This window comes from Alosa pseudoharengus, unplaced genomic scaffold (genome assembly GCF_046254945.1).
Source record: "Alosa pseudoharengus isolate Yale_2024_CS ecotype anadromous, Long Island Sound unplaced genomic scaffold, YU_APseudo_1.1 YU_APseudo_1.1_scf_14, whole genome shotgun sequence".
Classification (NCBI taxonomy): domain Eukaryota; kingdom Metazoa; phylum Chordata; class Actinopteri; order Clupeiformes; family Clupeidae; genus Alosa; species Alosa pseudoharengus.
Window position 1 is genome coordinate 29,109,358 of NW_027468609.1, and position 70,469 is coordinate 29,179,826.

The 70,469-nt window shown below is 40.2% G+C and overlaps 6 protein-coding genes across 8 annotated transcripts; 5 read left to right on the forward strand and 1 right to left on the reverse strand.

Annotated features, from left to right (window-relative positions):
• Positions 1-11,615: 11,615 nt before the first annotated feature.
• On the forward strand, positions 11,616-14,851 carry LOC143122523 (caspase-7-like). The gene is made up of 4 exons (XM_076283311.1): positions 11,616-12,030; positions 12,315-12,475; positions 12,673-12,808; positions 12,941-14,851. The coding sequence occupies exons 1-4, from the start codon at positions 11,814-11,816 to the stop codon at positions 13,255-13,257; spliced, it is 831 nt and encodes a 276-aa protein (XP_076139426.1). The 5' UTR covers positions 11,616-11,813; the 3' UTR covers positions 13,258-14,851.
• Positions 13,441-20,746, forward strand: LOC143122641 (caspase-7-like). Its single transcript, XM_076283422.1, has 5 exons — positions 13,441-13,484; positions 16,059-16,252; positions 19,530-19,693; positions 19,880-20,015; positions 20,520-20,746. Exons 1-5 carry the CDS (start codon positions 13,441-13,443, stop codon positions 20,744-20,746), a joined length of 765 nt encoding a protein of 254 aa, XP_076139537.1.
• Positions 20,747-24,100: 3,354 nt separating this feature from the next.
• Positions 24,101-27,256, forward strand: LOC143122524 (caspase-7-like). Its single transcript, XM_076283313.1, has 4 exons — positions 24,101-24,466; positions 25,867-26,030; positions 26,364-26,499; positions 26,620-27,256. The coding sequence occupies exons 1-4, from the start codon at positions 24,250-24,252 to the stop codon at positions 26,934-26,936; spliced, it is 834 nt and encodes a 277-aa protein (XP_076139428.1). The 5' UTR covers positions 24,101-24,249; the 3' UTR covers positions 26,937-27,256.
• Positions 27,257-30,875: 3,619 nt separating this feature from the next.
• On the reverse strand, positions 30,876-37,121 carry dusp11 (dual specificity phosphatase 11 (RNA/RNP complex 1-interacting)). 3 transcript variants are annotated; one of them, XM_076284572.1, is made up of 10 exons: positions 36,962-37,121; positions 36,520-36,571; positions 36,338-36,413; positions 36,124-36,255; positions 35,719-35,842; positions 35,550-35,610; positions 35,412-35,458; positions 34,963-35,038; positions 34,707-34,874; positions 30,876-31,359 (listed from the first exon to the last, which is right to left on the reverse strand). In XM_076284572.1, exons 1-10 carry the CDS (start codon positions 37,074-37,076, stop codon positions 31,014-31,016), a joined length of 1,197 nt encoding a protein of 398 aa, XP_076140687.1. In that variant the 5' UTR covers positions 37,077-37,121; the 3' UTR covers positions 30,876-31,013. The 3 variants fall into 3 exon arrangements, with proteins under 3 accessions (XP_076140687.1, XP_076140689.1, XP_076140688.1); XM_076284574.1 differs by having other exon boundaries at positions 36,520-36,619; XM_076284573.1 differs by having other exon boundaries at positions 36,520-36,624.
• A 9,094-nt stretch (positions 37,122-46,215) lies between these two features.
• On the forward strand, positions 46,216-51,607 carry stambpa (STAM binding protein a). Its single transcript, XM_076284575.1, has 10 exons — positions 46,216-46,328; positions 47,338-47,546; positions 47,671-47,746; positions 47,844-47,939; positions 48,270-48,642; positions 48,792-48,934; positions 49,220-49,357; positions 49,640-49,752; positions 49,842-49,941; positions 50,270-51,607. Exons 2-10 carry the CDS (start codon positions 47,344-47,346, stop codon positions 50,324-50,326), a joined length of 1,299 nt encoding a protein of 432 aa, XP_076140690.1. The 5' UTR covers positions 46,216-46,328; positions 47,338-47,343; the 3' UTR covers positions 50,327-51,607.
• Positions 51,608-51,767: 160 nt separating this feature from the next.
• atp6v1b2 (ATPase H+ transporting V1 subunit B2) lies at positions 51,768-61,158 on the forward strand. Its single transcript, XM_076284576.1, has 14 exons — positions 51,768-51,943; positions 52,858-52,913; positions 54,090-54,188; positions 54,308-54,401; positions 54,483-54,560; positions 54,816-54,955; positions 55,678-55,779; positions 56,040-56,137; positions 56,319-56,442; positions 56,559-56,709; positions 56,825-56,907; positions 57,045-57,149; positions 58,058-58,187; positions 59,453-61,158. The coding sequence occupies exons 1-14, from the start codon at positions 51,805-51,807 to the stop codon at positions 59,587-59,589; spliced, it is 1,536 nt and encodes a 511-aa protein (XP_076140691.1). The 5' UTR covers positions 51,768-51,804; the 3' UTR covers positions 59,590-61,158.
• Positions 61,159-70,469: the final 9,311 nt, after the last annotated feature.

Consider the following 70,469-nt stretch of genomic DNA (forward strand, 5'->3'; position numbering starts at 1 on the left):
CCTGAAAAAGGGCTAGGATGTTCGTGTTGTAATCAAGTGTACTTGAACAGGAGGTGTGTGGGTGAATGTGAGTCATTACATTAACAGATTGTAGTGTTCGTGTTTTGTTTTTTTTCTGTACAAATTGGACCAAGTGATCAAGCATAATCCAAGGGAGATTACAGAATATCACAAAATAATATGTCTCAGGGTTTACCGTATTGAGCACAGCGTTGAATTTATACATTAAGGCAGTAAAAAAGATTATATGTGGTCAGCGGCAAAGAAATGTCCAAACAGAAAATGTTCCCACAAAATTCTCGAGATCTTTATTGCGCCATTATTTGTAGCTTGACTCTCTGCCACAGCTTTAATGAAGAGGTTTGGAGAGGTAGCCCTTGGAGACCTCATTAGCTATTTCAATTAGCAAAGAGCATGGAAGGTAGGTTATGAGTTTCTGTGGCCCTTGGGATGCTGCAGGCTGCCAGGGAACAACCAATTAGGCCTGCGAGAGAGAGAGAGAGAGCTAACCGGGAGATGAAGTGACCCAATAAGCCATCTACACACACACACTCACAGACTGGGTGTAAGAGACAGACACGAGAAATAAGTCCTCCAAGTTTTTGGATACTGGGTACACATTTTGAGTGCTTGAGTTTATTTTGATTTACATTTGTTTTGATGATGATTTGAGGTCAGATAATTTAATTAGTCATCTAACTGTATTTAGAACATTATACTGCAGTCCATATATTTAGCATCCAAATTACCACAGTGAGAAATACTTGATATTTGCTTCGCATATCAGTTTAAATGTGGAAGTTTAGAGTGCAGTGGTCACCTTTCACCCTTACAACCATCATGTCTTATGTGAGCTTCTCACCTGAACACTGGAAATGGCCTTTTGCATTTCACCACTCTGCCAAGCTGGAGGGGAAATCGATTGCTGCTTCCTCTCGTCAACATCCCCTGGACTCCAGGGGCTGCTCTGTGGAGGTTGGCTACCCTGCTGACCAACACTGAAATAGTGCCTCATAAATGTTTTATCCATAGCCTTTTGATTACCCCTGAAGTATCTGACATTAATGAAAGGGGCAACAGTTAACTGTGAGTGGTGGTGTATTTACTGGTGTATTGGTGTATTTACTGATCATTATCATTTATGCATAAGGGCCAGCTCTCTCTCATCAGTATGTTGCCATGATGTAACTCAACAAGGCAATAAGCTTGAGTCCCACTCACTGCAGTTTATAAATTGTGTTTGGATTTCCATTCTGGTTACATAACAACATAGTTGTTTTTTTTTTAAGTGCATCCATCCTTGAAGACTTTGTGAAACACTGACATATACACTCTCTGTGTGACTAATAAATTCAGTTAATAAATGAATGCTGGCCAGGTTAACGATGACTGTCACACATGAGACCTGGCATGGATTTGCAACCACCCGAGCTTAGGAAAGTGGATCAGTGAGGAGGAACTGCTACGTGGCGGGCGGCGCATTAGAAAGCCGCGCGTAGGCCTACAGCTCTCCGTCATCTCCGTCTCTCTGGTCTGTCCTGGCTGATTCCCGCTGAGTGACGGCACTGAAATTTTAATGGCCGAGACATTTGAAGTGAGCACAACAAACGGACTGAGAGATGAGGCCCCCCTAGCGAGTGCTGCTGCAGCCCAATGGGACTCCTGGGCCCCGTAAAAACCTGAGCAAGTACAACTTTCCCCTGATTTAGTCCATTTTCCAGAAAAGGTAACTTTTTTCCTCCGTTTTCTTGTCTTTTCTTTCCCCCTTTCCTCCAATCAAGTTGGTGAGAACATCTTGTGCCCATTTAATTGTGCCATGTGAAAATATTCAGGGGATTGGAATGACTTTGTCAAGCTGTTTGTTGTCTGTTCTTTTAGCTGTTGAGGTTTAGCAGAATTGTACTCTATGGCTGATGTTGTGGTGAAGACAGGCAGAGAGTTACTTCAACTTTAACCTAGACAAGCTTTGGTCTTGCCATGCACCACCAAGGAAACTGCAGAATGGACACAGCCATAATTTCAAGATCACCAGGGCAATCAATTCCGGGCACTGTGGTAGACTGAAATGACAGGTTTTGAGCTCAAATGACAATTCAGCAGGCGGCAATCAAGGTGCTAAGAATGGCTCAAAATTGTGTTTGGAGAGAGATGCGTTGCTAGGTACCAGGCTTTATGCAGCCTTGTGGGTGTTTTTGCATTCAGTGGGATATGCATGAATAAGCGCTAATTTGGGAATAAAATGACACAGTATAGGTATACTAGGCACTTGAACTTGGAATGGGGTCATACATGAAGTTGGAGCGGAATCAGACATTAAAAGCACTTACTTTTCAGAGGGGAGGGATCTGACAACTGCTGACTCAGAGAGATAACATTTCTGAGGTCTGAGACTTTGGAAATGGAAATCTGAAAATGGTCGCACAGATATTACTGGCATACCACAGTAAAAATGTCTGTAGCCTTTTTTTCCAACATAAAATAAATCTAAGAAAAAAGTATTTTCCCCCTGTGCTGTATCTGTCTGTCACATTCTTCCCTGTTTCAGAGATGTTTTGGCATAGAAGACAAATGTAATATGTCCTACTGTTTGAGGTTTGGAGTAATGATGTTGACCAATCCTTCATATTTTGATCCAGTAAATAGTGCATAGTGTAACATTTGTGTATAAAACAGTCTTAACCAAAGCATTGACCAGACTCTGAGGTGATTCATGAACTCAAATCCTCTGCAAATCATAAAAGGTTTGCATGAATACTACTGCATGGGCAAGACTGACATCTGCTGTTCATTGCAAGACATATAGTTTACTGGTAGCATTAGGTTGCCCTCCACTGGTATCAGAGTGAAGAACACTCCAAATCCAATCAGTACCCATGTCAACAACAACAACATTACAATAGAAAATGTTTCAAGAAAATGTTTGAAATGCTTACTTTTTTCCCCCTACAAAATGATTGTATGACCATTCAACCAAGGTTAAGTTGAACACTTATGTGTAGTTTTCATGCAAAAAAGGAATTGCACACATTGTTCATCAGTTCCTGAATTATTTATACTGGTCTTTCAACTTAAGATCTCATAACTCCCTGAAGCAATCTATAATTTATGAGTGTATGCCATTAGAAATGTATTCATATTTATTGTACAATTTACCCTCGTTGCCCTAGTCTGCATTTCATATTTATGTATTACACAGAATAATTTTTCGGCCAGTTCCCATAAGCCTAGACTAGCCCAAAACTAAAAGCTTTTTTGGATGTTTCATTTAAGTTTTCTTTTAGTCTAGGACTAGGCTTGACTCATGTCTGGGAAACAGGCCCATCAACTTTAGTTGATCAAGTTTTTACGTGCCCTGTCTGTCTCATTAAAGGCCCTCAGGCCAATGATACAACATGTTTCCAGGGCTGCATTTCCCAGCACTTGTGGGCTGATGCACCAGGCCATTAATTATGAGCGCCTTATATTCCAGGCAACACCAATCCGACGAAACCAGAATTTGGTTTTGGCAGCTGCCTTCTGAGGTTGGCATGTATAGCTCTAATGGCAATCTCTGATTCAAGACAACAGACTAGTGTATTTGGTTTGCATTTGATAAAATGATAAAGGATTGTTGGCAAAATGTGTATGTGAACTTTCATCTCATGTAACAAACATGTGTTGCAGTCACGACATGCACATGTATAGAACTATACCCCCATGTTGCACAGATAGGGAGATGCAGTGGAGTGGCCAAGGAGCTGGACTAGCAGTTATGTGTTTGATGGCTGCCACCGTTGTGCCCTTGATCAAGCCACTTAACCCTGTGGTGTCCCAGGGAGACTGGGTATCGCTAAGTTTCTTTGGATAAAAGTATCAGCCAAATGCATAAATAAATACGTTAAGATAAATGGTCGACACACATCGGCAAACCTTATGAAAACAAAAGGTTGTTTAAACCCCTGGGACCTGTGTGTGTTTTGTGACGCAGTGAGGACAGAGAACACAGTTGAGAACCAGAAAGTTGCCATAAGTGAAAATGATATTAAGTTTAACACATGGTCTGTATGTTTTGGAACTATTTCTCCAGTTGGCCGAGTTGGCTGTATTTTTCCATATATTTTGAAAAATGTGGGTCTCTATTGTGCTGAGAAAGCTGTATTCATGGCAAGGGACTTTATTTAACATGGAAATAATGTAGTTTTAAACTAAAATGTTTAATGTGTATGTTACATGTTAAAGAAACCATATATAAGAAATGTATTTCAGTTAATCATAAAATGGCCCTGATATGTCACTAGACATTAAGAAATCATGTTAATTTCAAATACTTATATCACTGACAACAGTAGTCCGGCCAGGATATTGCCATTTAAAAAGTGAAGTTGCAGCCCTCAACTGATGTTGATGTTGTGTTTTGTCATGTAATGTTTTGTTTTGGCCTGATATGCCACCCTCTACCTATCTACTAATCACAAAGTCATAGTGTTTTGGCATCCGGGTAATTTGAAAGTGATTGCAGTACCAGTTTTGGCCACAATCTTACATATGGTTCCTTTAAGTCCAATCATAAACATAATGGAAACAGAAATATATATATATATATATATATATATATATATATATATATATATATATGAAATAAATAACTCACTTACCTTGTAAATTACACCAGATTACAGATTATTCTCAGAAGTTCATTGAGTGCAGTCCTCATTTTCAGTGATGCTGACATTACAACAAAAGAAATAGTTGTAGTGTAGACCAATGTAGACTAAAGATCTACAAAATAAACCAAAAACAAAATTAGCAATAAAATACTAATATTTTATTTGTAGAGGGGGAAGGAAGATTAAATTAATAAAAAAACGGTACAAATTGACGTAGGAAGGTTTGTGATTACTTATCTGAATTGACCATAAGCAGAGAGTTCATTTTTACAGTGTGTTAAAAATTAATTCAGGAAGTATGTTCCCTGAGCTTTCCCAGCTCAGCTTTGTAGATTAATGTATATGACCAACCCACTTTATCATAAAGGACACAATGGTGAGTATAGCCATCACCTGTAATAAATCTAAGGGCAGAGTGATAGACTGTGTCCAGGGCCTTGAGTTAAGAAGCAGCAGCATTTCTAAAGAATCAGGGGCCTCATTACAGAAACTTCCTAACTCTGAAATCCTATCCTAACTTAAGTTAGGAAGGCATTTAGGGGTTTTGGTATTACAGAAGCAGGTTTCCTAACTTAACTTAGGATGAGATCCTATCTTATCTTAAGATAGGAATTTAGCCATTACAGAATCATCCTAAGTTAGGAAATTCCTAACTTAGGATGCCTAAGTTAGGTTGCCATTCACCCTGTCCTAAATCAAAATAACTGTCACTAACTGAAAAAAATATGGCAGCAGCACTGCTTGTAGGTATCTTTGACAATGAAGATGAACACATTAACAGAAATGTAATGGCAGAAAGGCTACTTAGACCGCATAATGATGTGTTACATTTTCCGGACCGTGTTTTAATTTCATTTTATCGTCTGCCAAGACATTTAATTTTGACTTTGGTGGAAGAACTACGTCCAGTTCTGGAGAGGCCTACAAGGAGACATGGAGCCTTGCCAGTGCTTGTGCAGGTAACAAATGCTCTGCGTTTTTTTGCCAAGGGTGACTTCCAGACTGAGGTTGCAAGCCTGTCTTCGGTGTCACAGCCGTGTATTTCACGCAACCTCATGGAAGTCACCAAAGCCATCTGCAATCTGGCACCAAATTATATTCAGTTTCCGCGTGGAGAAGAGCTTCTGCGGATAAAGGAGGAGTTTTTACAACAGAGTGGAATGCCAGGGGTAATTGGGCTTATAGATGGGTCACTTTTTCCAATCAAAGCTCCAAGTGGCCCAAGTGAGCCGGCATACGTGTGCCGTAAAGGATACCATGCCATTAACGTTCAGGCCATAGGGGACCAAAATATGGTTATACGGCATTTGTTGGCAAAGTGGCCTGGATCCATCCACGATTCATTCATATTCAACACCAGGTAGGTCCTTGACACTAACATAAATTATTGTTTTACAGACTTCATTATAGGCTCCACTCAAATACTATTTAAAATATGAAATGTGCCCATTTACAGTGATATCAATGCTTACCTGAGTGAGGGCAGGGCAAGTGGATGGCTTTTGGGAGACTCGGGATACCCCTTGAAACCCTACCTAATGACACCAGTCATGAATGAGCAGACAGAGGCAGAGAGGAAGTATAATGTGGCACACAAAAGGTGCCGTAGCCGTCAGGAGAGGCTTTATGGTATATGGAAAGGAAGGTGAGACATACTGCTTTGTTGCATTCAATAGTGTAGATAAGGAGTGTGTAGTAACCCTGAAGAAGAAGCTAGTGTTAAACTATACATTTCAAAAGCAATGTAGCAAATGTATAAGTTTAATATTATTTAATATTAATATGGACTATAACATCATACCAAAAAGTAAAGCATGTTACCATGATGGCAATACAAACTAACTGGTTAATTGGTGCACTGCTGGTTAATTTATGTTGTTGTAGATGGAGATGCCATGATAAGAGTGGGGGATATCTTCAGTATTCCCCTGAGAGAGTGGTGATGTTTGTAAAGGCCACTGCTGTGCTGCACAACATATGCAGGATGGCTAATCTCCCGGACCCTGAAAACATCCCGGTTGAAGATGAGGAGGAAGGCCATGATGGCATAGGCCTACATGATGGTGCACAGACTGGCAGAACCGCCAGAAACAACTTAATTGCACATTATTTTACAAGATAATTAAAGACAAAACATTGCAGTTTTGATTTCAAATATTTATTTTTGACAATATTAAATAAATAAATTTAAATAAGTGTGCTTTTTTTTTTTTATAGTTCAGAGAGATCAACAATGTTGTTCCCTCGATTTTTTACATACTCCTTCATGAATTCGAATTTTTCTTTTTCCAATTGCAGTCTCTCCTTATCAATATTGACCTTTTCTCTCATTACCCACAGCTTCTCCTTCTCCAACTCCAGAAGCTCCTCTTGTAGGCCTATGTGCTTCTTCTTTTTAGCTGTAGAGAAGAATCAAAAACTGTGAATCTTAGATTCAGAACCTATAGGCACCTTTCAGTGAACCGCATAGACTAAACGGGACATTATATACCTCAACTGTTTTTAAGGAGTAGCCTACAGTTGAGACAGCATCATTGTGAAAATGCACCTCATAGCCTATTTATTTTAAATTACCATCAACGTTGAATTCGACTTACCAGGTGATGGGATGACCATTGCTGGTGGCAGATTCATAGTGTCACACTCTGAATCCATCAGCGTTAATATGACCCTTCTCGACTCAGGGTCAGACGATGTCGACTGACACACCTCGCCACATTTCTGCTCACACAGCTCATCCAGTCCCACCTCCGTGCCGGTTGCAATGCCTATGATACACAAATGATTTCACGTTAGGGAGTTGTCAGCGTTGGCTTTTCTTTTGCGGTCTACATAGGCCTACATAGACTGTATTTTGTCTGGTTCGACACAAGTAACATGTAGCTTCTGGTGGCCCTATTCTAGGGTTACTATGTAGCCACTCCTCCAAGCCAGTTATCGATAGCGCTGGCACTAGCAGGTAGCTGCTACGCTGCTACATTTTAGATTATCATCGTTACATCGTAGCACTAGCTAGCAGCTGGCTAATTTGCGATGGAAGCTAGTGCTGAAATCAACTTACCTTCGGTGTAAACTTGACCCATGACGGCCAGGATCTTCTCCTCCAGTGAGGTTAGGGGCTTCACTTCGGGCAAACCAGCCCCCGTCTTTGCTTGGTCCCTCCTTTGTAAGACCCCCCTGATCTTAGCATCACTTGCTAGAGAAGACCACTTTTTCTTAGTACTCTCCACCGTCCTCAGCATCCCACAAACCGCTGAGACAGAGTCCGCCACCTCTTTCCAGTGTCTGTCTTTAGACTGCGCCGTTACGGTCATTGAAAATTTTCCGAACAATACAGTTTTCCTGTCTTCCACCGCCTGAACTAATGCCTCCAACTCGTCTTGGCTGAAATTAAAAGCCCTCCTCTTCTTATCTGGACCAGCCATGACCTTAGCTTGCTGTTTCGTTTAACTTTTTCGTTATAGCTTTAACGTTAACGTTTAGGCTCATTTGTCGTTACAGTTATGCGTTCTATCAGTCTCGAGCACATTCTAAGTGCAGAAAAAGACATAAACTGTTGATAGCCGTCGAAAAATCAGATTGATAGAACATTTAGGATTTCATAAATAAAGATAAGATAGGAAGCCACAGATAAGATAAGAAACGGACATAATGTTAGGCACTGCTTCTGTAATAGGAAGTTAGGATTTGTCCTATCTTTGGTTTCCTAACTTAAGTTAGGATGAGCAGTTAGGATTCTTTCTGTAATGAGGCCCCAGATCACATTTCCATGGTCTGACACTGACATAGAAACGGCTTCAACAATTTGTTTCCTATAGGGAGATTGGTTTTGCTCCTGTAGAAGAAACAACTATTATACATTGCAGTGTTGTGCCTGAACGCGTTCATTGAACGAAAGTTCATGAACTCGTTCATATTTTGAGCGAACGTGAACTGAACGTAGCCTACTGTATTACTGCCTGATGAACGTTACTGTGAACTCGTTCATTCTGGTGTCTGTGAACGGCACGCTCTTTCAGTTTAACTTCGTTCAATAGGGTGTCAGATTTCTACACAGCCTTCCACGCGAAAACCCGGCTAAAACACACCGTAAAAAGACCTTAATATGGCAGCATGCAGGTCACCATTTCTCAAACTATGGGCCGCGGTCCGCAACGTGGACAATGCTGGTCTGCAGAGTGAAATTATTCCCGGGGCATCGTCTGATAATTTGCTGCGCAAATTTCTGCAATTAGTAGGAAATACTTGTTAATTTGGTGTCATCAAACATAGAGGCATAGAATTAAGTCGTGGTATGAGAGTTTATTCAATGCATGCGTGTGCACGTTGGTAGCAAAGCTAAGCTTCAACCTATTGGAAGGCTATTTAATTATAAAACGACATTTAATAGAACGACGTGGATTTACGCAACTTCCATAAAAAAACAGAGCACAGACTATATAAAACACTGTCTAGCATTAAGTATTTGCCAAAGTCAGCCAAAAGCTATTAATTAGTCTTAGTTAAAGATAGTTAAAGATCTCCAGATCAGTGATTTACGCATGATCTGATCCGCCATTTACCATTCACAAAAGCTGGTATTGTGTTTCCTGAATCCTTACATTCAGGCATTCAAATGAAATGTAATTAAATAGCATATAAATATTCTATCAGTGTATGATGCTTGCATGAGGGAAACATCCCAAAACAACGGCAGTGGCACTCATATAATTGCTGTTGTTTTGATAAGTATTTATCATGCAAGCATCATGCAACAATGCAAAAACAATGAAACTATTGTAGGTAATTATATTTTACATTAGTAAAGCAGTACTCTGATGTGCATGTTTTTACAAACGTTTGTGAACAATCTTAGCACTTTAAACATTGACTGTTTTGAAGTGCATGTATAGCAATATAGTATATAAATAATAATAACTGTGATATCATTATGATAATTTGATGGGGGGTGGGAGGAGGGGGTGGGTTCATGTAGGTGGGCCCTATGACCCCAAAGTATGCCTTGACTGGGCTTCAGGTCAAAGAAGTTTGAGAAAGGCTGTTGTAGACGACAAAGCAGCAAGGAGGCGTCGTACGATCATTTAAACAAGTTTTATGACAAGGTCGGTGAGGATGGGAAAAATCGTACATTTCTGTGCAAACTTCGCACTTCAGTCACATCCACAGCAAACCTGAAACGGCACATTGAACTTAAGCTGGCTAGCCTTTCAAGGTATGTGCAAGCCAATACAAAATCAAATGACTGTCAAGACAGATCCTCAACCCAAATGAGCTGCATTCTACTGTATATGGGCTGTGGCAATAATTTTGAAAAATAATAGCTCGCAGCAACATATGGAAAAAAAAAACTATGAACTAGTTCATTTTTGGAAAGTGTGAACTTAGTTCAAAAATTTGAATTATGAACTATGAACTGAACTAGTTCATTTTAAAATGTGTGAACTGAACCTTGAACTAGTTCACATAGAAAGTGAACTTTCCCAACACTGATACATTGACATAATCTGTAATTCATTTTGAAAAGTCTGAAAATGAGTGAACAATTTTTTTTTTGAATACAAGTTCAGTGGGAGCCCATATATTTGACAGCCACTCAACCCACCTTCACTTCTGAAAGATTTTAACACAACTTACCTGTCTTAAATGGTAACAGTTTGCAAAGCCTCCCACCTCATCTCTTTTCCCCTACATTTCATATCTCTTTTATCAAGCATTCTGCAAAACACGGGCAGTTAAAAACTAGCGAAAGTAGTTTTAGGTTTTGGAATAGTTTTAGGTATTGGAATTCCTCTGTGTATATCAAGAGGAATGATCAGAATGTACAATATTTGCTTGAGGATTGAGCAGAATGTTCCTACAGACGCACACCTATTGGACACATGTCAAGATTGTTTGCATAAAGGCACACGTGCACCTCCACATATATTTTGTTAGGTTATTTTTGTTTTGCTTTGTTATTTGGTTGGTGAAGTTCATTACTTTTTTTTTTTTTAAATGACACTGATAACATCCATACTATAAGGTTCTGATCCATGTGTTTTGAATATTTTGGGTCGTAAAATATGTGAATAGTGAAATTCAGCTAATGAAACACATGAGAATGCACACAACAACAACAATGCTCCAATATTATTGATTGAATAGTGCTGTGAACAGTAACTGCACACTATACACCTCTCACCATGTGAATGCGTAAAGGCACGTATGTAGGCCTAGACGTGGCAAGCAGGTATGATCAGAATTGGTGCACTTTCAGCCTTATCGTCTGCATGGGAGGAAACAGTGATGTCGCAAACTTCCATCTACATTCCCAATCATCTAGCCAGACTAGCAGTGTCACAGGATATGACTAATGCAGAATGTCGACAAGTGAGAAGTGATGACATTGTCTTGTACTGTTATTGATGGCTGTTCCAAGAAAGCAATGGCTGGAGTATTAAATCAGACTAGGTAGTCCATGGCAATGCAAAGGAAAAGTCTGGCAAAGTTCATCGAGGATACACATACACTACCATTCAAAAGTTTGGGGTCACGTAGAAATGCCCTTGTTTTCATCATGAATGTTGTAAATGACTGTTGTAGAAAGACATGAACCGTAGTGTACTTTGGCATCCATGGTTGTGGTAGGCTACCTGGTCACACGTCCTATTTCAATAAGATGCTTTATTTTTATTTATTTTTTACCTATGAATAAATAAAGGCAATTTCAATTTAATTCAATATCAATTAATACTATGCAGTCGGAAAATGCATTACTTGGATGCCCAGCTCAAACCACGATTATGAAGAATAAAATGGAATGTCACAAAATGTCACTGTGAGTACTCAACTGGGCTTGGGCGACTCAAAGATATTTCCCGTAAGTTTTGCAATGTCTTGCAGCATTACCTAAGAGACGTGATGACAGTCAACAGAAAGTAAAACAAATGACAGGGAGGGCTGAACCACAGACTACCTGAAAGGGCTGAACCCTGCACACCTTGAGACAAAAAGGCTTGCTGCATACATATGACTTGTATGTGTGTGATTTTGTGCGTCAGTTCTTGTTCAATCCTTGGGAGGTATAGGCACAGCTTTTGTCAGCTCTTAAGCTTTGATTGATTGATTTATTGTGCAGTTATTTTCCACAGTGAAATTGTAACGTTTTACCATCATCTGAAGCTCATCATGAGTTTTTGTAACAAAGCACATGGAAGCAGTAAGGTCTGCAACAGGGCTGTGGTGGTGTCTATAAAAAACTTCCATTGTGGAGTTGAGTTGGAAAAGCGGTGTGGAGTCAGTATGGACAACCTGCGGCTCAACAGATGCCTGAGCGAGCTTGGCTTCACAGTGGAGATGCATAATGACCTAACAGCTCAAGAAATCTACAAACTGTTTAAAGCAGGTGTGTTTTGTAATTGTTGTGGCTGTGTGTAGCCTGTGTTAAATGGGTATTAATTGCATTTAGTTGTGTTTAGTATTTGGTTATGTAAAAACGGATTTCAAGGTTTGAATTACACATATTATGTATCTTATCTTTAAAACAAAATATTGTAGTTTTTCAAAAGTGAGCCTTTTTGTCACTTTTGAATATGCTGGATACCAATTAGTACTTTTCTGTCAGTCCAGAAAGTCATATGCTTTTGGGAATATTGTGCTTAATCACTATGCCATATTTTCTCTCCACAGAGAGCAAAAAGACTGTTGACTGCTTCATTGGCATCATTTCGACTCATGGAGAGGAAGGAGTGGTGTTTGGGGCAGATGGCAATCGTGTGAGACTCTCTCAGATCTTTGGTTTTTTTGATAACCTCACCATGGTTAATAAGACAAAGCTTTTTCTTGTGCAGGTAAGATGTCATTTCACTAATGAAAGTGTTAAAGAATATTACTTCTGCCAGTGACATGCACACTCCAGTAAATATGTGACAAAATCAACATCTGCTTGGATAACCCAAAGATGATATGAATGCACTCTGAGGTATGCCAGTCTCCAACCCAGTATGCAGACTTACATGTTTGAATCTAATTTATCCTTTTTTTGTAGGCATGTCGAGGCGACATGTTAGACAGTGGAGTCGAAATAGAGACGGACTCAGGCTCCGTTTCAGATGAAGATGATAATCTCTCAGACTATCTCTCCATTCCTATCAACACAGCTGTCATGTATGCAACAGCTCCAGGTAACTTCATCTTTCTGTCTCAGCCACTGGATGTGTATGTCAAACAAAAGCACAACATTGTTACATATTTTCATTTAATATTCTCAAGTTTTATTCCATACAGTTTTCAATACTGTTCATATTGGTCTGCAGGTTACAGCGCCTTTAAAAAACCATCAGGCTCAGTCTTCATCCAGACTCTCTGCGACCTTCTGGAAAAGGACGGAGGTTGTGACCTGGAGATAACTCGTCTCATGACGCGGCTGAATTACCAGATCGCCTACCACTTCCAGGCAAGTGGAGGGGACCTGGAAGGAAAGAAGGCGATGCCATGCTTTGCAACGCGCCTCACTGAAGAGGTGTACCCCTTCAGAGACTCAAAGAGGAGCACTGAGGAGCTGAGTGGAAAACTTGCAACCACAGCACTGGTGGAGGGATCTCGCAAGATACGCAAGCGCTCTATCAGCTAAAGCAACAAGCTGATAATACTTTGATTGTTTTGTGTGGCATTTTCTTTGTCTTCTTTTCAGCTCTTCCCATGGGCCTTTATGCCTTTCGATGTCAGTAGAGAAGGTTCTCTATACTGTAGACATAGCTGCACATACATACAACTTCCTGTTTCACAACTGTATTTAATTAGGGCCCAAGCAACGATGGTGCGCGAGGCCGGACGCCGGACGGCCTTGCGCACCGAGAGGTGCGAAGCCCTATTGTTTTTGTAAGGATTATTATTATTATACTTGTTCAGACTTTTGTGCCTTCTTTTAAGATTCCCATGGGCAAAAAAGTCTTGGAATTTGGCACACATGTGAATGTATGTGAAACAATGCTTTGGGACAAAGGGTTGGCCTCGGGTGTGACACACACCCAAAGACACACACACACACATAGACACACATACACACACACACACACACACAAAAAGAGAGAGAGACAGACACACATACAGACATTAGTAGAAAGATAATACCAATGATATTCATGTATTAGGCTACTGTGTATTTTACAAAATCTAAGTAGGATAAAGCCAAACAAATAAGATTAATATTTCAGCACAGCAGTCAAGGCAACGGCGTAGTCATTGTGTGGAGTCGACGCAGAAGCATGAAACAGCCTTAAGGCAAACATGAAGGGGGATAATGCCCCCCCTTCCCCACTACCCCACATCCGGTAACATGAAGACAACTTTTTAGGATCACTTCTCAACTGTTGGACGATAGATCACAAAATGTCCGTGCTAAATTGGTCAATTTCAGATGCATCTTTGTAGCCTATGTAATTGTAGTGTAGCGCCACCTACTGAATGCCATCACAGTAAAATGTAACGTAGCAGAAAGTAATCTGAATGAACACCCTGAAACTTCTTAGGTTAATAGATATTATGATTATCATAATATCTAGACACCCAATCGGCCTGCTTTGCTGGTGCCACCACCTGGCCAAGCAGGATATGTGCCAGAAATGGGCAATACCTTAACTGATTGATCTGAAACTTCACAAAATATTGGATATCATTATTGTGATGATATTCACATATGTAATTTCCATGCCTAACATAGCGCCACCATCTGGCCAACTAGAAAGTGTATCAGAAATGTTCTTTGCTTAAAATGAATGGTCTAAAATGTCTTAGGTTAGTATATATTATGATTATGATATTACCCAATGGGCCTGCCTTGCATTGCGCCCCCACCTGGCCAAGCAAGTAAATGTGCCAGAAAATAACATGCAAAAACAAATAGCACATGCATCAAATATGTACATTTCACAAACGCACCACGTTGGTGCTTTGTTGGATTCCGTGGGTCACAGGTTGCGGCCTGCAAGTGTCGGGCCCGCCATTGCCGCTTGCGGCTATATTGTTTTTGTTTGATTTACTTACAGATCATTTTGTGTATATCTATATTATACTGTATGTATGTTTTGGAGCTTTTGGAGTCAATACTAAATGTTCCTTTTTATGGAGAAGTGAATTAACAATATATTTTTACAATATGTTTTATTTTACATCATTTTGTACATAATTGTACATTCTTTTGGAGCATAAATTCCAAAAACATGTACATTGTCTTTGCAAAATTGTACCAATTAAACTGTTTCAATTCAAAACAGAAGTCTGGAAATTGAATATTAAATGACACATGATAAAAAAAATAGAGTACACACAAGCAAACTGCAGGTAAACGGGCAATACTACAAGATAAAGTGCTTCAGGTAAGGAGCTATGGAGTTGGCAATTAGTCATTAGTGATTAGTTAATTAGTAGAGTAAATGGGGCTCTCGCTGAACTGAAAAGCTGCAAGTGCATGTGTGAGGGGTTAGCTTTGATTGTCCTCAGCCTTTTCTTCATCCTAGATGAGTAAAGGTCTTTAAGAGTGGGGAGCCAGGAGTTTCCAGCTCACTTTCAGCCTCATCTTCTGACCAGGAAGGAAGTAGGAAGATGAGGTATTGGACTTTCCTTGGACTTTCCTCCCAGTCAGAGCCAGTGCAGTGAATGACTAAAGCACCATGTGGTGTTTGTAGTGACAAGCCTATGTCACCTTGTCACATTTGGTGGCATCTCTGGCTAAGCAATGGATTCCTCTCCAGGGTATTAAATCAAATCAGGCAATCCATGACATATGAAAAGTCCTGCAATATTCATTAAAGACATGATCTTGAGGCACACGTTCACATCTGTGGCCTGATCATGCGTTTTATACAGATCATAGGTATCGTGTCAATCAACTAATGATAATACACCAACAGTAGAAATGATGTGACTTATGGGTTTCTGCTACGTCTGTTCATAATAAGGAATCTTGATTAAACCTAGAGTTAGGTTTTAAATATACATGAATTTTAATGTTATGTTTCTTGGGGGAAATCATTGAAAGTAAGTATTTGAATGTATTTCCAAAGAATGTATTTGAAGATCAATGCAAAGAATGTCTTCTTAAGTCGGTGTGGTTCAGTTTTTTCTGGATGATTTACAATGTCCGCATGACTTCACACGTAGCGTAGGTGATGAAAAATATAAAAATATGCAGACAGATCATAAAGGAAGTGACTGTGACAAGCAGTCACAAGTTAATAACCAGTTGAGGGTACTGAACTATTAAAATCCTCACCTGCTATTACCTTAAGGCAAACTTAGATGGTGTGTGGTTTTGCACATCATTCCCGGTGGTGAAGTGTTTTCAATTCTTTAGTTTTGATTGCTCGTGGTGTTATTTTCCACAGTAAAATCTAAACTTAAACAGTGTCTTGAGCTCAATATGAACAAAGCCAGGAGAACCGAGGGAGACTGCAACAGAGCATTGCTGGTGTCTGCTATAAAGTTTTACCCTGGAGTAGACCTGTCCAGTCGGCCAGGAGCTGCTCAAGATACCAAGCGGCTCCACAAAGTGCTCAGCCGACTTGGCTTTAAAGTGGAGATTCACAATGACCTAACAGCAGAGGAGATCTACACTTTATTTAAAGCAGGTATGTTCTGCAGAATTGTGACTACTTGTAAGTCAAATTTGAATTTGTTTAACTGTCATTTAAATGGGTGACTTTCTGCAGGGATAGGATGCATTGGATGTTAATTTGTCTATTAATTTGTTTTCATGAGTTGTACTCAATTAATGTTAACTTACATCGAGGATGTAGGCTTTTAGAAAATTCTAGGTGGTCGAATTTCCTTTCCCTTAATGTTAGAGGATAAAATATCAATCGTTTACTTGGTTCACCAATATGCAATGTAGGACTATGTATTTTACATGGTATGGAGGAATTTCAACTGTTAACTTGAGGTTAGGCTTTTCAAGAATATATAGTGTAGGTGGTTGAATTACCTTTCCACTTAATTCATCTATACAATACAGAACTATAGACTACAGGTCATGGTGCAGCAAAATATGGAGGGAGGTCGCACATGTCTCAATTCATGTTAAATTACATCTAATGCAGACAAGGCTTACATGCTATGAATATGACACACGTTTTGACCAGAGATGACGCTAAAGGTAAATATATCTGGATCAGCAGGTAAGACGGTGAGAGTGCCACTCGCATGGACAACTTGGACATCACAATAAATGAGGATACCTATAAATAAATCTGCACTGATAAGAGGTTTAATTGACAGAAATAAATTTTGTTTGTGTAGTAGGCTATCATCCAGAAACTACAACAGTCTTTCTAAGCAGCCCATCAGTGGTTCTCAAAGCTGCTGTAACCTAATGGTTGTGCTTTAGGGTTAGTGAGTCTGGCTATGCGAGTGGCACTCTAACGTCCCGTCTTACCTGCTAAGTAATATTCACCTTTAGCTTCGTCTCTGGTCAAAACGTGTGTCATATTCATAGCATGCAAGCACCTGCATTAGATTCATGGCCGGATTATCATGACCACGGGCCCTGGGCACAAAATCGCAATTGGCGCACCCTCCCACCCGGCTGCCCGTTAGTGTTTGTTTGTTTCACGCATGCAGTGTGTGGTTTGGATGAGCCAGCCGTGCAGCTTGCCTGTCTTCAGCTTAAAGTTTCTGTCCAAAATTGTGTGAAAAACGTCCAATTACTTTATTTAACACATGATTTTGTCGTATTGATTTCAGTGTAGTTAATTGAAAGCTCTGTCATTTCTGTGAAGGATTGGAGTTGTAGGAACCTGATCTTCTTAATCAAAGAGAGTTCCAATCATGCCCAATATGCCTTCACTATATTTGCTTCCACATTCAAGCCAAATCACCTCAGACTTGGAATGCACACCTGAAATGCCTGGTATTGCGCTATGTAGTTTTGTCGGAGGTAGGGATGGGCAGTATTTATGATACCTGTATTTAAAATACATATTTCAAATACAAAATAGTATTCTATAATTTGTACTTTATTGGGCTGAAGTAAAATGGCTGTATGTTTGTAGTTTACAAATACTGCCACATATTTGTGGTAAAACCAATGTGATAACATCATAAAAGTGCAAAACAGTGAATGTTGCCTCTGACTGGTGCTGACTTAAGTTGCCCAGACTTATTGTGATCAGAATATTGAGATTCAGAAACACTCTAACCCACTCACTCAACCACATGGCTACTTACTTGCACCCAGACTTATATGTTTGCCTGTTTTAGTATAGAAATTTGTAACAACTTTGACAGTCATGTGTGTCCTCCACAGGTGATGATATAGGGCGCCTTTCTGAGCCAGGTTACTGGGCAATATTTCTGAGTATTGTTGTTCTGGCACAGTCTCTTTGATATTGGGCAATTTCCTTTTCTTGAGAACGTTAATCATCAGTTGGCAAATTAACATGATCATCCAATCGGAACACATGGAACCGGTTATGTGGTTGCCCTGCAACATTGCTCTACTTAAACTGTGAAGCCAAAGACAAATTTCCACTTTTGTGGACAATAAAGATTATTTTCATTATTATTATTATTATTATTATTATTATTATTATTATTATTATTATTATTATTAAAGCAACACAATAGAAAAATAAATGTATGGTACTTCGCATCAATATAACACCATTTAGCGCTTAGATGGTACCCAATTAGTGCATTCTGGGCATGCATTGACAATGTCAGAGACTTCAGTCTCTGTATTATGTCAGTGTATCATGAGCTTCAATTTAAATTTATTGTGCTTATAGAGCGGCAAAACATTACACATGTATCATGGCGCTTTACAGAGTGTAGACAATCAGAGAAAAAGAAAGGAAGAAAAGAAAAAAAGGCCCATGGGTAACAGGGGCGAGGAAAAGCTCCCTAGAATTGGAGATACATATAGGAAGAAACCTCAAGCAGATCCACAACTCAAGGGCCTGACCCATCTGCCTAGGGTCAAATACAGGACAGTAAGGTCTGTATATATGACAAATGCATATGACAAATGCATATGATAGTCAGGTGTAGAGAATAGGACATTGTGTTTAAGGCCACCTGAGGTGAAAGTTACAATAGGTGGGATGATTATGTATCCGTTATGATAACGCATTAATCCTAATTTAGGGACAGAAAGTTCAAATAGTCCAGCGTTGGAATTGTCCAGGGGAAAGGAGTTGTCAAGGGGCATGTGGTGGGACGGCAGACGGGCCAGGAATCCGGGCAGAGTTGTCATAGGCAGGTGCTAGGCTGTACGGGCCAGGAATCCAGATAGGGGTAGTTAATATAACTGCATTGGGTTGCTTTAAGCCCCCATTTTGTGGCTCTAAATAGGTGTGGTGGTTAGTTTGTACAATTTCACAAGTTCAGTTGTGACTTTTTGAGTACATCTCTGATACAGTATTTAGGCTATGAGAAGTAACCGGTCCGGCATGTATAAGCATAGTTGATCTGTTGACTGTTTGCAGATTTATGGCATGTCTAGGCAGAGAAAAGCTGCATGCTCTCAAATGCTGTCCACTTAGTCAACAGAGTCGGTGTACTGATGAAGGAAATCAAAATACAAAATTACAGTATATTATTTTGATATGGCGTGGCTACTGTATTAGTTTATTTTTATACACTTCATATTAGGGTATCTGATATTTTATTCTAAAATTCATTTTGATATATTTTTGCCCATCCCTGGTCACAGATAGGAGCATGACATCTTTTGTCGGTTTAAGACAAATTGGATACCCCCTTAAAACTAAACGTGTATCCATATGTTGAAATTGCTAAAAATGGGAATTCATATATCATGTTACTTTAAGCAGAATCAATCAATCTACAAATCAATCATATGCTCAACCTTTGGCACATGTGCTACATGCAATTTATTATTCTCCACAGAGAGCAGTAAGCCTGTTGACAACTGTTTCATTGGCATTATTTCAACTCATGGAGAGGAAGGCATGGTGTTTGGGGCAGATGGCAATCGCGTGATACTCTCACAGATCTTTAGATTTTTTGATAACTCCATCATGGTTGATAAGACAAAGCTTTTTTTTGTGCAGGTAAGATGTCACTTCACTAATGAAATGAATTCAAGAATATTACCTGTGCCAGTGACAGCATGCTCCAGTAAATATGTGACAGTGTCACAATATGGCAGTTTAAAAAAATGATGTACCCTAAGAGGTAGCGGTCTCCTCTCAGTCTGAATATGTTCTGTTTTCATCTGATTGATCCTGTCTCTGTAGGCATGTCGAGGTCATGAGTTAGACAGTGGAGTCGAAATAGAGACGGACTCAGCCTCCGTTTCAGATGAAGATGATAATCTCTCAGACTATCTCTCCATTCCTATCAACACAGCTGTCATGTATGCAACAGCTCCAGGTAGCTTGGTCCTTTGGTCTTTTGGCCACTGTTCTAGGCAGGGGAGGACTGGCAACAAAAAGCAGCCCAGGAAATAGGTTATAGTAGCCTATTGTTCATGTTATTATTTATTATTATTCATCATTAAGGTTTTTCCACTGTTTGTGTACCCAGAAAATAAAAAATCACAATTGGGCACAGTCACTAGTGTCTTCTTCATCCAACCTTTCCTTGTCTGTTCACCTGCTTGTTAGCAATATAGCCTATGAGACATTTGGTCTATCTGACATGCTGTATCCATTAAATTCAGAATATTCCATTAGGCAAATAACCCATATGATGTATTACGCAACATAGGCTACTTGCAATTCATATGCCCTGATGTGCAATAGTACCCTAGGTAGTTTGTTATGACACATAATATTAGTGAGACTATTTGACATAAGTCCAGCCCCATGCAGGTAGTCCGTTGTGAAAAAAGAGGAAACTTTTCAATCATAGTATTATGTTCATATTGGTCTGCAGGTTACAGCGCCTTTAAAAAACCATCAGGCTCAGTCTTCATCCAGACTCTCTGCGAACTTCTGGAAAAGGACGGAGGTTGTGACCTGGAGATAACTCGTCTCATGACGCGGCTGAATTACCAGATCGCCTACCACTTCCAGGCAAGTGGAGGGGACCTGGAAGGGAAGAAAGAGATGCCATGCTTTGCTACTCGCCTCACCAAAGAGGTGTACCCCTTCAGAGACTGATAGACACTGGTGCACTGGAGCACTGAGTGCGAAACTTGAAGGAGGATTCTGCTGGGCTTATAATTCTTTTAACCACAGGTGCTCTTTGATCAGCTACTTTGCCTCGTGGAGGTGTGGGCCTATTGTGGGTGTACTGTGACGTCACTGTCGTCTCTCTCTTATCTGCACCATTTGTCTCTGTTCACACACATTCAAACTAAATCCCTGTGGACAAATATTTTTCACAAGTGCACAACATATTTCTGCAGGTACGCATTTTGTTTGCACACAGAGAAATTAATTCCACAGCTACAAAACGGTTCTACACTTGTGCAAATCATATCCTCGAAGACAAAACTCTATTACACATGTGAATATCTTTTCACAGGCACAATCTTTATGGCGTTGTTTTGATTCCATATTATACGGTTCACCTATCTATTACAGGACTATGTACAGGTCAGGGTGCACCAAGGCATGTTACATCACATCTGAGGCTATAGGCCTTTAGAAAATATAAAGTTTGTGCTGTATAATTTGTTTTCCCTTGATGGTACAATCCAAAATGTATCAGCCGTACACTTTGTTCACCTTTCTAAAATACATGATTATGTGCAGGTCATGATGTAACATGAGTTTAGATATGTCCCACCTTGATACTTTTTTTGCATCGCATCTAGAGGGTATATGCTTTTACAGTGTAGGCTGTTTAATTTATTTCCCCTTAATGTATTGGCCAAAATGTGTCAGTCAATATGTATCACCTAGTTCACCTATATCCAGTACAAGACTATGATACACCTGTCATGATGCACTAACGATGGTATGACATGTCTTAATTCATGTTACAACAAGGCCGTAGTCATGATGTCAACATTGGGGGGGACCAAATCTGTGGTGGGGTCTGAGGGACCCCCAAACAGAATTTCAATACATTTCCTACCATGCAAAAATATTATTAAAAATCACAAACAAGTCATTAGGTCAGTTAATTAGGTTATTCCAAACTTTTGACGGACATAGGCATGGCATGGATGGATTATGAACCCCTGGACACAGTTGCCCCCCCCCCCCCCCCTTCTGGTGAGTTTTGTGAAAAGAGAAGGGTGGAGAAGAAGCAACTTCACTGGTTCATCCCTGGACCCGTGACTCCATTTGTGTTCAAAATGTATACTTTAAAAGAAATTACAAACTAGAGTATCTTGTGATAACCTCATATTACACAGAATGTGGTTCTTTGACTTATTACTTACACCTGAAGATTTTTTTAAACTAAGGCTTAGACTCATAGGTTTGGAGCCTAATAAGATTTTGTCTTAATTTAGATGTTATTATGCTGGCGGCTAATCACACAATTTTAACATAGTTTGAAAGGGACAGGATTCAGGAATAGGCTACTAAGACAGGCCCCTCTTCTGTCTGACCCACCTCATGTTACCCCTGTATGCATTATAGACTGGCTTCTGACAGAAATGACGTTTTGTGCCAACATGTAGAAACACTAGGCCTACTACAGCCTTTAATTGGTGAATGGAGGTGCAAATTCCTTTCTTTGGTTATTGTCCGCGATTCACATTAACTGTAGGCTATCACGTAGGCCTATTGTAAACGTCGCCACATTTGATCGTTTTGCCTGCATGGATGCGCGATTGAGTGCGCATCTAAATAATATGCCAGATGCAACAATCATTTCTAAGAGGCCTATAAATGGTAATTTCTGGCATTACTACTAGCATATGAATGCATTATTTATGTTGAAAGAAATGACACAGGCTTGCACAAATTCATCATTTAAAATAAAACTTTTCACTTTCGCTATCATTGCGAGAATGGGCTACAATATGGAAAATGTTCCCTTTCAGTCTGATCGGCTCCAAACATGTACTGTATGGGATTTCCTTAGCATGTGCTACACCTTTTCAAGAAGTTTTGTGAAAATTGTACCAGTAGCTTTTGCGATATTGTTAACAGCCCTACCTCACCGCAGTAGGGTGCAGTAAATGGAAGCTTTTGATAGCGCACTCCATTAACGAAAAACGGAAAATCACCAGGACAAACCACTCAGGGGTGTAGGCTACTCTGGAACCATAGGTCACTAATTTGTGCGTTATTTACGTTTGATTACATTTCAGATACAGTACGTGTTGGTTTACTGTAGGCCTAGTATAGCGCTTTATTCTTTCTTTATTTTTCTATGTCTGAATATTGGGGGGGACATTTGGGTCATATTTGAATATTGGGGGGGACACGTCCCCCTCAATGTCTATGGTGAATACGGCCCTATGTTACAATATCACAACTAAAGGGTATGCTTTTAGAAAAGATATGGTTTAGGCTGTTTAATTATTTTTCCTTTAATGGAACAGGGCCAAAATATATAAACCATACAATTATTTCACTCATGTCCAATACAGGACTACGAAAAAGATCATAGTGTAACAAATTATGAAGGTGGGACATTTATCACATCTAGAGGGTATATTTAGAAAATATATTGTTTAGGCTGTTTAATTAGTGTTCCCTTAAATATATACAGTACATTCAAATTGTTTAAATGTTTAATGATTATTAATACACCTTCCATCTTGAATGTAAAATTGGAATTTATGTTCATCGAGTATAATTTCAATGATGAAGTCAGATGAAATGTATTATTTTTCTAGTCACTCCTAAATCTATTGTAACATACGTTACTTTCTGTGGTTTTCCAAGAACAGCCCAGGATTGCATAATATATGAGTAATGGTGATGGCAGTATGGGAATGCAAAGTTATCTTTACAGCACCACCAAGGCTTGACTAATTGGCTAACTCTACCATGACACTGAGAAAGGCTATGTAAATTGTGCATGCACACCTCTGATGGTAAAGCATTAGAAGTTTACAAGAACTTGGAAATCATGGAAGCCCTCGTCCTTGAAAGAAAACCTATGAGCTATTTTGAACTGGAGAGGATTTTGAAGTGGAGAGCATTTTGAAAGTTCTGTTTCTTGGAAATTCATTGAAAGTAGGTTATATATCTGTACATGATGTAATATAAATGTCCAAAATGTTGGTCATTCAGCAAAAAATATAACTAAAGGTATCTAAATCTCTAAATATCATAGTCTAAAAAAATACATGACTTAAGTTGCAAACTCAACTTAATGTATTAAAAAATAATAATAATGCAGGGAATGTCAGGGTATCTCCACTTAAAGTTCTGTGTGGTTCAGTTTGTCCTTCATTCTTTATGATGTTTGACAGCATTACCTAACAGGCAGGTGATTACTGTAAAATGCCCAGACAGGAAGAAGACCTTAAAGGGAGTGACTGTAACTGATAACCTGCTGAGGACTGTGAGTTTCAGATCCACACCTGCTATGTACACCTAAAGGCAAAGAGAGAAGCAAACTTAAATGTCTTGTGTGTGCTTTTTGCATGTCAGTTCTTGTTCATTACCTGTGAGGCTGGTAAACTTGTTCCACTCTCAGGTGTTAGTTTCCATAGTAAAATCCACACTTCAACCAGTGTTTTGAGCTCAACATGACGTTTTGGAACAAAGTAAGGGAAAGCGATGGGATTTGCAACAGAGCTGTGGTTGTGTCTGTTAAAGACTTTGACCCTGGAGTAGACTTGACCAGGCGGCCAGGAGTTGGCCGCGATGCCCAGCGGCTCCACAGAGTGCTCAGCCGACTTGGCTTTAAAGTGGAGATTCACAATGACCTAACAGCAGAGGAGATCTACACTTTATTTAAAGCAGGTATGTTCTACAGAATTTGGGCTATGTTTAAGTCAAATTTAAATTTGATTAACTGTAGTCAGTGAGTGACTTTCAACAGATAGGAAGAATTGGATGTTAGCTTGATGTTCTGTGTATTCATGAAATGATGTAGGCCTAACTATTTCATGCAAGGTCAACATATACTGTATATATATAATCATCTTAAAGAACATATTGCTATTCTGATTAACATTTGCTGCACTTTACTCATTGTGGTATTACAACAGTAACAACGTAGGAATTTCCCTTTTCATCAATTTTCTATATGCACTGGATAGCCATTTAGTGCCCAGTGCAAAACAGATGAAAAATGTTATACTCCTACCCGTGACAACAACACTACATAGTGCTGCTATACCAGGCATTGGGCCCATATCAGTAATGTCAGAGACTCCATTCTCCTTATTGTAAGTCAGTGTAGCATCAAAATGAGTTTGAAGCCGTTATTTCCAGGTAAAATACCTGCATTGCGTTGCTTTAAAAGTATACAATTTTAGGGCAAAATAATGCAAAAAAATGGTATATTCCCTGTTGTCAATTTTCAAAACACAGTGGGTACCCATTTAGTGCTAAAGTGTTGCCCAATATATCAAAAACTGAGAAAAAGGATCAGGTTCCTGTTCATAAACAAACAGAATGAGTTAGGTTGAAGCCAGCGTCACCGTCATGGGCGGGCCTCAGGGGGCCAGGCCCGTCCAAACAGGCCAATGTGCCTCCCCAACTGAGTTCTCTCCCTGACATAAAAAAAAACATCTAAATATTATTACGGCTATGATTGAAATTAAATCCATATTGAACACTGATGATGAACACTTAGCCTACTCAAAAACACACCAAAACTGTTTCACTTACTGAAAGTCACATTGTAATTTATCCTTGCACCACAATAAATAACTCTGAGAGAACCAACTTCTTCAACCTCAATAAGCTTGTCTGATAACAAATGTAATCACATTACAGAAATGTAATTCAATAAATCCTGGTGTTAAACATCTAACAACAAATATATTGTTAGATGCAAATGTACAACAACAACAATAGACTTCACTAATCAAACAGTTCAAGAGCCTTACCTGTGCCAAATGACAGAATGTTCCAATAAACATGTCACTGTCACAATATGCAATACACAATGAAGTAATTTTACCTTAAAATAACAGCTTCAAACGTGGATGCTACATTGACTTACAGTACCTAAAATGAATACTGACATTTCACACCACTCCACACCTGGTATTGCGCTATAGCGTATTTTTGTTAGTTTATTAAGAGGAATGGGTACTCAAATGTTGAAAAAAATTCCTACATCATGCTAAGCACAACTATAAAATAAAAGCATATGCTCAATATAACTTTTGGTGATTTACTTTTCTCTACAGAGAGCAAAAAGACTGTTGACAACTGCTTCATTGGCATTATTTCGACGCATGGAGAGGAAGGAGTGGTCTTTGGTGCAGATGGCAATCGCGTGACACTCTCTCGGATCTTTGGGTTTTTTGATAACCCCACCATGGTTGATAAGACAAAGCTCTTTCTTGTGCAGGTAAGATGTCACTTCAATAATCAAACAGTTCAAGAGCATTACCTGTGCCAATGAGCTGCATGCTCCAATAAACATGTGACAGTGTCACAATATGATAACCTAAAAACATAAAGTAGGAGAAAGGCCGTACTATGCATATATACTTTTATTTGCAAATTCAACTATCCAGGCCAGCACTCTTAAAGTTTAAAAGTATACACACTGAGTGAAGCCTGCTCCTATCCTCACTAATTTAAAAACATAGCAATTAAATGAATGTACCCTGAAAAGTAGCGGTCTCCTCTCAGTCTGAATATGTTCTATGTTTGAATCTGATTGATCCTGTCTCTGTAGGCATGTCGAGGTCATGAGTTAGACAGTGGAGTCGAAATAGAGACGGACTCAGTCTCCGTTTCAGATGAAGATGATAATCTCTCAGACTATCTCTCCATTCCTATCAACACAGCTGTCATGTATGCAACAGCTCCAGGTAACTTTTGATCTGCCACTGTTTTAGGGATATGTTCTGCCAGGGGAAAGTACAACCACCACAGCATATTTGAACAGTCTACCAGAACTTACATTGTGTTCATTTTTGTTTGGTCTGCAGGATACAGTGCCTTCACCAACCCATTGGGCTCAGTCTTCATCCAGACTCTCTGCAACCTTCTGGAAGAGGATGGAGGTTGTGACCTGGAGATAACTCGTCTCATGACACGACTAAATTACCAGGTTGCCTACCACTTCCAGGCAAGGGGAAAGGTGCTGGCAGGGAAGAAAGAGATGCCATGCTTTGCAACGCGCCTCACCGAAGAGGTGTACCCCTTCAGAGACTCACAGAGGAGCACTGAGGAGCTGAGTGAAAAACTTGCAACCACAGCACTGGTGGAGGACTATCACAAGGTACGCAAGCGCTCTATCAGCTAAAAGAACAAGCTGAGAAGAGTACCTGATCCAAAGCTTTAAATACCGGTCATCTTGCATTTCCTCCCCTGGGTCTTCTCATTGTAATGTCTTTAGACCTGTCACATTTAAATAGCATAGCAGAAGGTTTAGTGCCACATCCTTGCATGCACACACATACAACTCCCTGTTTCACAACAGGTTGCTAGACATTGTTTGATTGATTTGGCTACTATGAATTATAAAATGTGTACATACAGATGTTTCTTTTCAATGTAAATACATGTTATACTTATGTATAAACATAAATGCCAAAAGATGTGTTTACCGATGTTTGTTGTTTGCTGATGTACATTAAATAAAACATTGAATTGTCAGTGTTTTATCTTGTTTTTCTTTCAGTGCAATAAACCAGGGTTATCTCATGGGTCACAGGTTGTAAGAAACCTGCTGGTTGTATGAAACGTCACAGGTTGTAAGAAAACACAACTGAAAATGAAACACAAGCAATGATTATTGTTAACTCAGACATTGTCTCATGACTCAATCTGTGTGACAAGTCAGCCACACCTAGCTTACGTGCCTGAGGCCGGAATGGGAACAGAACACGGCGTGCTTCTTCTCGAGTATGGGTTATCCACTCAGAGGTGAATTCTAGTGTACCAACAGTGACAGTACCACGGAAGTATCTTGACTACATTTCATGCATAAGTCATAAGTCTCATCATTACGAGGGAAATGTCTTGAACTGTTTGTAAAGACATTCAGCCAAATATAGAAGTGAAAGTATTTGTGCAAGGGGGCCATAAAACTAATATTTGAAGTCATTGCTTCCAACAGTAAAATCTTGCATGCAATTTAAATTTATACAGGTAAATAGAACTGTGTTTATGGAGCATAAAAGTTAATGCCTCTCATTCACCCATTCACACACACACTCCAATGATGGATCCATTCAAACCCTCAATTTAATTGAGGAGAACTGATATTTGTGAGCAAATGATCACTTGCGTACCATTCAAACCAAATTCAGTACCTGTGTGAAACACCTTGGTGTAATAATGAATGGGGATCTTCGTTTCAGTGATCACATTAAAACCTTAACTAAATCAGCATTTTGGCACCCCAAAAACATAGCTAAGATCAGATTTTGTGTCTATGCAGGATTTAGAGAAACTCATTCAAGCCTTCATATGTTAGAAGGTTGACTATAACCATGCTCTCCTCGCTGGCCTCCCCATAAAGTCCATTAGACAACAACTTGCATCTATAAAGCCCTTTATCAAGGCAACCAAAGCACTTCACAGTGAAGGGGGAACCTGACTAAACACCACCAATGTGTAGCCCCTGCCTGAGTGATGCACGGTAGCCATTATGTCACGGGGTGACTAAACGGGGAGAGAACAGTGCGGGGGAATTAAGTATTGGTTGACACTGAGCTTCCGTGGGGGACACTTTTTGGGGAACACCAAGATGGCCGCTCCCTAGCCGGGAGATTGTTTACAATAGACCTCTGAAGTTCGCCTACAAAAAAGCTGCCATCTTTGACATCCGGTATCTGGCTATTTTTCCTATGGGAAAATAACATGGGGATTTTGAATTATCGCACCTGTAAACTCTCATGGGGATGAAAAAGTCTGAAATGCAGACGTTTTCCTGAACACACTTTTGTCCTCTTCCTTCGAGTGGATGCTGTGATCTCCGGTATGTGAAGGCGGCAGACTTTTGCTACCCTAGAGCTAACTTGCAATGCAACTTGCCATAGGGAGTTAGCTTCAATTAACAACCGGAACTCCTTATATGGGCAAAGATGGCCGTTTTGGTTCTTTTTTGTAGGCGAACTTCAGAGGTCTATGGCTTACAGGTGTGTAGCGGGAAAATGTGGTGGTGGTGATTGGTGCACAGGTTTTGGGCTTGGGTTTTTAAACCATAGGCTTCAGTGCAAGAGAAGGCCTTGACGGGGACAAGACGTGTCGCCCACAGCGGGGAGAATTTGCTGTGCATAGCATAATCGACACTCAAACACTTGCCCCTGCCTGTTTTCTAGCCTACCACAGAGGACTGAGATGGAGATGGTGGACCAGGATTCCACACGGGGCACCCTTCCATTCTCCAGCCATCGTCCAATTAACTCCAATGAGGACTGAGGTGGGGTCAGGAGCTCTAGACTTGTGTGCTGCCAATCTTGGGACTGCTACCTGGACTGCTATGTGGACTTGGACTCTGACTAGTACACTTTTAGCCTAAAAACAAATCAATATATTTTTATACTGATCTCTAGCCTCTGGCTTTATTGAAGGGTACAGCACGCTCCCCAGCGGTGATTAAAAGAAATAACGGGTGTGGCTCTAGCGCCTCCTACCGGTGACAATTACGTGCCAAAACACTCACCACACACCAGCTTGAGGTGGAGAGTGACTGAATGAATGAAAGAGGCAAGTGCACCAGGGGTTGATTAGGGTGCCAGACTGGATGAGCCAGGACACTGGGGAACCCACTACTCTTTGCCATAAGTTCCATGGGATCTAGTGACCAGAGAATCAGGCCCTCAGTGTAACGTCTCATCCGAAGAACGAGCTACAGCTACTTCAAAATGCCGCAGACAGAATTTTTACCAAAACAAAGAAAAGAGATCACATCACTCCAGTCCTCAGGACAGTTACATTTAGAATTAGAATTTAGAAAAAGTCCTACTCATTGTCTATAAGACACCCAACAGCCTGGGGCCCAAATATATTATAGACATGTTTGCATAATATAAACCTGATCTTGAGGTTTCATACTGGAGCTGGTCTGCTGGTAGTGTCCAGTGTCAAAACTAAACAGGGTTAAATGGCATTTAGCCACTATGCCACCCACTGCTGGAACCAGCTCCTAATGGAGATCAGATCTGCCTCAACCTTAGCTTGTTTAAAGAAATAAAATAAAAATGGCATTCAATTAATTTGTTGACTTTTGGTAGGGGAGTTATAAAATTATTATTCTGTTTTTCATATTTTATTTACATATATTTTTGGTATGTTTTTGATTGATATTATTTTGTCTATTCCATATATTTCTTATTGTCATCATTGATTGATCTGGTGTCATATGCATAAATGTAAGGCACTTTGAATGACCATTGTGTATGATAACGTGCTATATAAATACATTTTTACTTGAACTTATATAGTATAATTGAAGCATGACATATACAAATGTTAGGAGGTAGAACGCAATCTGGTGTGTAAGGACTAAGTTAAAAGCTTCATTAAACCTTTTATCATACTTTAGCTGGGATAATTTCTGATTCAGAAATTAAGTTATCAAAGTGACCTAAAAAGGACTGATTCTGTACAAAATTAGTGAACACTTGCTATTTTAAGAAAATGTTATCCAGGCATGCCAGCATTTTTTTTTTTTAATTCATGATGTTTAGACCTACTGTAAATAGTACAAATCATTGTGACCTTCTGTAGAGCATTGAATGGAAACTGAATTACCAACATTGACCGAAGATTACTTTCCTTGGACCAACAGGAAATTTTAAAATTACATAAAATAAAAAATAAAAATTAAAAGGCACTTGAGACGAAGATCACTTACATTGCTCCTGGAAAGGCTAAAACTCTCAGGAAAATGTATTTAGGATAAAGTCTATCCATATAGCTACAAGCTGCTTGCTTGCCCATGGTCTAGGAAGGCGAAATCACTTAAGTCTGCAACGTAGCCCATAGCCTAAACCAGATTAAAAAGTTTGATTAAAACAGAAACCAAGGCCAAATGGTCGAATCCAGTCATGCCTTAAAACAGCCTGGAGTTAAATGATGCTAATAAATATTATGTAAAATCCATAGAGAAACAGGATTCTCCTTGGTTGTTCAACCAAGTAAATGACAGCCCATAGCAGCAATAGCCAGTTGTTTTCCTATATTCCTATTCCAGTAAGACAACACAATCTCCATAATTAAGCCAGCCATAGCGTTCAGAGAATGCATAAGTTATATGTAATTTTTTTGTAAACATTCTCACAGAATTTGACTACCACGTATTTGTCGTAGTGTTCAATCGGCAGCTTTGGTACACATAGAAACAGCACAGCTTTGTTTCTTCTTGCCGCGGTCAAGTCCAACGGTCCCGTTGTCCGTGCTTGTGTGGTCGGGGCCGGTCCCGGTCCCGGTCCCGGTCCCGTGACTTCCGCTGGTGCCCCTGTGGCTGGTGCTGCTGGGAGCCTGGGGAACTCTCCTGTGGTCCACTAAACCTGTAGCGCGGTAGTATCGGGTAGGGAGGAGCGCAGGAGTGAGGGGGTCCCCTCCTGTCTCTGTCCGAGGGATGATGCCTTTGGGGCAGCCTCATGAATGGAGGAGGGTCAGGGAAGAGGCCAGGCCCAGGGTAGAACCCAGGAGGAGGGGGCAGGAGGCCTGGACCGCCATTAAACCCATGGTTCATCCCCCAGTCATGAGGAGGTCTGGGCAAGGGCAGAAGGTACAGAAGACAAATTATACAAATAAGCCCAAGTAAGTCCAGGTAAAATTAGAGTGGGTACAAAATACGAGGTAGAAAGCTACCTTAAAGCAAAATTAAAAACTAGATTTTTTTCTCCTAAACCCCCCTTTGAGAAAGAAGGAGCAATAAGAATAGACTGAAAGTGAAAGAAAAGGTATTTTGAGATCTTAAAAGGCGCTCTGAGCGATGTCACACGTTTTTTAGGCTAAAACATTTTTTTGTCAGGTACAGCAAACATCACCTCACCATCCGCTAGCTGCCAGTGTACTGAATACACTGTAACAAAATGTGATCTCTGTGGAACGCCAGGCTCCAGAAACAGCAACAAAAACAACCTGGGCAAACCTGGCCCATAAAAACATAAACTGTTCCAGCAAATCACCGACGGGATGTACGTCGAGAGTTTCAATTGCACAGGAGGGAGGGGGAGGGAGTAGCAAGCTAGCTCTCTGTTTTGTTTGAACGTTACCCAGCATTGCTTTAACTTAAGTGGACATTAAAGGGACACCAGGCAACGTTTTCGTGTTAATTACTCATCTTCGCAAGTCGGTATATGGTTCAATGACTCATTACAGGGCGAATGAAGACTCTCTCGCCTGCCCCTACTGCCTGTAGGAAGAATATCCCGCTTGCAAGTTCAGTGTATTGTACCCGCCGACCGAAGCAGACCTGTTTTATTTAGAGACAGGCTAATGAAACGTTAGCGATTGTTGCAAACGTGTGTATAATGGCAGAGCCGGCGAAGAAGCAGCGAAAATCCTTGACGGAAGATGCAAAGAAAAGGAAAAGAGCTTCAGACCGCGCAAGGGGCAGTTTCGTAGAGAAAAAGCATCAGGCTTGCCTGGTGTCCCTTTAAATTGGACATGGGCAAACTGAGACAAGGAGGGATATTTTTCTTTTTCTTCTCAAACTATTCCTACCTACTTAATCATCTTGACCCTGGAGAGGCATAGGGCCTTCACATTCTTCATTTCTCTTAGTCGCCTGCAGCTCTTTTAGCCTCTACCTGTGAATGGAAATTCTAGTTGAGTTTTTAAATCGTAGCGTAAGCTACTTTTTTTCGATGCAAATCTCAAGCGCTGTTGACTTTGCTGCCCTGTGTAATGTCTTCTGTTAAATATGGTTAAATTGATGGGATAAGGAGCTCACATCAGCTGAATTGAGATCTTCTAGTTTGATACCAGAGTCCATTGTATGTTTCTTGGTGGATTCATCTCTGTCTTCATGTTCAAGTCGATAACCAGGGTCAAGATGACTGCCGAAGGCATACACCCCTCACCAACTCCAGATTGTACATCAAATGGTTCTGAGGTGAATGGTAAATTACTTGGCACTTAGTGAAATTGTACAGCCCGTGTGAAATGTTGACAATTTTGCCAGGGCTCACGATGGAATGTCAGGCTAAATAAGTGTCTCTATATAGCCCTGTTTTATATAGGATGCTTATATAGAAAGCAATACAGGCTAATCATTTATATGTAACAATAATGGCTGACATAATATTTTCCTTTATTGAAAGCTAGATTCATGAATCGTCAAAGCCATGTCGGGCAATAGGCTATGGTTTAATTCAGCGCCTGGTTGTTCACTTTTCATTCTTGGCCACAGCCTGTTCAGGTGGATTTACTTCATCCTGTTTCAGAAGCTAAGCAGTGTCTACTGCAGTCGGTAAGTGGATGGGAGACTGATTGGACTATTGCTGGAATAACACATCAAAGGAGTGACGGGATTATGTTGCCTAATCCTATTTTATTGTATTGAATTGAGACAAACAGAAATGCATTTTTTTTTTGCAACACTTATAATGTAATAAATGAGAAAATGTTAAAGCTTTGCCATCGTGTTGAACGTTGTAGGCATTCTCTACAAGAGTCCGTGGCTGCTATAATTTGTGATTGTGTCTATTTTAAGGTCTTTTCCTTCAGTTATGTTTGGTAGATCAAGAATTTCTTTACAAAATGCTCTTTCCATCTGTTCAGTTGTTTATCCAGTTGACTGATCATGTTTTCCTCTTTATCCTTTACTGGTTTATATGCATTGCATTTACTGTATATTTATTGTATATCAACTATATAATTTCTAGCCTTTTACTATTACTCCTTATTTCTTCTATGTAGAGTTTAGGAGAAACAGGTCAGATCTCAATGAAAGCCACTTTGTGGGACAAAGCATTTTTTGAGACAAAAAATGTCCACCTTCCATACTGCTTAGAGTACAAAACACCGTAGTACATTGGCTAAACAATTGACACCTACTTGGTTAATGTTCAAATGTGTGCCATTAGCTGTAACAAATACTACTAGAGCATACATGGGCAACATACGGCCCGCGGGCCACATCCGGCCCGTGGGCTTTCCCTGACCGGCCCGCGTAAGGTCTGTGAAAGAACAATAGTCAAGAGCCTAGCATAGAGATAATGCACGCAAATCAATATCGTTGTTTTTATTTTGAAAGCGACTGCTATTTGTACGCCCATACATTTGTGCGTGGATGCATACGACGTAAACACCCTCACTGTGTTTTGTGTCTCTTATGTCTGCGTCGCTCACCACCGCAAAGGTTGTTAGAACGAACTCCTACTGCTGCTCGTTGGCGATACGAAGTGTTCATTTCAAAACGTTACTGGCAGATAGACAGTTTACAATCGGATAACCCCGTAATTGTAACCAAAATATGTCTGAGTTTATTTGCAAAGCTTATGTTAGCGAACTAGTATGATGCTACTACCCACAGGTTGCTTGAAACAGCCGGCTCAACACACAGAGCGAGTTGACCAATCACAGTTATGTGCATAAAGTTAAAGCAAAAACATAGCCTACATTTTTAAAATAGTTTTCTTTGTGCATGTTGATTAACTAATGACAGCCTACTATTGTCTGCTCCACATTTTCGTAGTCTAAGTCTGCATAGAGTTAATTTAATGATGGTAATGATTTAATGATGAAATATTGCTGAGTGTTGATGAAATGGTGGCACAGGCCTATCGGTTGTACTGACTCCTTCACATTTTTTATATCAAGTTTTGTTATGTCTTTGAAAACTGAAAAAAAATAGATTAAATATTGCTGTTTTTCCTTTGTCTCTCACATTTTCATCTGTTCTTATGACTAGTAAACAAAACCATATGATTTACTTAATGTTATACAAGAACAGAATAGAATTGAACAGAATTGAGTTCAGACTTGAGTTCGGTATTTTGGGTCCGGCCCTCCTCAACAGTCCCAGTTTGTCATGTGGCCCCTTGGGGAAATTAGTTGCCCACCCCTGTACTAGAGGAACAAAATAATATATCTAGTATAAACAACTTACCTAAAACTATCTTCATATGGCACATCACAGTCCCTATGCCGTGGTCTCTGGTTCCTGAAGGGTGGGTGGTGTTTAGAGACCTGGGTCTGGACGAAGGGGGCATTGGGATGTCTCTGGTTGGCATAACCTTGGACAGGCTCTTGATCTGGTTCCTGCATACCTTCATTACTACCATCACAAGACATTAGAAGGCTCCTGTTACTGAGAGTCTTGGGCTAATATAAAGGTTGTAAAATAGAGCCAACTGACGACAAACCTCCTCTTAGGCCCTTGCTGCAGGTCATCAATGTAGTTTTGTCTCTCTATGTTGTGTCCTCTTGATGTGTTAAATACTGTAAGAAGAGGAAATCAATCAGCATTCTATAGTTTCAGTTACCATTCATACCCATCATTTACATCAAGAACTTCCTATTAGCAAAAAGACACATCTGAAAACAAGTGGTTAACAGTGCCACCTACTGGTGGCATGATGAGCTTTCTGTACATGCCACGAGTCCACTTCTATCTCGTTCTTTTTCTGTCTTATAATGGTTTGTGGATGAGACTGAGGCCAAACACAGTCACCAAGACAACCTCCATGTAATAACTGAGGACTAGGTGAATACTCACTGCCACATGAGCTGGAGTTATAAAGACGATGCCCTCCCCAAACACACATGCAGGAAAGCACAGACATATTCTTCAGTGTGGAACTAAAACACTTACATTCTATGGCTTTCTTTGGTTCAATTCCATCTACATCAATTAGGTACCTACAAGTGGAGAGATATATGTATTCCTGAGTTTGATACAGTACATAAGTCAGTCAACCATCTGCAAACACCTAATCAAGCAGACACCAACCTGCACACAAGGTAACCTGTACGATTCAGCCCATGGGTACAATGGACACCAATCAGCTTATCTATGGTTGAAAAGAACAGAAAAACAGTTGACAGGCAGATCACAGAAATCAAAGGGAATTTAGACTTTAACAGGCCTACTGCTGCTAAAGTTGTGTTAGATGACTTGCCGTTATCTTCGTTGTCATGTAAAAATCTTCTAACTGCCCTCTTGAAACTGAGGATGGTCGGATCACTTGGAACCTCATGTCCAGCAGTGAAGATCTTCACGTAGTACACAGAATCAGGCAAATCCTACAAATCACACGTGTAGAGTTACATACCACAGTAGTAAAGCAGCATGAGAGCATCGACAACAATTCATTTTCATCAATTCAGTAAAGTTATACATTTATTTACTGTCAATGTCAAAGTGCAAGCAGAGTTCAGATCAGCTTGACACAACTAGAAGGGTGCCCCAGCCCTCACATGCCCTGGGGATTGCACATGTGGCAACTTCTACATTTCCCTGTGGATGGGTTAGTGATTACTAGTAGTTGGTTACTGCAAGCTTTCAGGACAAATGTTACTCTTACCTGTGGCTTGTAGTAGCGTGTTGTGAAAGTGAGATCAATGATGAGTCCCAGCTGTTGCTTCTCCTCCTCCAACACATGTACAAGATCATTTGGACCAAATGCCTCGGAGGCGGTCAAGCGACTTAACAGGGACTGTGAGAATGCATGGCGTCACTTTAAGATCAACGAATTAAGATACATTATTCCAAGAAAGCTTTAGAGCATAATTTCTTACCTGTTTCAAAGGGACCTTAAAAGCAACGAAGCGCGTTCCAGGTATCCTTTTACCCACAGCCTTGTAATCGGTCCACCTGAAAGATGTATAAATTAGAGCAATGGGGTTAAATGACGGATGGTCAAGGTTAAAAGCTGTGACTTGTTCATCACTTCAGCATAAAGTCAGCCTTACAAACTTACCTATCAGGGATACCATTCTTCTTGTGTTGAGAGTGAGACATTCTTTTTGCATCTGTAATTTGATCACAGGGCCCTCAGTAAGCCAACATTAGCTAACGAACTGTCCTACAGGAATTTAAATGATAATATTAGTCACACAATAAGAAAAGAATAACGTTAACATAGCCTAGAATCACTTAACGTGAACGTTCACCAGCACAGACATAGCTATGGCGATCTAATATACGCATAAATCATTTAATTCGTAATCGAAACGTTTAGCATATTGGTTCTAACAATAATTTGTATTGCATTGTTGTATTGTATTGTTAGATCGTGCGACTCCAGCTCATGCTCCAGCTTCATTAACAACATTAGTTAGCATTAGCTATTATCTCTGGCTAGTGCTGCTAGCCTCAGAGTGACATGACTCATTTGTTAACATTAACGTTAGGTGACTTACGCGTGGTATGAATATCCCTCTGAAAAGATGTACGATAACACAACTGGAATGCTTTTACAAAATTCCTACAAGTCACTGTACGACTAAAGACGAGTAATGGACGAATCCCACGCATAGCCTACTGAATTCAGCTAGCTTCTGGTGATTCTGTAACACGTTCGGCAACACGATGCACACGTCACATTAGTTATTACTGCCCCCTTCTGTGTCGGAGGTGTTAATGCCCCGGTTACACAGTGTATTTACAGGTTTTACAGGTTTTTTATTAAACCGTGGTGAATATTTCTAAAATCTTTGCCGCCAGTCTGACCAAAACAGACCGAGACCTCCTCTAGGGTGGCCAGACGTCCTGCTTTTAGTCCAGTAATTTTAAGCCAAAATAGAACAAATTGCAACAGAAGAAAACTTAACTGATTTTGTATCCTCAATATGTCCTGAGTAAGGGAAAAAAAGCCCCAAAGAATCCCAATAGGGGAAAGTTTAGAAAAATACCTAAATATACCCTTTTCATGCGCCTATAGGGGAAAAAAAGTAACCTTCACATATCACCATGAAAATTACTGAGTTGATTACTTACATCAAGACAAACAAAAAATGTATTATACGTTTTTTGAAATTGTTTGTTAACATGGGCAAACAGGGCATAGTGTAATTATGTATAGCTAATAGTGACCCAAAACATTTGACAAACAAATTGTCCAAGGCATGGAGGAAGATAATACATGTCTTAACTGGTATTATATCTCATCTAGAGGGTATATGCGTATAGAACATATATAGTTTATGGTGTTTAATTTGTTTTCCCTGGACAGTATAGGCCAAAATGTATCCACTTTACACTAGATTTACCTTTACAGAATAGAGGGCAATGTATTGTGCATGGCATGGAGGAAGATTCGAAATGTCTTAAATGGTGTTATATCTCCTCTACAGGGTATATGCTTATAGAAAATATATAGTGTATGGTGTTTAATTTGTTTTCCCCGGACAGTATAGGCCAAAATGTATCCATTTTACACTAGATTCGCCTTTACAGAATAGAGGGCAATGTATTGTGCATGGCATGGAGGAAGATGGGAAATGTCTTAAATTGTGTTATATATCCTCTGGAGGGTATATGCTTATAGAAAATATATAGTTTATGGTGTTTAATTTGTGTTCCCCAGACAGTATAGGCCAAAATGTATCCACTTTACACTACATTCGCCTTTACAGAATAGAGGGCAATGTATGTGCATGGCATGAAAGAAGATGAGAAATGTCTTAAATGGTGTTATATCTCCTCTAGAGGGTATATGCTTTCAGAAAATATATAGTTTAGGGTGTTTCATTTGTTTCCCTTAATAGTGCAGGCCAAAATGTATCAGCTGTTCACTTGGTTTGCCTATACAGAATAGAGGAGTATGTGTTATGCATGGTATGGAGGAAGATGGGACATAAGTTGATTGATGCTATATTTCATGTACAGTTGTATTTCAAATACGAAATATAGTATTTTGTCATTTGTATTTTATTGCGTTGAAGGAAATGGCTCTGTATTTTGTATCAAAATACTTTATTGGTGTGTATTTTTACTGCAAAATACTATATGTGAAAAACACTAAAAAAAAAAAGTAGATACAGGTGTAATGAATAATTGGTAATTAGGCAACAATGGTTTATGTTTATCGCAATCAGCTAATGTGAGAACAGCTGTGTTCAACGACACATAGCTTTTCAGTGACGCTCACTCGTAGCGCGCTAAGAAGACTCAAAAGATATATCTTTCCAAAGTTGTTTATGTTTCTAAGTAGCCTATGTTCCCCGAAGTGTCCCTTAGGAAGCTTCTTAACACGCTGCCTCTTACGTTCGACGTTACAAAGGCGCTGTCCCAAGTGAAGGTGCTGAATTAGTTGGCAGCGATTGCTCAGGAATCGATTTTCTACTTCACGCAAAGGTGCTTGACGGCGTTAAGAAAGACAACCCGTTCTATATGAAAGGTCAAAGTAACAAAAATAAAATTAAATGACAAAGTAAAATGTCATGTAGGCTAAATCAAATCACCAAGTATCAAATTTAAATCTATCAACGGTCATTACTAATCTAATTTGATTAGTATGAATTTTGAATTACGTTAAACTTGAAATCAATTGAATAAGAAGTTGAATTAATTTGAAGTCATTACAATTACATTTCCCTGTTGTTTTCATTTTGAATGAGAATTAATATTTGGACTTTGGTGTTTAGACTGTACTGTCACCTGTCAATCATGCTCTGTCTCCCGCCCCCCCTCCACTGAATCGTCGATTTATCAGGTCTTTCGTAGGGCCTAATAGTTCCCGGTTTCATACAGAAAACAATTGTCTACTGTCTACTGGCAGAGCTAAAACGTATGTCAACACTAAAATTCACCTGATTTTGCAAAAACTCAGCGATATGATGTCAATTTACTTAGCCTACCTCATGTAGTTCAGCTCCTGCCTCAGACTCAGACGAAGGCTCTGGTGATGGTGATGAAAGAAACCGGGAAACTATTACCAGCCTGGGGTGGGCATAGTTTTGATGAGTCGTTTAAACCAGTGTTTCCCAAACTTTTTTTCTGGCGACCCACTTTTTAAAAATGACAGACCATCACGACCCATTTCACTTCAAATCTACCCTGCAACCACCAATATTGTTTTAGGCCACAGGTTCTCCAACTTTTCTATGCCTCCCCCAACCATACATTGCTATAGGATCCCTGCTTTGAACACGGTTGTGTTGCATTTTGAGCACCATCAGCGTGAAAAGTTGGAAATGACTACTGAAAAGATACGTTTTAATGCGCATCTTGGGGAAATGTTCGCATGTTGTGCAGTCGTCATTCGTCAGCATAGTAAGCTGTTCCTGTATTTCTAAAAGAAAATGTTGTAGGCTACGTTGCGTTGCAGACAAATGGGTCCATAACACTGTGGACGTCAATTCCAATGTAAACAGCAAATAACTCAAGTCGTTATATTGTATTGGTGTATTATATTATATTGTATAGTCGTTATATCAGAACAAGAGGCGTTTGCGCAATAGCCGGAAAAATTCGCCTTTACTTTGGAGTTAGCGAGTTAGAAAACGAGAGGAATAGTTTTTAAAATGCCCATTTAAATTGTAGACTATAATGCACTGTTGTGCATTTTAAATCAGAAATAAGAATGTGAGGAGGTTGCTATTAACTTTAAAGATTGCATCTGCAATCGAAACTGTGCAAATTGAATGGCCTTACAGTATGTCCGGTCTATGGATGTCTGCTTTAGTTGACAGCGCGGTCACTAAATTTGAATCGGTAAAGTTGAGGAGCTGGTATCTATTAATGTTTGTGCAAATAGGCGGATTCATGTCCCTTGTAGTTTGCAACTGCGAGGTACATGGCAGGCGCCCCACAGAACGGTTTCATTTTGAGAGGTAGATATCCATGCTGGCACCCCCTCTGCGGTGAGTTCGTCCCCCAGTTTCATGCGCCAGTTTCATGAGCTTTTATGACAAAACCGTGACTGTGGTAGTTAACAATCTACATCCTAATAGAAAACTGTTAGCTTTCCTGGTATCAAATGACAAATGGTATCCGTTAGGCCTATAACACAACATCAATTGTGCTGGCGACCCAAATAAAATCTCCTGCGACCCACCCGAGGGTCGCGACCCAGACTTTGGGAAACACTGGTTTAAACCATACCTGTCAACACTCCCGTTTTTCCCGGGTTTCTCCCGTAGCCTATTTCAAGGTCATCTCCCAGCACCCTCCCGTTTTGTTATTTCTCCCGGAAAACTCCCGTCATTTTAAGATAATTGATCCATTCAGGTTGCCAGATTGTGTATGAAATACACCCTACACATACACGATCACTTAGTTTCAATTTCAACCGTTTTGTCATAGGCTAAAACCTGGCAACCCAAATAAGGAAGCGGGTGCCGACTGCGCAGCCTGAGTCTCGTCGTAAGCAAGCGGGCTAGTTGAATGGCCTACTCCAGAAATAGCTGTTGTGAAATTGTTGGGAATTTAATTGATTAACACATCACATAAACTGTTATTGAGTGTTGTTGATACACTGAACTTGTGCCCAACCAAATCTGACAGCAAGCAACTTTGGCGTTTTGGAAGTAGACTGCAGGCAGGCAGCTGGCGGATACATAACTGGCATGCGTAAGGTAATGGTAAGGTAAAAGCAACGACCGAAATGCAGTGTTAAAACACGTGTAGCCTATGAAACGTATTAAATATGCACAGATCCGGTATAAACACTGAGCCCCCCCCCCGAAAAAAAAATCTCCCGCTTTTGGAAAGCTAAATGTGGTATGCTTTAAACATTGGTTCATTGTCGTTTTCGATGATTTGCCGACATCCCGGCGATGTCTTGCCAATGAGCAAACGCTTAGGTGACGTCTTCTAGTCAGGGGGCCTATATGGTTTCTGTGGGTTTGAAATGTTAATTTTTGGAGAGTGATTGGACTGTCTTTAGAGGTCATTGAACATGGAGAAAAATTATGTCTCCATTTCTTTTACCTGTTTCAACCCTATTTTCTTTTAATTGTATATTTCACTGTAATTACACCATACATTTCGCCTAAATCACTGGCTAAGTTAAGGGAACCGTATGTAAGATATTTATTTCAATTAATCATAAAATGGCCCTGATATGTCACTAGACTAGAAATCTTGTTAATTTCAAATACTTATATCACTGACAACAGTAGTCCGGCCAGGATATTGTCATTTAAAAAGTTGCAGCCCTCAACTGATGTTGATGTTGTGTTTTGTCATGTCATGTTGTGTTTTGGCCTGATGCGCCACCTTCTATCTACTAATCACAAAGTCAGTAGTGTTTCGGCATCAGGGTTGGCAACCTTGAGTCAGGGGGGAGGGGGAGGGGATACACCAGTTTCACCAAATACACATACTCACAGGCTACATAGGGATCTTCCACTGACCTCATCCACAAGTGTTAAAAACCTAGGAGTTATAATTGACCAGGACCTAGCACTAAATAATCACATAAAACAGATCACCAAAACTTCATTTTACCATTTAAGGAACATTTCAAAGATAAGGAAGTCCTTATCCTTACCAGATGCCGAGAAATTAATCATTTTGTCACCTCAAGACTATTGCAATGCTATTACGCTGGCTGTAATAATACCTGTCTAAAGAGCTCACAGCTTATACAAAATGCAGCTGCTTACACACACAAAAAATATGAACACTGGCTGTTAAAAGTCATTGACTTCAAAATATTACTTGTATCTCTTGATTGGTAGTCTGCACTGATGCAGGTTCAGAAGATGGTCTACCACGTCTTTTCTGAAGACACTGAGTCCTGCCTGCTTCACATGATTTCTAGTAGTGAATCTTATCTTCATGCTGCAGATGCTCACTGTTTCAGGTGGATTTGTAGCAGTTCTTGTGCCAAACTGCTTTGTTCTGTTGTAAAATAACTGCACTGTAACATTGTAATCGTTGGCTGATCTGTGATCACCATTTTCCATACTCTCTCATGGACAAAATCAAGAAATTTGGCATACGTCTCTAGTGATGGGTCATTCACCAGTCCACACATATCTGCCACTGGATACATAGCCCAAAATCTGTTTCTTTTAGAATATGTGTGCCATCACCTGACTAACAGAAAGACACACCTCAGAATATAACCTAACTAGACTGTGCCACCATGAACTATGAAAATGTGCTTGCTCAAATGTAGAAGGCTAGAAGGTCACCAACCATGAAGAACAGAGCACTATGTGCTTCAGGTTATTCGATACTCTAAATTCTATAACTGCCAACTAAACAGCCAACTGTCACTGCTAGTGTCTCTCTTTCTCTTTCTCACTCTTACACACACACACACACACACTCACCTGTCTGTTTGTCTATCTGATCCTTTGACCCTTTCTTTTCTTCACACTTACATAGATAGATAGATAGATAGATACTTTATTGATCCCCAGGGGAAATTCAAGAAATATAGGCTACATATAGGCTACTGAAGGCCTTACAGACTTCAGCTGATACTAGCTATGTAAAAGTCTATTAAACTTGATTTAACAGAGATCTCTGCACGTTGCGCTCTGAATGGGTGTAGACAAGAACTGGCAGAGAAGGTTAGGCCAAGCACACTAATAGGCATGAATTGATATTGAAGTATTTTATGCGGACAATTTTGAGAATTTTAGGCACAATTTCTTGTTAAAGAGATCAATCAGCCTATTTTTTTTATAATGTTGTATTGTTTATGTGGTCCACTTTTGCACACTACCTTGTAGAATATCTTTGCTTTTTGGCACCAAACCCTATGCTGTAATCAGTGTTGGGCAAGTTACAGTACTTCAAAATCGTAATGTATTATGTATTACTTATTACTGTCATTTCAAAGTAATTTGTTACATTATAATATTACTGTCTCTGAATTGTAAGGCATTACACTACTATTGTATTACTTTTAAGTTACTTTTACCAAAATATCTAGAAATATGGATTTGGAATTCTAAATGCAGTTTATTATGCTCAATGCAGCTCATTGCACTTCTAATGGAGGGTATAACATAATGACTGAGCTAGGCTTAAGGCTAACAACAGTAGAATGCAATAGGCGCAGTGATGGCTCATGATGCAATACAAGGAACAATCATAGCCAGAATTTTGTTAAAAGCAGACAAAAGGTCGAAGTCTGGTCAATTGTGATAGAAATGTTGTAACTTTAGGCTTAGGCCTACTCATTAAAATCAACAGAGAGCCCACTACCTGTATATTGTAACCCAAAACTTGTCAAGATAGGCTACAGTGCCGCTGCTGGCAATTTTGGTGCCCTAACTGGTGAAATACAGTATTAACCTAAGTATGTCATCATATGGCCAACTATAAAGATGTAATCTGCCTGTTCCCAGGGATGGGTAGTATTTCTGAAACATGTAATATGTATTTGTATTTCAAATACAAAATAGTATTTTGTCATTTGTATTTTATTGAGTTGAAGGACATGGCTCTGTATTTTGTATCAAAATACTTTATTGGTGTGTATTTTTGTATTTTAGAAATACTGCAAAATACTATATGTGAAAAACACTAAAACAAGTAGATACTACACACAGGTGTAATGAATAATTGGTAATTAGGCAACAATGGTTTATTTTTATCACAATCAGGTAATGTGAGAACAGCTGTGTTCACAGACACTCACAGCTTTTCAGTGACGGCTATTGTTGAAGCATCAGCTCTGGTCTGAAGCACTGGTGTGAAGTGGTACGCAAGTAAAGATGAGCAAGTTTACCTGTGCAAGTTCACATAAGGACACTGACAAAGGCAACTATGTCTTATTGTCTCCATGCCAATCTTTAACAGAAAAAATGTCAGATATCTCAATGAACCACAGTGACATCAATAGATGGTAAGGTGTTGAGTGTGTTTAAATTCCCTTCTTTGTAGCATCCATTTCTGCATTCTACAGTGGGGACAAGTTCACCTTTAATTAAATAACAATTCTATTTCCTTATTAGCTGCATACTTGAGGTTGGAGATATTAAGGCATATCAAGTTTCTCACATACTGGAACTTCAAGATACATAGCCTTATGATTTTCTTATTCAGTTCAGTAAAATAAAATAGAAATACATGAATACATTTAGATTAAAAAGCAATAATTGCATGAAATACAGCTTGTTCAGGAGTCTCTTTCGAGTGGAGTCGCAAGTCAAGTCTGAAGTCACTGTTTTTGCGACCTAAGTCCAAGTCCCCATCTTTTTTACATTTCTATCCCTTCATTATCTTTAATTGAAGTTCACAGCACGAAGCTGACATGAAGAGCATTTATGCTTTATCAAGAATCAAAAAGATTAGCATGGCACCACTCTAGATGTGTCATTAATTAATTGTGCTATTCCACGAGGTATGATCTTTCGTTTTCACACACAAAGTGCACTTAACTGTTCCTCATATCCTAGTTGTCTCTGATAAATTGAAAATAATGAGCGTAGGCTTATGTCCATCGAGTCAGTTGCAGCCAGCCAGTCATCTTCAACCAGTAACAGGAGATACGCTCTGCTATACGCAGTTGTTTGCGAATATGTAGGCCTATCAAAACATAACACCACTTAGGCCTAATTTCAGGTTAAAATGCATTGTAATGCGCGTTACTGTTTGTACCGAGTAAAATATTACCCAGTAGTTTTTTGTAATGCCTTACATTACCGCGTTACAGCAAAAAGCAATAGGCTATATTACAGTAATTACATTACTTTTGTAACTCCCAACACTGGCTATAAATGTGAGGTTTATGGACAAAACACCAAATTTGACCTTTTCTGAATGTGACCTTTGATTTGGGTCCTTCAAAACCTTAAAAAAAATGGAAACATGTTTTTTTCTATTCTTAAGAACCCCTAGAACAAAGATATAATAGCCTACTCTCCAAAAAATAACATGCGAATCCCACAAGCCCCCAAATTAGACACTTAGGCCCCCCTATAGGCTACTAGACTAACGGCATTCATCGGCCCGACATCGGTAAGATTTATGTGTGCTGTCTGGGTTTTAAGCAAGTCTATTGGGAGTTTGATCTCTTCACATAGACGACATCAGCCCCGGAGCAATAGCAACTTTGCATAATGTAAATCTGTTAAACTCACCTCAGCATGACATTTAGGCTACTGAAGATAAAAAAATGTATACACCCAAAGCTGAAAACCCAATACAGGATGGGACATGAAACTAGCTGTAAGAGCTATGGGACATGCACAGACTGACAGCACAAAATGAAAGCAGTTATAGAACCACAGCCTTCCTTGTCTGTGTGTGTGTGACAGAGAGACAGAGAGAGAGAAAGAGAGAAAGAGAAAGAGACTCGAACTACTCTAACTACGTGACTGTGACCGCATGTGTGGTCTGACATATGTTGGCTTCTGTGGACATCATGAGAAAACTTATTCTTGAGGAAACCATATTTTTGAGTGCAACGTTTCGGGTTTCTCAGATGGGTGTAGGACGATTCAAAGTGCCCAAATTATACTTTCATGGCCCAATATTTTTAGTAGGCTAGGCCTAGCAACTACGACCATAATTCTATGTTTCAAGAAGAGCTGCAAGTTTGCAGATAATTCAACTCATTTTCATCTTTGCGGTTCTCATTAAAATGAGGGATTAAAATCTCACAAAATTGAACAGTTGTTATTTTGCAGCCTGCATAACGTCTGGCTGCTACCTGACCAATGATCTAATGCTCAGCTGATCTAGATATCTTTGACGTCACGCGTTAACCAGGAAGGAACTGGAAGCTGTTATGGAAAGTAGTGTAAAGTGCAAAATGCCATTATATCGTGGAACCATGACTTATCTTTAGCTCGTTTTTGGCAAATCTCTCATAACAAGGTGAGATTTTACATTCTGGAGTAATTTAAGTAACTATTTTCTCAGTAACGTTACTGTCTATCTAAAGATGATAAAGTTAGCTTGTCTGTTTATTAGCGATAGCTAGCTCTTGACAGTGTTCCAGCACAGCGTTGGCTGTAGTACTAATATAATGCTAGTTCTTCAGAGAGCTGTTCAGAAGTGGGCAGAATGTAAGTTTAGTCTATTCATTCAACAGATGATTAGCGTTGTCGTTATAACGTAAGCGTGTAATTACTTCCCTTGACATGACATGACGGAATTATAAAGTCAACCAAATTAGCTAACATTAAACTGACTTGATAACGCCAAAAATGACAATTAATACTCATAACGTTAGCTAACGTTGAATTAGCCAGGAAACTGGCGTTATCAATCGATGATCAGTGGGACATCAGTGCATTAACTTATGCAATGTAATACCAGATAACAGTTAAGGAATTATCGACGGGTCTAATTTATTTATATAACGCGAATGTGTGTAGTCGATTGGATTGTAATTGATATACATTCATTGGGGTCAGCACTTCCACAGCCCTATGTTCCCACATATCTAAGGTTAGGTTTGGGGTTAGGATTAGGTCTGAGGTGTGGGTGGGTGGGTTAGGGAACATAGGGCTGTGTGAATAGGACTGTGGGAAGTTCTGGGAACATATGCTCCCCATTCATTTCTGACGTTTTTATGCAAAGGAATAACGTAAGCTGCATTGTCAGGATGCCAGTGCCTTTACAAACAATGCAGAATAACTAGAGTGATGGTGCACAGTTTCAATAATAAAAAAAAACTCCAAGAGATCATTTCTGCATTCTTGAGAGATAGTAGTGGATATAAGACAAATATGTTGAAAGTCAGGTGTGCTAGGTGTGCCGAGGTGGTAGTTGAGGTGACAGACAAACTGAGAAATGAATGGATTACGTCTATAGTGCACATTGAGATTTTGACAGATGTGGTTGATTTTAAAGATAGCTAATCAATATTGTATTTGATTAGTTCACCATGTCTGACCACAACGATATCAGTCTCCAACCTGAGGAGCGCGTCCGTGTCCTCACAAAGATGGGAAGTTCGGTCGAGGTGAACGAGGATGTTCCGCCCCGACGATATTTCCGATCGGGCATGGAGATGATCCGCATGGCAAGTGTTTATGCCGATGAAGGGAACACGGAGCATGCATTTATTCTCTACAATAAATATATAACGTAAGTGACGTCATGTGCTTATTTCCATGGGTAGGCCTACTTCAAAAAAGGCGTCAAAATGCAAATAATGAACTTTTGCATAGTTGTGAACTAAATATTCAATAACATTTTTACTGTGCCTCAGACTTTTCATCGAAAAACTTCCCAAACATCGAGACTACAAAACAGCCAATATACCAGAAAAGAAGGAGACCATGAGGGTAGGCTACTGTAGCACTACCATGATCACCAAATTACAATGTAAGCTTGTGGATAACTTTATCTAGTTTAACTTTGATATGTGTTTTTGTCCTGCAGAAACTGAAAGAGATCGCTTTTCCAAAAGCTGAAGAACTGAAGAAACAACTCTTAATACAATATGATAAAGATTATGCAGAATATCTTGTGAGAAAAGTGAGTAATTTACCAGGGCCGGTAGAAACTGGATTGTTTGTCTGAAATATTTCCCTATACCAGAGGTTCATAGCCTGGAATAGTCCCCACAACAGTGTTCCAATCTTAGTCGATAAGAGTAGCAGTATTGTAAGTGTGTTGCCATAAGGTTAGGACTAATTTGAGAGCATATTAATATTGGTGGAAATGTATTTCTAAATCCATCTGTGTGTGTTTGTGGGGGTGCGTGTGTTTGTGGTTGTGCGTGTGCATGTGTGTGTGTGTGTGTGTGTGTGTGTGTGTGTGTGTGTGTGTGTGTGTGTGTGTGTGTGTGTGTGTGCGTGTGGTCAGAAAGCTGAGGAGGAGGCCTACGCGCGGGAGCTGGCCAGGCAGAAGCAGCTGGAGGCAGAGCGCCAGCAGCAGGCCGAGCTGCAGCAGCGCCAGCGTGAGCAGGAGCAACTGCTGGCCTTCGAGGAGATGCTGCGTCGCCAGGAGCTGGAAAACCAGCGCCAGCGCATCGTGCGCGAGTTCAACCCACCCGTTGCCCCCACTGCGCCCTCACCTCTCCTGGTGGATGATGTCCAGGGACCACCCCAAGCCCTCTTTGTCAACCCAACACCCCCTCAGAGTCCTGGGAGCACTTTCAACTACACCCCCTCTCCAATCCCAGCTCCAACGTTTGACCGCTCTCTGAAACCGGCTGTCCCAGTCATCTCGGGGAACAGTAAGGCACCTCTGTTCCTGGCTTATTAACACCATGTGCTAGCCTTTAACAGCAGTTTGAGTAAAAGCTAATAGATTGTATTTCTCAACATATTGATTTTAATTGATTCCACAGAATTAATACTGTCAGCCAATTATGTGTTTTCACAGGTCTGACCATTGATGGCTTACGGCAAATTGATGGCTTAAGGCAACTGGCAGTGCCCTCTGAATTGTGCCACAAGTTCCTAAAGCTAGCTGATGCCAACACCTCCCGATCAATTGAGACCTGCGGCATTCTTTGTGGCAAATTGGTAAGTCATAGCTGAACGCACTCTGAGAATTTTGACAAAATATTCTCCTGTGATCAGACATGTTGATATTGATGATGAGTTAGATCACCAATAAAGCATATTTGTGGAATGTGTCAATACTCATGGACACTGCACTATGGGCAGTTCAGAGTGTGTGTGTTTTTTCTTTTCTTTTTCTCCTAATGCAAAACATTGTTTAGACGCTAGCACGATTTTTCGAAATCATAGTGGCGGAGAGACGATGGTTTCATGCCATGCCATTAAATCTGTCCATTTACTTTGCAGACCAAGAATGCCTTCACAGTGACTCACGTGATTGTGCCCAAGCAGTGTGGGGGACCAGATTACTGTGACACAGAGAACGAGGAAGAGCTTTTCCTCATCCAGGACCAGTACGACCTCATCACCCTTGGCTGGATCCATGTAATAATTCACGTGCACACCCTGCACCCACCTTTTAACACCCTGCTCCCAAAATTGGCACCCTCTGCAGCAGCCTAGACCCTGTATTTTACACTGCACTGCAATTGGGCTCCTCTTTACCCTCTGTGTCCTGAAAGCAGCAGTGTTGGAATCCCACCACAGAAAAGAAACAAAAAATATTTCTTGATCCTATTTCATGTTTCATGTTAGAATTGCTCCTATTTCATGTTTGATAACAGCGGTCTCTTCACAATTAAAACATGTATGTGGTTTATTTTGCAGACCCATCCCACACAAACAGCGTTTCTTTCTAGTGTGGACCTGCATACTCATTGTTCCTATCAGATGATGTTACCGGAGTCCATCGCCATCGTCTGCTCTCCTAAGTTTAATGAGTGAGTCCTGGGTGCTCATCTCAGTGGTCAATCTGTTTACAGATTTTGTTTGTCTGGATAGAGACATTATGATGTGAATTTGTGTGCAGGACCGGCTATTTCAGATTAACCGATCATGGCATGACTGAAATCTCTACATGCAAACAGAAAGGATTCCATCCACACACTAAGGAGCCTCCATTGTTTACTGTGAGTAGTGTTTTCTCAATTGTTATAGTGCTCCACTGGGCTAAGGCTTTTGGGTCATAGTATTTATAGTATTTTTGTGAAAAAATTAACTTGATGTGAAATAGTTGTCTGCTTTTGTCTAGCACTACTCCTACTACCAATATGACAGGACAATGTATCAGCAGATTGTAACAGCATAGTAGTTTTATGTGGATGATTGTGGTTGTGGTAGTAGTAGCAGTAGTGGGAGTAGAAGCTTTTTTCTCTCATATAGTAGCGAATCTATATGACATTGAGCCATGCTCACACACAAGTTTTTACAGAGGTATGACTTCATCATCTTTTACAGGATAGCCGTCATGTCAACATCACTGATATTGGTGTGACGGTGCTGGACCTGCGGTGATGTTTCCTTTGAAGCCATACTGCGTGCCTTCCTGCTTAACTACATTATGGGAACCTCAACTTACAAAGTGGCCTGATGTACTGTTTGCTCATGGATGGACACAGATGATACAAAAACAATACACAGTTTTTGGCGGCAGAAAAGTTTGACCATTATGTTTAAATGCTTTTTTATCAAAAGAAAGACTTTTGAATAGCAATGTATGATTTTTCACAATACCTTTTGATTTCTTATTGAATATGTGTTACATATTTATACCTGAGCATTCTTTCACTCTCTTGGTAGAGTAGAGAGTCATGGTAGAGTGAAATAGTGGTATATTTCATAAAGAAAGGTCAATGAAACAAGGTTTCCTTCAAAGGGACCAAGAGATTGTAGAAGCCATATAGTAGATCAATATTTGATTACTTTTCTCCCACAATCAGTTGTCATTAACAATTAAAGCACTTGGTCAACATGTACGTAAACACAGGGTCCAGACCTGATTACCATGATACAAGTTATAATTGTATGTCTTAATATTCTGTACTGTGCAATGATTTTAGTCCATTCATTTCAGATTGAAGTCTATAATTGTAAATGTATGCTTTCTGACATGTGTCACTGAACTGGACCTTTTTTTTAAGTATATGTGGAAAATGCTCTGCTCTGCTAAAAAATAATAAAAACTGCAGGGACATTCCCATCGATTATGTGCTGATAGCCAGTATGTAGTGCTACAATAGAGCCTTACTCTTAGCATTGCTCTCTGCTGGGAATAGGTGTGTGCCAAGTCAAGATTATGCACGAAGGAAATTGAAAACAATGTTTAAGTCAACATAGATAAAAAATCATTATATTGTTAAGTCATATTTATTGTTTCAAATCCTGTATCATTTGTATGTTTTGAATGTCTGACAGTGATCTATTGTTCATATACAACCTAAAATTATGTTTGAAAGTAATTCATGGGCTTATTATGTTCTGCAAATGATTTAGGAGTAAAGCTAAGCTCCAGTGCAGATGAGATTTTGAAGGTATTGTATATGCCGTATTAATCCAAATACACAGCACTTATAAAGTAGGGACATTAAAGCGTTCTAAGGTAATTCATGAAATAATCAAACTTTATGCTGCAAAGCTCTCTTTCATTTGAGTTGCTTTTTATTATGTGGCTCTATCTAGTGGCGACACTACATAGGCACCCCTAAATCTTCTCTTGTACTGTTTCTTTGTTTCCTTTCTTGTATTGACTGCTGTAATTGTTATATCTGCAGAAAATTAAATATATTGTCAAAGTGATACTAGTGTCATTGGAAAATATCAGTACCAAACATCCTTGATGACTGACCGCTTCAATCCTCTCTGTCAGTACCTTGGTCAGCTCACCACGCACCATGACAATGCGCAAGGGTCGTTCGAACACGCAGTGTGTTGTGACATGCGCAGTGTAGTCATCACGACTTCGTCGATGCTGACACTGACAGAGCAGCGTTAACATGGCGATGAAGGCAATCAAGGGAATGGTTGGCGGTGCCATAAACGAATTTTCTACAGCTGTTGGAGGTTCAAAAACGGCAGCTTTTCGTGAACATGCGCTCGCCGTGAATCGAGACTATATTTCTCAGCCACGACTAAGTAAGTACCGCTAACATGTACATTTATATCGTGACATCAGATGCTACTAGCTATTCAGACCTTTACCGCTATCCAGGATATGATGGAAATCCTTAGCTTGTGAAAGATGTGGTGATTCCCACGAAAGACTCATAATGTGTTAACTAGCATGGCATATGTCGGTCGTCACGTTCGTATGCTGATGTCAAAACTATGTCTTAAATTAATTGGTAACAAGATAGCATTAGCAAATGTTAGACAGCATAACATAACACTACCTGCAACAAGACCAACATTGACATCAGACAGGTAGCATAACGTTATTTCGCGGTAGCCAGGTAACGTAAATACCATTATTTAACAGATTATGTTAAGCAGTCCAGTTAGACATTAATCTAGTTTTGACAAAAAAAAGCAAAATGGCCTATATTTTTTTAGCATAGGGGAAGTAACGTGAGGGTTCCCCGTAGATGTTGACCTTGCAATAGGCTAACGTCAATACATTTGATTTGGGGCCTTGATGAAGTCAAGCGTTTCATGATGTCAAGTAAAATACCCCATAGGCCTAACCATTGTGTTTTAGCCTGGGTGAGCCCAGGCGAGCCTTGAATTAGCTCTGCAGGTCCAAATTCAAATTTGCTAACAGGTTCGTCTGGGTTGACCCAGCCTGTTTGTGTTCTGGTCAATTTCCCTTTGAGACAAGGATTTTTCTTTACACAGCAGTGTAGAATGTGACCTGATGGTTTGTTTTCTATCTTCATTAACCTTTGAGTAAAGCCTCAGATCATGGTTAGACAGATGAAAGCTTCTTCTTCGTGCTGATCTGCATTTTGTCTTTTACTGGTGTTATTTGGTCAGGTGTTAATTACAGTAGACCTCATGTTACTGTACAACTAAATGTTCTGGACTAAATGCTTTATTCTGAATGCTTACAGCATACAAGACAGTGTCTGGAGTGAATGGTCCTCTGGTGATATTGGATAATGTTAAGGTAGGTTCCATAATATATAAATGAAGTGCTCGATCCTAACATTATGGCATTACTAACCCTTTTCTGCTTTAATGTAAGTTGGCTTCATGAAACTGCAATGATCTCTGTACTTCTATGTGTACAATAGACCTATCAGGGTTCCCACTGGTCATGGAATTTCTGGAAAATCATGGAATTTTGGAATGTCTATTCCAGACATGGAAAGTCAGGGAATTTTATCATTTTTGGGGCAAAGTCATCAGTCATCAAAATATCAGGATATGCAGAATTGGTGTATATCTGGTTATTAGCTTTACTGCTTGCTTCAGTAGCCCAACTTTGTTTATTCAATGCCCATTTATTCATCTCCCGCTCTAAAAAAAAGATTCTTGAACGCTACGCAGCTGCTCTATAAATCGTTGGTCAGTATATTGTACCATTCATAGTAAATCATGGAAATGTATTATTTTGTCAGGGAAAAGTCATGGAATTTTACATTTTACTTAGAGTGGGAACCTTGACCTATGTGCTTTTGTATACACAGTTGAATACCATATCTAGCCCTGGTGGAAAAAAGTTGTAGCCTATGATGAAGAGATCTCAGACTCTTTAGAGGAAGGGATCAGTAGTCACATGTCTGTGAGCCCTAGTGCTTTTCATCATGGGAATGTCACATGAGTCCAGTAGAATGATTCATTAAAGAAGTTAATTATAGAAAGAAACCCATTTTTGGCTGCATGGTGTTGTAGTGGTGTAGTTCTTCCACTTTTCAAACAGACTGAATCATTGTGGAATTCCATAGAGTTAACTGAAATCAGTAGTGTCTGAAAGCCTACTGTTCTTACCGTGCAGAGAGAGTTTGGCCAACTAGGGAATCGAATTGGCGCCATTTTAGGAGACCAATATTTCTGTAAGGGCCTTTCATATATTGACAAGCGTTGATGGTAACATATGCCTGTTAATGGTGAAAATAAGCAATTTATTTCAGCATAGCATATTTGCCCCATACGGTCACTTTGTAGAATCATCTGACGTTGGTCTCCAACATGGCGCCCATTATTTGAGTTGCTCTGTTACTGTGTAGTATGCCATTAGTACTCTACTGATTTGCAGTGGCTTAAATGATAAGTCTTGGCTAGTATTGTTTATTTGTTTCATTAATGTGAATGTATTCATTCCAGCATTGTTGTGTTGTAGTTCCCTAGGTATGCAGAGATTGTGCATCTCACCCTCCCTGATGGGACCAAGAGGAGTGGGCAGGTGCTGGAGGTTACAGGATCAAAGGCTGTCGTGCAGGTGAGAGTGTGACCTGACAAACTTTCTAATACTCTAATACAAACAACTCTTTCATAGTATGGAATTTCAATGGAACTGCAATATTTCCCTGAAATGGTTTGATTTCTCCTCCGGTGCAGGTATTTGAGGGAACCTCTGGTATTGATGCCAAGAAGACCAGTTGTGAGTTTACCGGTGACATCCTGCGCACACCAGTGTCAGAGGATATGCTTGGTAAGTTTCTGCATTGGATTAGTAATGGGTTGAATTACTTTTTTTGACTGTTCCTTTGACTAACTTTTAGCTTTCCTGCAGGTCGGGTGTTCAATGGGTCAGGCAAGCCCATCGACCGTGGCCCTGCAGTCATGGCAGAAGATTACTTAGATATCATGGGTATGATGCTTAATACAGGATCTTGGTTTTAAATGCATAATGTTGATTTAGCTGATAATGCTAATTTGGTTAGTTTGATTGTTTATGATCCATCATACAGTAGATTGGTTTTAACATACACAAATTCAGTTTTATGTACCACCATTTTGTCATGTACACTAATCTACATTAAAATACCTTTATACACTGGTTTGACACATAGCTTTGTAAGTTATAATCTGTAACAATTTAGATGGTGCTTGTTTATGCCCAAAGGCCAGCCCATCAACCCTCAGTGCCGTATCTATCCCGAGGAGATGATCCAGACGGGTATCTCTGCTATTGATGGCATGAACAGCATCGCCCGTGGACAGAAGATCCCAATCTTCTCAGCCGCTGGCCTGCCCCACAACGAGGTCTGAACAACACATTCCTTTCACACGGTTTTAAAAGATATTTGTTAATACACTGATAATTCTTTGTGGATATATTGAGTATTTCTGTACTTATTACATTTGAAATAATTACAATAATTGCATTTAAGTTATTTGTTGTTAGTTGTTAACATGGTCAATTTCCAAGTCAGATATTCAGCTACTTCTTGATTTCCCACAAACAAAACTGAAAAGTTGTATTATAGTAATTCCAGATGACTAGATATTTTAGATTCAGTTTAATTGATGTGTATACTTACACAGAGGAAGGAAGAAACTCTGCAGTAGTGACTGTATCATTCCTCATAAACTGTAATAACTAACTACATGGAGGTCAGCATACACATACATAGCAGTAAAAACAAGCTCAGCCAAGGAAGTTTGATTCTGATAAAGTGACCTTTTCTGCCCTCAGCCTTCACTAGGTCCTGTTTAAGGACAGGTATGGTAATCTGATTGACCCTGTAGATGGTTCCTTGTGGCTCAGAAATCCTCTTGCTGTGTTTCTAAACCTCTAAAGCAGCCTATTAATAATGGTTGAAAGCAACTCATTGTAGGTTATACTAGACCATTGTCTTGTCAAGTGGTTTTTGCCTTTCCCTCTTCTAATGAGTTTCATTTCTGTGTTGTGCTGTGGTGTGGTGTGTGTGTGGTGTCCTTTAGTTTAGTGTAAGTATTAATTCTGTGGCTGTTTATATCATCAGATTGCTGCCCAGATCTGTCGTCAGGCTGGGCTTGTGAAGAAATCCAAAGATGTAATGGACTACAGTGAAGAGAACTTTGCCATTGTGTTTGCTGCCATGGGGGTAAGTGATATCAAAGCATTCAGTCTTTGACATGTTTAGGAGATAATCACAGTTAAGAGCAACATATACCCATCTGTTAATTGAATGCTTATGTTGGTCAAAGTCACATTTCACTTATTTTCAATGGACTCTTATTTTCAATAGCTTGAATTGATCATTATGCATGTTGATATCAATTATTTGTCAGAAAGAGATAGTAGAAAACCAGTGTGTGCAGGCCTTTCAGAGCACACAGACTCATTATGTTGTCTTAATCCCAGGTCAACATGGAGACTGCCAGATTTTTCAAGTCTGACTTTGAGGAGAATGGCTCCATGGACAATGTTTGCCTCTTCTTAAATCTGGCTAATGACCCCACGTAAGAGCTCCAAGATCATCTCTGTAAATTTGTGTTCTGTTTATAGCTTTTTTGTGTGATGAGTACTGGTATTAACTGAATTCATGGTCTTGATTCACCTGGTCACACACTTGTGAAATGTGCCGGAAGTTGCTTTTGGTGAAACAACCTGTGCATAACTGTAAGTGTTTTCCGCCTGCAGGATCGAGCGCATCATCACTCCACGCTTGGCACTGACCTCAGCCGAGTTCTTGGCCTACCAGTGTGAGAAACACGTCCTGGTCATCCTAACCGACATGAGCTCCTACGCCGAGGCCTTGCGTGAGGTAAGCTTGGGTCCCTCTCCCCTCCCTTCAAGCTCTAAACCTTCCCTCTGCTGCTTGGACCAGCGGCTCCTCCTTGAGGTTGACCCATGTGTCCAATGCTCCTCTCCCCTCTCCAGGTGTCTGCGGCCAGAGAGGAGGTGCCAGGCAGGAGGGGTTTCCCCGGCTACATGTACACAGATCTGGCCACCATCTACGAGCGAGCCGGACGCGTGGAGGGACGCAACGGCTCCATCACGCAGATCCCTATTCTCACCATGCCAAACGACGGTGAGGCCCGGATGGAGGGAGCAAACTCAGCCGAAGGGTTGAAGCAGTGGTTAATGGACTTCTGCCAGCAGGCTCTACCTATCTCACTGAATCTCTCTCATTCTGTGGTTCCCAGATATCACGCATCCCATCCCTGATTTGACTGGCTACATCACAGAGGGTCAGATCTATGTGGACAGGCAGCTGCACAACAGACAGGTCAGTCAACTGCCTCTTTGCAGTTGAATGAAGTTGGAAGTCTGTGGCAAAGATTCTAGAGTGCTGTGCACTAAGATCTTTGGTCTTTAGTAAGTCTTCTCCATCCAACTCAAAGTGTATTTTTTTTTCTATTCCAGATCTATCCTCCTATCAATGTGCTTCCCTCTCTTTCTCGACTGATGAAGTCCGCCATTGGCGAAGGAATGACACGCAAAGATCATGCTGATGTGTCAAATCAGCTGGTTAGTGCTAACCTTCTTATATTACCCTCCATCTCCCGTTCCTAACCCTCTTAACATGTTGGTAAAGATCTCGTGCAGGGGTGCGTTTCCCAAAACCATAGTTGCTAACCTGCTAACTTAGTTGGTTGGCAATGGGAAATTGCATTGCAACCAACAAAGTTGCTAACTTAGTTAGCAACTATGGTTTTGGGAAATGCGCCCCAGGTATGCAGACATACTTCCCACATCTTCCACAATTATTTTCCACATGTGGGTTTCCACATCTCCTGTTGATTTACTTTACATTATATCTAATTTATATTACCTCAGGTTTAATACAAAACACACAGGGGCAAAGGAAAGTGTTTAGTGTTATGGCTATATTATATGTGCATAGTTATCTAGAATTGGTAACTTAAAATGGTTAGAATTGTCACTTCCTCTGTGAATTGGTGGTTCTTCATTTTGATAGATCCAAAACATACCATGATGCATAGTTTTACTGCTGGCAAACACATCTGCATGATATTGTATGTGTCTGGCTTAATGTACACAGCTTTAATTGCAGAAGGGCATCGGTGATGGAGATTGGAGTAGAAGAGTTTGTTTTGTGTTTGTGTTGTCTTGCTCATGCCTGTCACTGATGCGAATTCATGCTAATTTAGAACAGTGTAGATCCAAATGTGTGTTGCAAAACAAAACACAGTATTGTAATTTGAAATGTAGTCTATAATAATCAAATGACAAAATCAGATGTAATGGAAACTGCTCGGTTGTAGTATTTACAGTAGCTCTTGGAGGGGAATCCCTGTGGTGCATTCACATTTGCTAACAAATGGAAACATTAAACACAAGTGACTCTCATTCACCACTGGTTCTAGAACATGTAATTGCTATTAGACTCAACCCACTCTCTACTCATTTGGCAGTATGCTTGCTATGCCATCGGGAAAGATGTGCAGGCTATGAAGGCTGTGGTGGGAGAGGAGGCGCTGACTGCTGACGACTTGCTTTACCTGGAGTTTCTGCATAAATTTGAAAAGAACTTCATTGCTCAGGGTAAGGAGCTGGGACGGGCAGTGGTACGCTGAGAACTGGACATGGTTGCAAATTTCAACCTCTCTACAAGTTATTAATTTGAAGAATTAAATCACTATGTGGTGCACACATCAAGTATAGTGTTAGGATGTAATGTAAGAAATTAGACTGATAAAATGTCATATTTAACGTCTTTGTTTTTTGCTCAGAGTTTCCCCTTTCCCCCCACCCCTTTATGATGGTATTAAAGACATAAAATAATTCATTATCTGGATTAACAGGATTTACTCATTCAGAGACAGCAGATGTGCACAATCTGTTCACATTTTTACTTCTTGTCAGTGCAGTAGCAGGTGGCTAGGGACCAGTACCACGGTAGAGCTGATGTATGCCAGTTGCAAAAGTGGTATAAAATCGAGTAATTTAAAGGTAAACTATGCAGTATTGGCAATTTCCTTACTGTTTTCTCGGTTTTTGCTTCTTTTTCGCTGGCTTTGTCATGACGAATGTCTGAGAAACTCCATCGCTACCTTTTTCTAGCCGGTGCCTGGCGTGTATGTGTATTTGAATGCAGTAAAGCAATTCGCTACACTCGTTATACTTCCTGACACTGAGGCCGTCGGCCCGCCGGCCCACAGTTGCAAGGGTGGTTTTTCCGCTCACAGGTGCTAGGGGGAAGCGACACGGCCACCATTCAACCCAAAAAAAGTCATATAACCATTCCAATGACTCTGAAGCTGTTAAATGAAGGTAAATTAAGCTAAAAAACTTGCATATTAAGCTAAAAAACCTGCATAGTGTGCCTTTAAACTGAGAATTAAAATCTCTTGAAGAGATTTTTTTTATGTCATATTCAGACAAGAAGAGACTAGCAATGAGAGTCCATGGAATGTAAATGAAATCAATTACTTGTGATTAGAGGTGAAATATCTGCGGCGGGAAACAGCATGTGACAATGTTCAATTAATCTCAACTTCTTTTAGAATCAGTATTTTTTATTGAGTAGAAAAGTATAAAAGACACAAGGTAAAATTATTTACAACAGGCAGAGAAAACTCAGGAAATCATATCCTGTCAGAACTGAAGACTTATGCAATCAACAAAAATCCAAATACAGAAACAAATGAATCTAAACTATTGAGATGCCAAATGATGGGCGATGAATGAATTGGTGTTCGTCTGAATGTTCCTTGTTTGTTTTACTTAATTGGATAATGGCATGTTCCTCTGTTGTTCTGCTTTGTGTGTGTGTGTGTCTGTGTTTGTGTTTGTGTGTGTGACTCCAGGGGCCTATGAGAACCGCACTGTGTATGAGACGCTGGACATTGGCTGGCAGCTGATGAGGATCTTCCCCAAGGAGATGCTAAAGAGGATCCCTCAGAGCACTCTGGCCGAGTTCTACCCTCGTGACTCCAAGCATTAACCCCACTCCCTCTCCCTCCAGTATCCCTATCTCCCGTTCCTGACCCTCATTTCACCGTGACCCCCCCTCCCCCACACACACACACACACACACACACACACAATCACACTGGTCCTTTCTCTTGTGTGTCTCCTCCCCCCTGATGATGTATTGCTTGAGACCTGCTGCTCTTCTCTGCTCTGTTGTTGTGTCAGTGGTTGCCGTCATCAGTAGTTTGCTGGGAAACGTGCACGTGTGCTGCTGGGCCTACCTTTTGAGTTTGATGTGCAGTCCCCCCAAGCTGTGCCGCACACTTTCATCATACATTAAAGGAGTGGTGGTTGGGCTCCCTGTACAAGGAGCTAGCTGTGAGCAGGCAGTTGAGTTACTGTATGGATGTTGTTGCCATAGGGCACCAGAAAGCTCTGATGGCTCTGTCCTTCCTGAAGGATCCTCAGGGGCCCAAGGTTAAGTTTGCTACCAGTTAAAAACGGCTATCATTCCTCTACTGAGTGTGTACTTGTCTGTTACAGCGTATAGAATAACCTACAAGGCAAACAGAAAGTAAATGCCATAAGTCATCAGTGTCATCACTCATAGTATGTATTGGAGCCTCCAGAGCAAGTGTGACCCCTTGGTGTGAATGGGACAGATTGTTAAGTGTACTATTAATGTATTGATCTTTCCATATTCTGTAATATGTTCTCATAGACTACAATGTCAAAAATGTGGCAAATATTATTACAGATATTTAAGATTAAAGATAAAATGTGAGAAAGCTCTGTTTCAGAAATTAAATCAAATATATCTAGTCAGTGTACACTGAAAATGATTTATTTATAAAGTTTATTTTTATGTTACATCAATGTTGAATGCCTTTTCCTGTAGTTCTATGAATGTAATTTTGCTATTTTGTCATTTTTTGTTATTGTCATGTTTCTTTTTCAAAGCCTGGCTCTCATGTTTAAATACTTCTCATATGGGCTGTTCTTAACAAAATTAAGAACAGCCCACATGAGAAATATTACTGTATATGAAAGTTGTGGAATGTGGAATGCCAATAAGGTGGAATCCTGGTGTTATGCAGTTTTATTTGCCAAGCGACCTTCATATTTTCTTATATGTGCCATGGGATGGTAAAACAACCTTTCTTCCAAATGTAGTGTGGTAATGTGTGTACTGATATTTAAAGTGAATCCCAACAGATGTCTTCATATGAAGATCATCCTCTTTTCTGTGTCTTTTATGTGTATGTGTAAGTTGTGTTTCTTTGTCATTGCATGCAGATTATGTTCACATCGATGCAAGGTGTGTCTGTACAGTTGATTAAATGTGAGTATGACTCAAAATTTGTTCTGTGATTTATATGTGAGAGTCCAGAATGAAGTTAAATCAGTATATCATGTGCATTTACTACATATATGTTATAAGAAATGAAAAGCTACCATTTAAAGTCCAGGGGAATGTCCTCTGATATACGGATGCATCTCAAAAATTAGAATATCATGGAAGAGTTCATGTTTTTTCTGTAATTTATTTCAAAAAGCGAAACTGTCATATAATCTAGATTCATTAAACATGTGAAATATTTCAAGCCTTTTTTTGTTTTAGTGTTGATTAATCTAATCTTGATGATTACGGTTTACAGCTCATGGAAATAAAAAATCCAGAATCTCAAAATATTAGAATAAATAATTTATTTATTTATACAAATGTCGACCTGAGAAGTGCTCTAATCAGCTAATTAAGTCATAACACCAGCAGACTTCCCACTCAGTTCAAAATTTCTGTGCACCAGAGGGCGCCAAACACCATATAAAATATAAATGAAATGGGGGTAACAGGTTTGTAAGTGTGGATAGAGCTGTACTCAACACCTCCCACCCACACACACCTCCTCCCAAAATGGAGCAAAGCTATCAACATTAACACCAGTACCACATCCATGAGTGCCCCTTATTTTAACCAGAACATCAAGGAATAAACATCTTAATTGAAACACAGATAGGTCTTAATCTTTCTAACAGGGTTGAAAGACTTTCAAGGATATATGTCCAAGGATATGTAAAATCAGCTTCCCACACATTCTCTCCTGATATCCCCGTGTGCTCTTCCTCCTACCAAAACCCCTGAGCAAATATGTATTACTGTCAACACTTACCATTCACTGATTCTAAACAGCTGTCATGTGCCTCAGCTGAGTGCTGCTGTGTTTGGCTGAATTATATCATTTTTAATTATAATCTTCACTTCACTTTAGCCTTTAGACAATTCGATTCATGAAAATTGTATTTTTCTTCTGCCAAAACAACTGCAAATGTTTCAAGGTGCTTCATAGAGCCCAGAGCCTGAGCCTCTCTGAGCAAGCACTAAGGCGATGGCTGCTAGTGAAAACTCCCCTTCAGCAGGAAGCAACCTTGAGCAGGGCAATCTGCTTTGGGACAGCCGGCTGGTGAGATAGACATGAAAAGGAATCTTGTAGAATCTTTAAAGGATTGGACGCCTGTTATGTTCTGCACTTGAAAAACTTGATTTAAACACTCCATTGTGAAGTTCACTATACAGTAGTGGGCATAAATGTTGCATGCTCACTGTACGATTTATAGAGCAGATACCTTGATGTGGCAAAGCATGTTTGACCCTGTGTTTGTGTGGCTGAAACATACAGGCCTACTTACATCACAGAGCATAACATCAACAAGTGTTCTCACGTCGAGAGCATCCTCAGGTTTAAAAATAACTGATGTTGGAATCGCTGTTGTGTAAGGGAAAACAAAAAGCAAATGGCACCAGGCAAACCATGGTAACTGGGCAACAAGCTGATAGGTCACTGCAGTTTAGATTCAGGGCCTGAACCTAAATGCCCTTTGTGTTGTTTAGGTGCACAGGTAAAATAAATCTAACACATTTAAGATATCTTTTTGAGTGTGATGCATGCCTCTACTCTTATAACCTTCAATGTTGGGGCATAGATATTCTCCCCTTTAACCAGATATTAGCATTAGCATCAGTAATCTACTTAGATGTGTGTAGGAGTGACTTTAACTGTTAAATGCCCAATAGCCCCTCAGTGAATTGGGCCATACTGAGTCAGTGACAACTAGTCAATGCAATATAAATAGATGCAAATTCAATTAGTCTAAACTCCTCAATTAGTCTAGTCAACTTCAGCTCTCTCCCTGACGTAAGTCCCATAAATTTACTTTTACAAGCTGAACCAATGAGGCAGCAACCAAGGCTCATTTGTGACTTTGTTCAGGGTTGTATGGTGTAATTAAGTTACACATACAGAACATCTGGCGACCATGTCTCTCAATCAAAATCAAGGCCCAAGGGACAACACAGTTCTCATTATTATCATAAAATGTTACTGTTATTGGAGTCCACAGCATTTCTGAATATTGGTATTGCACTTATTACCATCAAAAAGAGGTCAACGGGAAGTATCTAAAGCTTATATTAGCTTTATAATAACTTTGTTCTTTTTGTTTTTTTATTATAATTAAAACAATATCAAACCAATTTGAAATTACAATGCATAAAACATGTTCTTTTTCTGGGATGCAACGTAAAGTGTTATCCAAATATATATATACCGACAATATCTGTATAACAAACCTGAATCCGAAGTTCAAGGGCATTAGAATTCCAGTGCCATTATGTAGTATGTACTCTTAGACATTTGGACATGAGGAATGCTTTTTTGAAATGTGGCCTCTTGTAACAGGAAACAGAATGATGCCAGAAGCAACTTTATTGATTAGAAAAGCTGATAATCATTTTATGTTCCCACCCACTCTCTCAAACAGTGGGCTCCCCAGTGGTCTTATCAGAATGGAGACTAATTTGATGCTAATGATGATGGAGTGGACCGTGATTACCCCCTTGAAAAGAAGTCATTAACATTCTTGTAGTTGCCCCAAGGTTGAAGCGTAGCGATAGGGAGAGAAAGACAGGGAGAGAGAGAGAGAGAGAGAGAGAGAGAGAGAGAAGGATGGGAGGAGGAGACTGTCTGTAGAATGATGTGCCTCCAAATATGGTCAGTGTAATAAAGTGGTGTCACTGTGAGGAGAGACTTTGTAGAGCATCACTCAAATGAAGTGAGGAAGACTTTAGGAATGAGGGTAACACTCTCTTTAAAGTAAGTTTCTGTAATGCATCAATCATGATAAGTGTGTTTCTGTGGCTTTGTGACATGCTTATAAGGTATCAAAACAGTGAACAAACATTTGGCAATGTTATTGAACATTTGTAGTTAAGCACATGAAAACATGGACATGATTAAAACATGTTTGTATAAAGCAGACACCATAAGGAATGATGGTAGACTCGTTATGATCATGACACTGAGATCATCAATGATGTCTGTAATGACTTTTAAAACATGCAAAAGAATGCACTGTGCTACTTGAGACATGTTTATTACTGCCGTTATGAACATTCAGCTAAAGTTGTGGAGGCCCATGTTAATTGTAAGCATTTTATATGATCAATTACGTACTTTTACATTATGGATGTCTGATTTAAGACTGCATACTGTATGTTGTGTGGTTGTCATTTCTGAAACCTCTCAACCTTGCTCATAGAGCAAGGTCATTCTCAAAGCTATTTCATAAAGCAAGTTTATTTTTATTTTTATTGTGTATCATCAAGATGGCCTGAACGTGACTCAAATTCTGTACTTGAAGCTACAGAAGTAAGAACAGATATTGTCAATTATCTTCTTCTGTCATCACACTTATGCATAAATCATCAAATTAGTCAGAGTCCTCCTGCATGACTCATGCGTGTTGACGTTGGTTCTCCTCATTGTTGCCTGTTAATGCTGCTGCTGGTCAGAAGAGTTCCACCTGTATCCACACAGTGGTGCTGTGGTCATTTTTGGATGGCTCCCCTTCTCTGTGGCTCTGCAGTGAACAAAATGCATCTTTGCCGACCGTTGTGTGTTCCAGTTGACGGGTTAAATAAACACGAGACCCGAGCGGGCTCAGAGAGCAGTCTGCTTTGACTTCCCTCCCTCTGTGTTAGATAATGAAGAGCATTCACTCTCAACTGGATAAGGCGCCCTTGTAGAGAGGAAATAAATAAATAAAGGCATTGCTTTTTCACAGATGAATGGGGAAATGAACAAAAGGACAACTTGTATTGTCCAATTAGGGTCTCTTAGGTTTCCTCTCTATATGTCTGTTTATGTCATTATTCTAAAGGGTTGCGTTTTATTGTGCTTGTTGAAGGATTAGTTTCACCTTTCCTTCTCTCGGTGCAAACCAAACTGCACACCTCTCTTGGTTTATTTCTACCACACACCAAAAAATATTTCCACTGTAACCACTCAGCTGTGTAAGTTACGGCTGAAATTACATGAGAAAAACGCTCGGTGAACCAAGCCATGAAAATATTCCATTCTATTCATTCACACATTCCCAGCCAGTGTGGCTGTTAATGGTGAGGTGTTCATCTCTCTGACTAAAGCATCTCCCCTCCAAATCCTGAGGCTGCGTTCATCCCCACTGAGCTTTGTTTTCCTAACTTGTGAGCTCCTTTCCCCTAAAAAATTGGTCTCAGCTGGGGGCTTGGGAATGCTCCAAATCCTGTCTGCGACTCCTTGTGTGGAGTATATGGAGATGGGCACACCCTTGGAGGTCAAAAACATCCCAGGGCGAGCTGAATCACATGATTTAGAGAGAGGCGGGTGTGTGTGTGTGTGTGTGTGTGTGTGTGTGTGTGTTCGTGTGTGTGTGTGTGTAGGGGGAGGTGGGGGGTGGTGGAGATGAATAAATAAGATGTGCCAGCATGCAGTGTTTATTCGAGCAGAAATGCTGCCGAGATGTACTCGGTGATGACAGCAGGTTCAGCTTTACCTTCATCCATTCTGATAGTTTTTCGTTGTTTCTTGAACGTGCTGACTTTGACTTTGATGAATGCTGTTGAGGCCGGGGTAATTGAATGGTTGGCTCCACTGTCGTGGATGTGTTTGCACTGGCTACACAAGTTCATACGCAAAGGCTGATATTCATGTGCTGTTATCAAAACAGCAGGGGTGTGAGGTGTTAGTCGGCTACGATGTGATAACCTTGTCTGAGATCTTGGGTTAGACACAAAACAGTGATCATGTCAGGGATAAAGTTATTCTGAATTCAACAGCAATTCAATGGAAATTATGTGTTCAGTAGTAATTGCAATACCAATCTTTTCCCTTTAGATACAGAATATAGCATATCCATATCCATCCATCCAGATACAGCATATCCATAGCACGGTATAACATATCCATGTAAGGCTACTTGGATATACAAATAATATATCACTATATAGAATTTATTTTGTGATAACACAAAACCACAGCACAAACCATCACAACCATCTGATGGTCTCCGAATGTTGTTTAAAATTGTATGTAATGCTGAATGGTGAAATTGTGTTCCCCTGGGGACAGTTCTGAATGATGACAATTTAGAAGAACCAATATTTGACTCCAATATGACAATTTTAATGTATGTAACCTCTTTTTGTTTGAGGTAGTACATCTACGCCAGGCCATTTTCCTTTGGTCTGACTAAATGTTTACCTCTCAGCACTTGGCATTGCCTTTATCAGCGCAAAGCAGGGATGTGTGGGAAAGAGTGTGTGTGTATATGTGTGTGTGTACTGTGTATTTGCCTGCATGTGTGTATGTGTGTGGGTGTACGTGTAAGTGTGTGTGTGTGTGTGTGTGTGAGAGAGAGTGTGAGAGAGAAAGACAGACAGACACTCAGAGAGAGAGGGAGAAAGAGGGGGAGAGTGAGAGAGAGGGAAAGAGAGAGAGGGAGGGAAAGAGAGAGAGAGAGAGAGAGGTGTTTCTATCAGAATGGGAGAGATGCTTTGCAACAGGACAGGACTTGGCATCTGCCCTTGTTTTTGGATGGCATCTTCTGTTTTTTTTTCCAACACTTCTCTCCTTTACACAACACCCAGTCTTAGAGCTCTGGTGAGCAGGCAGCCGCGTGTCAGTGCTCTGCTGACGGCTCCCTTCCATTTCCCTCCCCCCTAGGGTCACATCCAGAGGGCTGGGCAGAGCTGGACAGAGAGAGAGAGAGAGGAGAGATAGAGAGAGAGAGAGAGAGAGAGAGAGAGAGTCTAAGGGAGGTCCCCCCTCCGCTGGCACTACTCTGGCAGAGTTCACCCAACGGACGAATGTGTCAGTGCACCCTGTGGTGAGACAGCGATCTAGTCCGCCACACCAGCCGGTAATGGATCACTGTCACAACATGTCCACCTCAGTCCGTCACACCACGTCAGTGCTGAATGAGTGGTGGTTTTTGGAAAAGAGAGGTGTGGGGGGTGGGGGGAGTAGAGCCCTTTGAAGGGGTCAAGGTGAAATCTGTGCTCGGTCTGGTGCTGTAGAATCAGTGCCACGTTGATTCGTCACGATTCATATCATGAAATCTAAATGGCGCAGGTTATTTTGGGATTTAATGAAAGGAACAAGACGCAGCCTTTTTCAGTGCTGTGGTGCTCACTTTATAATGAAAGTGACATTTGATGCAGGGGATGCTACTGCAAACAGTTGTCAGAGTGTAAGAAAGAAGGTAAGGTACCGTAATTCTGTTTGGTTTACCGGTGTGCTCAACCTCGACTACAAGGCCCACAATTTCAAAGGAAAAACATTCTAATGCAAATATAGACAGACATGACGAATTTCTCTCCCCCCCCCCCCTCTCTCTCTCACACACACACACACACACACACACACACACACACACACACACACACACACACACATACACACAGAGAGAAACATACACGTAAATACACTTACAAAGATTCATTCCATGATCCGATAAAGAGCAATCCAGGCACTCCAAGGAGGATAAGGACGAGGGAGGATTAGTTTAGAAAGCCTTTATTATAATGGCCACATTGATTAAAAAGCCAACATGTTTCGACCAGCAACCTGGTCTTCTTCAGGGCTTTACATTCTAACCTACTGAAGATAGGTCTCACCTATACAGTGACATTAGGTCATATGGCCACCCCTGGCCAAAGGTTTTACACAGAGGTGTAAAAGTCCGGCTTCAGTAAAAGTCCACTATTTGCTCCAACCGTTCACTAAACCAGCTGATTCTAATTGAGACAGCTCCTCGGCCAGGTAGATGAGATCATTCGTGAAATCACCTGTGTTAAGTGCACAGGTAGAACCAATATACGGTAGGACTTTTACTTTCTGAAGCCTGACTTTTACACCTCTGGTTTTACATGTTCAATCCCCTGTATGCGTAGCAGGGAGTCATTTTTATTGTGGCACTTGCTAAAATGTCTAGCCATCAGATTTTCTATGTTGGCTGCACAAAACTGCCTTGCTTAAAATAAGTATTGCCATCAGGGTGGCGAACCCAGACTATCCAAAGGCTAGACATTTTATCTGGTGCTTGGACTGCTCTTTATCCGATCATGGAAATGCGTATTTTTCCCCTTTTTCCAAGAGCACCCAACATACTTTGGACATACGTTTTATTCACAGATCTACCAGTCATCTGTTGTAAAACTCTTCCAAAGACATTAAAATGAAGTCAACAATAATCGCAATCCATGAACTACATTTCTTAAGCTTGATCTGCTGTTAATTAAAAAAGAGGATGATCTTAATGCCACTATTGAGGTCACCTCGGTGGTCCCTGTGTGTTGTGCCTCAGACAGCTCTAAATAAAGGGTTACCCTCATTATCCTCTCTGGTCTGCCTCAACAGCTTGGCGACTACAATGAACTCTCCTGGCTACATTGTTTGACCTAGTTTGTGGGAACATTAATCAGATGTCCACAATGCTTTGAGTCGCCTCATCTCCCCGGTGTGCCACGGGCTAGTGGAGCCTCACACAATGCTGCACACTTTGGCGTGTTCGCAGTACACCACAAACACCTTCAACATGTCTAATGAGGTAAAAGTGTTTTGTAAAAGTGTTTTGAAATCAAACTGCTACTCTTTTTCTGTGCACGTTAAAGCCCTGCCCTTGGCATTACTGTGGTGCATTAATGAGGTTACCCAAAAACGCTCCAACTGGGACATTGTCAATATCTATTTAGTGAGTTTTTAGTGTCTTTACAGAAATGTTTATGGTCAGTTTCTGGGGAAATAAACCTTGTTGTCAGTCACACTGCCATAAAACTTATGAAACACATTATTGTACCATAACAGATACAATATAGGCTACTGTATGCTTTATTGTCAAATTGATTTGCAAGACTTGCATGATGCTTCTGTTGTTATTCAACCACAAATCTTTTCACTTAATCATCCCTCACACATAGATCTAGTGACCTAAAGGAGATGTTATGTAAATCATTTAAAAGATCAAACTCACTTATCTGTCTTAAGGAAAAAATATAAGTCTGCTTAGGCAGTAATATGATCTTACGAAATGCCTCTGGCTACTCAGGATGTGATACTGTTGGTGATGATTTATACTGATGTCGGAGCTATACCATAAAGATTCCCTAGAAAGCACTCAATCGTAAACTATGAGCAGGGTGTCAGTATTAAAAAAGGACAACAACCCTATCATTGTCCACAGACACAGGACCTCCAGTCTAAATTATATTCAGACAAACAGGCATAGTACTGTACATAGACAAACAAGCCAGAACAAATAAACCCACCCAAGACATTGTGCATTCACATGCAGAACTCAAGACACATGAACATTTCCACAGAGGACTGATTTGAATCTCTCAATGGAGCCAAGATGATCTAATTATGTATATCTACCACATCAATGATACTGTTTAAGGGATTTCAGCCAGACAAATACTGAGGGGGAATTAAGTCAGTCAAATGCAACATCACTGCAGGGAAACTGGAAATATAGAAATATATAAAGACCGTTATAACATTAGATAGGTATAGCCAATCAGGGGATAGCCATGGACACAGATAGACAGGGAACTATTCAAGTACTTACATCATCAAGTCAGTGCATCTGACCCATGTCCATTATATTTGGTCGCTTATTTGAGGCTGTATTAGAAATAATCTAGACTTAAAATGCCTTTCACTGTTGAAGCTCTGTTTATTTTTTATTTATTATGAACTACAAACATGAGACTCATCATCAATTTCCCTGAAATTCTAATAGGCCAAAAAAAATCCATTATATTTAACTAACAGACGTCTTCAATAAACATACATCCCCAACTAAAGTGCTGTGCTATATTTCAAGAATTCAAAGAATGAAATCATGACATTCAGAGTCATGAATAGACTGGGCAAGGTCATGGAAAAGTGTGTGAGTGACAGCATATGTTTCTGTCCACCCATAGAATGTGTATGTGCACACATTGACATTTACATGTGTATGTGTGTGTGTCACACACACGTCATGTATGTGTGTCTATGGATGTGAACCTCTTTGTACTCGATTGCTTGCTAGTGCATGTATTCATGTACTTGTAGACATGTTCAACAGAGATGGCAGTGACCCTTAATGTCAGCCGTGCTGAAATATAGCCATGCCTCCTACGTGACCGTTCGAGTGCATTATCAAATTGCCACCTTCTGAAAGCTGACGCTGGCTACCAAGGCTCAGCAAATCAGAGAGGCATCAGACAGAAGCAAACTGCCCCGCGGGCAGGCTGAGTACAGACTGAGGAAGTTGAGCCCAACACGAGAGCTGCCAAAGCTGAGCTTGGCCTAGTCGCCAACCAAGCCAAGAGTGCGCCCAAATTTTTTTTTTCTCTCTCTCAAATATTGATTAATAGAATGCTGCTGGTGCGAAAAAATGCCTCCGAGCATTCCAACTGGGGATGGCTCCAAGGTTATTATCATCTCAATGGAACCTCAGCCATTGTGGGAGCTGTTTTCTCCTTCCCCAAGCACTCCGTTTGAAGTAGAGGGGGATGGAGAGAGGAGGAGCTTTGGATGACAAAGC

What these genes read in the sequence shown, in the direction of transcription:
- LOC143122523 (XM_076283311.1), top strand. Translation starts at nt 11,814, where the DNA reads ATGAGTTTTTGTAACAAAGCACATGGAAGCAGTAAGGTCTGCAACAGG. An exon ending in CTACAAACTGTTTAAAGCAG is followed by an intron (nt 12,031 to 12,314) that starts GTGTGTTTTGTA and finishes TTCTCTCCACAG; the next exon opens with AGAGCAAAAAGACTGTTGAC. An exon ending in CATGTATGCAACAGCTCCAG is followed by an intron (nt 12,809 to 12,940) that starts GTAACTTCATCT and finishes ATTGGTCTGCAG; the next exon opens with GTTACAGCGCCTTTAAAAAA.
- LOC143122641 (XM_076283422.1), top strand. Translation starts at nt 13,441, where the DNA reads ATGGTGCGCGAGGCCGGACGCCGGACGGCCTTGCGCACCGAGAG. An exon ending in ACGGCCTTGCGCACCGAGAG is followed by an intron (nt 13,485 to 16,058) that starts GTGCGAAGCCCT and finishes GAACAAAGCCAG; the next exon opens with GAGAACCGAGGGAGACTGCA. An exon ending in CAAAGCTTTTTTTTGTGCAG is followed by an intron (nt 19,694 to 19,879) that starts GTAAGATGTCAC and finishes CTGTCTCTGTAG; the next exon opens with GCATGTCGAGGTCATGAGTT.
- LOC143122524 (XM_076283313.1), top strand. Translation starts at nt 24,250, where the DNA reads ATGACGTTTTGGAACAAAGTAAGGGAAAGCGATGGGATTTGCAACAGA. An exon ending in CTACACTTTATTTAAAGCAG is followed by an intron (nt 24,467 to 25,866) that starts GTATGTTCTACA and finishes TTTTCTCTACAG; the next exon opens with AGAGCAAAAAGACTGTTGAC. An exon ending in CATGTATGCAACAGCTCCAG is followed by an intron (nt 26,500 to 26,619) that starts GTAACTTTTGAT and finishes TTTGGTCTGCAG; the next exon opens with GATACAGTGCCTTCACCAAC.
- dusp11 (XM_076284572.1), bottom strand. Translation starts at nt 37,076, where the DNA reads ATGCGTGGGATTCGTCCATTACTCGTCTTTAGTCGTACAGTGACTTGT. An exon ending in GAGGGATATTCATACCACGC is followed by an intron (nt 36,572 to 36,961) that starts GTAAGTCACCTA and finishes ATCAAATTACAG; the next exon opens with ATGCAAAAAGAATGTCTCAC. An exon ending in ACATGACAACGAAGATAACG is followed by an intron (nt 35,611 to 35,718) that starts GCAAGTCATCTA and finishes TTTCAACCATAG; the next exon opens with ATAAGCTGATTGGTGTCCAT.
- stambpa (XM_076284575.1), top strand. Translation starts at nt 47,344, where the DNA reads ATGTCTGACCACAACGATATCAGTCTCCAACCTGAGGAGCGCGTCCGT. An exon ending in CCCAGTCATCTCGGGGAACA is followed by an intron (nt 48,643 to 48,791) that starts GTAAGGCACCTC and finishes GTGTTTTCACAG; the next exon opens with GTCTGACCATTGATGGCTTA. An exon ending in GCATTCTTTGTGGCAAATTG is followed by an intron (nt 48,935 to 49,219) that starts GTAAGTCATAGC and finishes TTTACTTTGCAG; the next exon opens with ACCAAGAATGCCTTCACAGT.
- atp6v1b2 (XM_076284576.1), top strand. Translation starts at nt 51,805, where the DNA reads ATGGCGATGAAGGCAATCAAGGGAATGGTTGGCGGTGCCATAAACGAA. An exon ending in GATCAAAGGCTGTCGTGCAG is followed by an intron (nt 54,189 to 54,307) that starts GTGAGAGTGTGA and finishes CCTCCGGTGCAG; the next exon opens with GTATTTGAGGGAACCTCTGG. An exon ending in AATCTGGCTAATGACCCCAC is followed by an intron (nt 56,138 to 56,318) that starts GTAAGAGCTCCA and finishes TTCCGCCTGCAG; the next exon opens with GATCGAGCGCATCATCACTC.